The sequence below is a fragment of the Herpailurus yagouaroundi genome, unplaced genomic scaffold (assembly GCF_014898765.1).
Source record: "Herpailurus yagouaroundi ecotype Mexico unplaced genomic scaffold, PumYag 163, whole genome shotgun sequence".
NCBI lineage: Eukaryota > Metazoa > Chordata > Mammalia > Carnivora > Felidae > Herpailurus > Herpailurus yagouaroundi.
Window position 1 is genome coordinate 35527985 of NW_024412404.1, and position 72089 is coordinate 35600073.

At 42.6% G+C, this 72089-nt stretch overlaps 2 protein-coding genes and 1 non-coding gene across 10 annotated transcripts in view; all 3 read right to left on the bottom strand.

Moving 5' to 3' along the window:
• Nucleotides 1-124: 124 nt before the first annotated feature.
• On the bottom strand, nt 125-230 carry LOC121037615 (U6 spliceosomal RNA). The gene has a single exon (XR_005793877.1). It is a non-coding gene; the product is annotated as a U6 spliceosomal RNA (small nuclear RNA).
• Nucleotides 231-12711: 12481 nt separating this feature from the next.
• On the bottom strand, nt 12712-55707 carry ALDH18A1 (aldehyde dehydrogenase 18 family member A1). 5 transcript variants are annotated; one of them, XM_040485982.1, is made up of 18 exons: nt 55536-55707; nt 52671-52786; nt 43206-43429; nt 39092-39241; nt 38897-39001; nt 35117-35269; nt 34607-34697; nt 30744-30868; nt 29188-29332; nt 28519-28592; nt 27274-27367; nt 24644-24864; nt 21945-22082; nt 19926-20121; nt 19699-19820; nt 17487-17673; nt 16366-16461; nt 12712-13700 (listed from the first exon to the last, which is right to left on the bottom strand). In XM_040485982.1, the coding sequence occupies exons 2-18, from the start codon at nt 52756-52758 to the stop codon at nt 13519-13521; spliced, it is 2391 nt and encodes a 796-aa protein (XP_040341916.1). In that variant the 5' UTR covers nt 52759-52786; nt 55536-55707; the 3' UTR covers nt 12712-13518. The 5 variants fall into 5 exon arrangements, with proteins under 5 accessions (XP_040341916.1, XP_040341915.1, XP_040341913.1 ...); XM_040485981.1 differs by having other exon boundaries at nt 35111-35269; nt 43206-43426; nt 55536-55706; XM_040485979.1 differs by having other exon boundaries at nt 35111-35269; nt 55536-55706.
• A 3345-nt stretch (nt 55708-59052) lies between these two features.
• The window catches only part of TCTN3 (tectonic family member 3), a 26751-nt gene continuing 13714 nt past the window's right edge, over nt 59053-72089 (bottom strand). For 3 of the 4 annotated variants that reach the window (XM_040485987.1, XM_040485986.1, XM_040485985.1), the window contains one exon: nt 59053-59950. In XM_040485987.1, the coding sequence (XP_040341921.1) occupies nt 59714-59950 (237 nt within the window). In that variant the 3' untranslated portion in view covers nt 59053-59713. Of the gene's footprint in view, nt 60033-72089 lie in introns of all 4 variants that reach the window. The other variant, XM_040485988.1, reaches the window with a different exon arrangement.

Sequence of the window (72089 nt, forward strand, 5' to 3'; positions counted from 1 at the left end):
ACCTGGATTCATTCCTTTACCTCTGACACCCCCATCCCTATTATCACATCTATCTCTATCTATCTATCTATCTATCTATCTATCTATCTATCTATCTACCTACCTACCTACCTATCTATCTGTTTAAAATATGGAACGCTCACGAGTTTGGGTGTCATTCTTGCGCAGGGGCCATGCTAATCTTCTCTGTATCGTTCCAATTTTAGTGTAAGTGCTGCCACAGTGAACACTGTCATCACATCTTTAAATGTCAGACTTATTATCCTCCCCTATAACCAGAGCTGAAACTCTAAGTGAAATAGAAATAATAATGATAAAAAGCAATGATGATAGCAATAATAATACCTGTAATTTCTTTTAGCACTTTTATACCAGGAACTGTGCTAGGTGCTTTACTTAAATTATTTTATGAACCAAATCCTCAAAAAAATATTGGCTCAAAGTAGCTTAAACATAAGGAAATGAGTTATTTTATTTGTAACGAGCAGTTCCTAGCAAGGGTAGCTTGAAGCTTGGTTAACTTAGAGGCTCATGATGTTATCAGGGACCCAGGTTCTTTCCACCTTTTTGCTCATTTGGCTCTGGTCTCCAGGGTAGTACCCCTCATGACTGCAGAATAGCTGTTGAATTTCCAGGAGCCACGTGGAACAAGACAAAGTTTAGCAGAGGGATAGTGTCTTCCTTGCATCTCTTTTTTAAGTACAAGAAAAGCTTTCCAAGAAGCTTCCCCTGGATCATCCCTCTCATCTCAATGGCCAGAACTGCACCATACACACATACCTAATCCAATCATTGACACGAGTAAGATCACTGCAATGGGCTTAGATGAAGCACAATTCAACCCAAGTTGAGAGGGAAAGAAGTGAAACACTCTGAGAAAAAAAAAAATGAGGCCTCTCCCAGCAGAGAAGGGAAGAAACTGCTAGTTAATCAGCAGTGCTTGCTACAAAGTTTGTGAGATGCACAGGGGAGATAAAGTGACTTGCCCAAGGTCAGACAACCAGTTAATGGCAGATGTGGGATTTGAACCTAGAGCTGTCTCTAAAACCTGCTCTCTTAACCTATGCTGTGGGAGGCAGTTGTTCTCGCTAGATTCTTTTGCCTTTGAGGAACTTAAGTCACTAAAGCTATCCTGGCTGCTTCTGGAGAAGAACTGGTGTGGGGACTACCAGTCAGTCAGATACAAGAGACTTAGCAATAGAGCAAACTTACCCAGCTACGCGGACACCTCATTCAACCCCTTCTCTCATGGCTTGCTCAATTCTCTTTAGCCACGGTGGGGAGCAAACATAAAACAATGCCAACTAGCAAACAGCAGGCTTCAGTCTCAGATTTCTGGCTTTCTGAGTATCATAAGTGAACAAATATCCCTTTCCATGTCCTTCCATTTTTCCTCTTATGCTGGTATTGCCTCCTTCAGGGAATTCTTCCTAAACTTCAATCATTTGGTTCTGGTAGGGACTTTCAATGACAGTGCCAAGAAGTGACATCAAAATACAGCAAAACATTGGTTTGTGAGCATAATTAGTTCTGAAACATGCTTGTAATCCAAAGCACTTGTATATCAAAGCGAATTTTAAGAACCATTGGCTCAGTTATGATCACGTGACATTTGGCATAACATACTACTCATATTGCAAGACATCGCTCATTTATCAAGTTAAAATTTATCAGAAATGTTTGCTTGTCTTGCGGAATACTCACAGAACAAGTTACTCGAAACCCAAGGTTTTTCTGTAGTTGACGATGGGAAAGTACAGACGCCAACCAATCAGAAGGGACATTTGCATCAGTGGTGTAGCAGGTCCTGGAGGCCCCTGGCTGGATCAGCCCTAAACTCTGGAGTTGCTGGATCATGAGGAAGTCCAGGCTGTCCAGGGAGGGCCACATGGCCATGGAGGGGGAGGATAGGAAACTCAAGAGGCTTAGGCCAGTAGGTATTAATTAACAGGTATGGAAATATTTCTTTTAATCAGTTCTTAATTTCAGATACTGCATTTATCAGTTCTAGAATGTCTACTCGATTTTTATAAGATTCTAATTCTCTGTTGAAATTCTTTATCTTCACATATATCGTGTCCTTTTCCTTTAGTTTCTTAAACATGTTTTATAATACTTATAATAAAGTCCTTGTCTGCTAACTCAAATATCAGAATCATCTGTAGGTCTGCTTTCATAGTCTGATTCTTCTCTTTATTATAAGTCATATTTCCCTGCTCCTCACATGTCTCATAACTATATAAAGGAACCATAAATGCTGGAGATGATATTATTTTCCTCCAGTGGTGATTCTCTTTTTCTTCTGTTACCAGGTGGGGTAAGAGGCAGATTGTCCCAATCTAGTCAGGGATTCAGCCACATGGGGGCTTGACTGCAGCTTTATTAGTCCAGTCCAACACTGGGTTATCTTGTTACTTGGAGGGAGTCCATGCAAGGTTTTGATTGATAGCCTGGCAGGTCTCTGTCTTTCCAACGCTCAAAGCCTATAGAAGATTCAGTATGTTCTTAGGAGCTCAGGCTTTTTGGTCTCTTGCCCCACACAGTTTAAAATTTTAGCAAATATTGGGGCGCCTGGGTGGCTCAGTCAGTTGAGCGTCTGACTTCGGCTCAGGTCATGATCTCACAGCTCGTGAGTTCGAGCCCCGCGTCAAGCTCTGTACTGACAGCTCGGAGCCTGGAGCCTGCCTCAGATTCTGTGCCTCCCTCTCTCTCTGCCCCAAACCACTCTCATTCTGTCTCTGTCTCTCTCAAAAATAAATAAACATCAAAAAAAATTTTTTTTAATTTAGCAAATATCTTGAAGGGGACACCCATCTTATGTTTGATGCAGCCCTCCTCCTTCTAATAGGACTTTGTTTCCTATGTACTGAAAGTCTGGGAAATTTCCCTGTGCTATTAGATACTTCTAGTGCTGTGTCTCCTACTCCTTCTCGGAATTCAGCAAATGTCCCCCGTGGGGAAAACTAAGCATGTGTTTAGAGCTACTCTAGATTCCACTATTAGGCTCCTCCAGATCACACCGTCCAACAAAAGCTCTACTGACTTCTTTGTCCCGGTAAAAACCTTATGCCTGGGTCAACCTCTATCCTTGGCCTGTGCCCAGTTTTGGCAATTTCCCCAAGGGAAGAAAGTGGTCAGAGATTATCAGTTCATTCAGAAAAGGCTCTTTTCTCTCCAGAATTTTAGCTCATCAGTCCTTGTTGCTACCAAAACTCTTTAATATCTTTTAAAATAGTATTTCTGTAACGTATCCAGCTTTTTTTCTAGTTGTTTCAGCAGGAACATTGAATTGTTGCTACCTACTGCATTCTATCCAGAAAAATAAGTCCTATTAAATCATTTCAAAATTTAGCCATGGCATGGTCATAAAGGCATATGTGGCTGAATTAGCCCAGATCATGCCATGGCCCCTCTTCTGCATCTCTACTACAGCAAGGACAGGTGACCCAAGTAGACCAACTAAAGTTCTTCTGCACTGGAAGGGGGAGCCAGAACCTTTTTATTTTTGCAGTAGGTGGGAGGTGTGGGACTAAGGCATGAGAATAAGTCTGGAATATTCCACTGGCTCAGTCTTTCATGCTCATGGAAGAAGCCAGTCTCCAGTAGGAGGAAATGAAGTCTTCACACAAAAAGGAGAAGCATAGGAGTGCCCAGACGATGTTGGAGTCCCTGGTTACCTGAGCCACAAATTTCTTTTTCGCCTGAGCTAGTTCCAGTCTCTTGAGAGGCTGGGCCAGCTTTATGTTTTTGCCCTTGGCTTTATGAGACACCCTAGGTCAATCCTTTTCTTCTTAAGCAAGGTAAATGTGGCTTATGTTACCTGTAACTCAAACAGTCTTAGCTAAGACTGCTCCTTTAATGATGGGTGGGTGTAGAAGGGCCGAGTGAAAGGGGTCTCCCTCACTGCACAGAAGGAAGAAATGGAGGATGGGTGGTGATAGTGCTGAGACCTCAGTTTGAAATCATGAATCCTTACCCCAAGGACAGATGGTGCTTCTGGACTCTGGACACCCAGCCCACTGTGGGAGGAACATCAGACTTGCCCAAGTTATCTGAGTCTGTCTGCCAAAGCCACGCTGTTTTATGCTAACCAAACTGGGAAGCTGTTTCCCACTCTCAACAATATTCAACAATGGGAAGGAATGGAAACAGGAAGATTCTGTGTTTGCACATTTTACCTACTCCTAGGGCTCCTGACTTGCAGATGAGCCTGAAGTTTACACCAGAGGGTAAACAAGATAGCTATTTGGACATCACACACCACTTTGCCAGTTTCCGTTCTCTTGAATTATTTACCATCTAATTGTCTGCATTGAAACAGAATCTGGAAACACAGAGTCAGAGATGTAGCCTTATTTGTGAGTCAGAGAAGGAAAACTAGAGTCCAGAGAAGTACCTGGAGCAGGAAAACTTCATGGCTTATTGAAGTTCTCTTGCTTTGGGAGGGCTGTGAGTACAAAAGGGTAGGGGAACCAGAGCATTAGCTGATAGAGCCACAGGCTGGAATTGTCCTAGAACTAACTGGTTCGGTCTCTCCTGTGGGGCCACAATCCCTGAGCACCAGTCTGGACGTACCCTCTGAGTCTTGATTTCTTGTCTGCAAAAGACAGACTGCAAAGGGGGGTGGGATGGAAAAATAAGCCTCTCTTATTTGTTTGTTTATTTTTAATATTTATCTATTATTTCTGAGAGACACAGAAACAGAGAGAGAGAGAAATAGAGCATGAGCAGGGGAGGGGCAGAGATTGAGGAAAACACAGAATTGTAAGCAGGCTCCAGGCTCTGAGCTGTCAGCACAGAGCCTGATGCGGGGCTCGAACCCACAAACCACAAGATCATGACCTGAGCCAAAGTTGGACGCTTAACTGACTGAGCCACCCAGGTGCACCCCTCTTTAGATTTAAAAGATGTTATGAAAAACTTTATTTTCACCATTGTACCAATAATTTCCCATAGGAATAGATACTAGTAGCTGTGAAAAAAAAGAGAAAAATATTCTAAAAATAATTCAAGCAGTAACACAGAAATTTAGAAAAGCTTAGAAAAGTATAATAATAAAACTCATTAGTAGTCTCATTGCTTGATAAAACTCACTCATTATATTTTGATGTATTTTCTTCCAGTCTTTTTTTCTAACCAAATATCTATAATATAATTGGAAAATATTAATATTATTAAAATATTATTTAAAAATATTTTAATTTTAGAAAGAGAGGGGAGAGGGGCAGAGGGAAAAAGAATCTCAAGCAGGCTCCACATTCAGTGTAGAGCTGGTTGCAGGGCTCGATCCCATGACCCTGGGATCATGACTGGAGCCAAAATCAAGAGTTGGATGCTCAACTGATTGAGCCACCCAGGCGCCCTAATATAATTATACTATTTAAAAAAATTATACTGTTATATTGCCTAGTTTTTTCTATTCAACATTTTGTAGTGAACCCCCCCCCCCCCCCCCGGTCAATAAATATTCTTTAAACACAAGATTTTTAATGGCTAATTGTTTTCAAATAGTTGGTTGTAAAGAGATCTATGATTAAAATATTATTAGCTAGGATTCAATGGATTCAGTTTGACTTCACATAAAATCTAACTGGGGTACTGTGAAGGATGCTGATAATAATACGGAGTCACAGATTGGATACAGAGGATCAGGAGCAGAGGTGGAAATGACTCTTCACTACCAGGGCAATTGCCCTGGTGAGAGAGAGAACGTGATGGATGGATGGTCAAGGCAAGGGGTGGATGTGAGCAGCCAGGTGAGTGGGGAGCAGATCCTAGAAAACCCGTGACCCTAATCATTGGATTTAGTAATAACTGCTATTGTGCTATTTCATATGCTATTATGGGCTAAAATCTAGAGTCCAAGTGCCACCTTTATATTCGTGTTTCCTTCCAGTCTTTTTTCTAAGCATAATTTTTTTTTTACATAGGTGTAACCTATACTCTGAACATTTTTATTAGTTGCTGTTTTTTTATTTATACATATGCAGTCTTCTAGTTTGACTTGTATAAGCTTAGGATAGGGGAAAAGGTACTGTATATCAATAGAAAAAGACAATTTATCCATTTACTAGTTAGGGTCTTAGTTACACCAATTTCCACTCAAATCAACATGATTTTGAAATTTGCAAGGGAAACGGTCCACAATTTTTGGGAGGAGAGAGACGTACACATTGTGGAGAAGGCTGATAGCTCCTTTTCCTCATAGGCAAGTATGTGGAGGGAAAAGGGGTAAGTAAAGGCAAGTCAGGGAAAGTCAGAGAAGCATCCACACCTGCTCATTATATCAAATGTCTAGAGACTCTCTAAATAATTCAGGTGCAGCCAGCTCCCTCCAGGGGCAGGTGCTGCAGAGAGTTTCCAGACAAGCATCTCATCTTGCAAAACTGGAGCAGACCTAGGATCTGATTACTTGAAAAGGGGTCTAGTTAGTAGCCATGGCAACCCCCTTCTTCAGCCTTACTACTTACCTTGGGTTAAGGTACAAGAAACTACTGCTACAGCCCGCTGTGATGGGGAAGAGCTCTGAAGCCCAGCTGCCTGGGTTCTAATCTATGTTCTACTACTTCCTCACTGTGTGACCTTGGGCAATTCACTCAACCTCTCTTATCCTCAGTTTCTGTACTTGTAAACTAGGGATAACAATTCCTTCATTCACATTGTGTGACATCGTATGCAAGGCTCCTACTATAGTGCTGATACACAATAGCTATCTCCTTAGCGGGTCCCCAACCACATTTCCTAGGAAGAGATGTATGGACTTTAAATAAAAGAGGAGTATCCAGAATTAAGAGAAAGATATTCCTTAGAACAAAATAAATATAACAGCTAACAGTTATTGAAGGTTTACCATAGGTTGGACACTGTGCTGAGTGTTTTACATATAATCTCACAAAACCCATTTATGGGCAAGCATTATCAAAGTTCTGAGAAGTTAAGACACTTACCCCAGGTCAAACAGCTAGAAGGTGGTAGGATCAAGGCCCAAACCCTGTTCTGTCTCTTACCTGAAAAACAGCCTGCGTTCTTACCTTTTAGGTAAATTGGTTTCTGGAAGTTATTTTACTGTGCCAGCACTTCATCTCCAGGTGAATCATTTGAGGATGGCAGTGGGGTATAGGGCAGACCTCCTTAGGTCCATGGGGCCAGACTGCCCTCTAGTGTTAGAGGGATCTTAGGGCTAGACGGAAAAAAGAGTGAATTGCTTTTCTTCTGAGATGGCAGTGCACAGTCCTCCCTTCCAGCCTGGAGTGGGTCTGTCTAGTTTAGTGCCTTCCTATTAGCCAAAGAGTTCTCCTAGGAACTGGAGTCAAATAGGTGATAAACACTGGGAGTTAAGGAGAAGAGCTATCTTGGGGTAGGGCAGCAATTCCCTAGACAGCTTAAGCTTTGAACCATTGGACAGGAGTGTCTCCTATTCTCAGCACATGGCACATAATAGGTGCTCAGTGAGTATTCAGTGATGTTTTAAATATCATTCTCACTAAAGAGGGAGTTCTACCAGCAAGAGCAGTTATAAAGTTGTTCCTTGACTTTTGGCAGAAGCACTAGCAGAAAAGACACTGTACCATGTGACCGACCTTCCACTCCAATAGACTCCAAGAGCATGTTCACGTTCATGACTAGATGAGAATGATGGCACTCCTCAGTTGTTTAGAAGTGAGTTGGGGTCAGCAAAGATGTATGATCATTTTAGGCTGCCACTCTCATACCAAGACCCTAATGGTCCAAGGGTCTCAGAGAGCACCCTCCCTCCCTTCCATAACTCTGCCAAAGTAGTCTGTTTCACTGGGTGGTCAGGGAGCACCTATAGGCATTGGTCCCAGCTGGGCTACTGGGGAATACAAAGACAGATACACCAGGAAGGGCCCTATTGCTAATTTTGTGGATAATGTTGATGGAGCCTCTTCCCTGAGCTGTGTGTTCAAACCACTGCAGGAATCTCTCCTGACAGGTAGGTGTTAGTCCTCTACTTGTTCCAAATAAGGAAACTGAAGGCCATTTTGGTAAAAGTAACTCTGCTAAGTTCACACAATTTATAGGTGACAATGCAGGTCAGTAGGACTCCCAAATGCAAGTTCTTTCCAATATGTCACTAGACTACTTCTGTGGAATAACTGGACTCCTGTTACTGTTGCCTTTCTCTAAAATTTGAGAACCTCCAAGAGAATTACCCCCATGGAGCCATCAGTTTACAAACAGATGGCTTTTTTAATACTTTGGTGGTCTAGCTCTCTCTAGTCTAATCTCCTGCAGATCCTCAGTCTGTACTCTCTGCCTGGGGCAAGTCTTAACTCCCTTGCTACTCTCCAGGAGTGCCCAGGAATTTCACCCTTTCTCCATCTCCTACAGAGCAATTAGGCTTTCCCACATCCTACCACAAAACATGATTTACAAAACTCATCAATGAGCTCAAGGAAACAAAGGAGGCTTCTAGAAAAATCCACTCCTTAGAGGGGGTTTAAGGTAATTGTGACAAACAGTGCTAGTAGCTTACCCAATGGTTACCATTTTCTCTTCCTTGTGAAGAGGATCCTGATTTTTGTTCAGGTAGGAGTGTGCTCAACTATAAAGCTGTATTTCCCAACCTCCCCTACAGCTAGAGTTGCCCACATGGCTGCATGAAACAGTTCCTCCCTATCAGCCATGTTGTTTAGGTGAATGGATCCCCCTTCCAGTTCCCTGAATCAGGATAATTTTCCTCCCCTACCTAATTTCCCTTCTTCCTTATCAATAGACTCTTACTTCTTGGTGCTACAATATGGCCAGGTAAAAAAGTCACTTCCCAGCTCCCTTGTAGAAGTGAGGAGGGGTGTCACGAACCAGTTCTGGACAAGCAATTGGATGGGTCTTCCTGGAAAGTCACTTTAGATGAGGCAGCTGGCACATACTCCTTTGCCTGAGGTTCCTCCTCCTTCCTGCTATCTGGAACACAGTACCGAGTGTAGGGATACCACTATCATGTGCAAGAAGGCCTTCCATCTAGGATGGAAGAGCAGAAACCAAAAGGAGGCCGAGTGCCTGATGACATCACGGAGCCTTCACCTCAGCCTCAGCCCTGGGATGCCTACCTCCAGACTTCTTACATGACACAAAAAATGAACTATCAAGTTCGAGTCCCAGTTGTTTGGATTTCCTGTGACAATGCAACTCAATTCCTACATTTACTACAGTGATGGATTCAGGCCAGTTTAATAAGAGTGGAGCTTAGGACTTTTGTTGGATTGTAGTTTTATTTGATGCCCCCTCCCACCTCCCAATCCCCCAACCCACAACACAGCCAGGTTGCTGCTGGCAGATGTCTGGAACTGTGGTTCTCAAAGTGTGGTTCTTGGATTGGTGGTGGCAGCAGGAGCTGGAAATTTATTAGACATGCAAATTCTCAGCCCTTACCCCTGACCTACTGAATCAGTGATCTATTCCAATAACACTGCAGGGGATTCTGAGATTCTCAAGTGTGAGAACCACTGACTTATAGAGATCTATAGAGAAACAGAGCCAAACCCTGATCAAATCCTATCTGAACTACGTGTCAACTTCCTCAGTCATATAACCCAATAAATACACTTTCTTTTGTTAAACTAGTTTGAACTGAGGTCCTTGTACCTGAAAACACTCCCACAGTTGCTGCCTCATGGGCACTATCCACACAGGGCCCAAAATACTACCCAGAAATGTCTGTTCCAGGTGCATTTGAGAGACAGAACTGAGTAGTAATCCTATCAACAACTGCCCTGAGTCAAAAAAGAGACCTGATTAAAGTCTTAGGCAAGATTGCCAGAGGATTCATCTGAATATGCAAAATCTTGGTGTTTGCTTGGAGATCTGGGAATGGATTTCTAGTTCAGAAGCACACACGCTGCACGTATTCTACTTTGTACTGCAGCACTCACGTGTTAAGTGTCTAGAGACCCATGGTCCCTTGCTTTGCTCTCACCCCCTGCATAGAGCAGGCCTGCTCCTCTCGGACAAACAAGGACCACCTCTTCTTTCAGGCAGAGCATGACATTCACCTTCTCTTTCCCAGACCCCAAATCAGGTCTCTGCTGCTCACACTGTTCTCAGTAGCATCTGCCCATGTGCTCTACATACTGAAAGGTTTGATCTCAGGCTCAGTGCTGTTCCTCCTTACTCACGTGGAGGGCAAGCTGGGCTTCTAGTGACCAGATAAAGCGGGGATGGGAAAGTCTGGCTTCTGAAAACTGCTTCATGAGTAACATGAGAAAATTCTGGTTTCTTGTGGAGTACAGAGCCAAGCCCATAGCTGGGCACCCAAAAAAAATATCACAAGTGATCAACTCGCGCCTATTGAGCGCTTGCTAAGTGTCCATGCTGTGCCAAATACTTACGCTACCACCTATGACATAGGAGGTGTTATAGTCCCAGAAAACCGAGGCTCCCAGAACCTAAGTAGCTTGTCCAAAGTCACTTGTTTAATAAGTGGCAAAGCAGGGATTTGAACACAGGTATATGTATATTCTTAAAGTGTTTATTTACTTTTGAGAGGGGGCTGGCAGAGAGAGAGAGGGAGAGAACCCCAAGCAGGCTCTGAGCTGTCAGCACAGAGCCCAACATGGGGCTCGATCCCACAAACCTGCGAGATCATGACTTGAGCCAAAAATCAAGAGTTGGATGCTTAACTGACTGAGCCACCCGGGCGCCCCTGAACACAGGGATATTTATCCAGAGTCTTCTAAGATAAAGGGATAGAACTCAAACTCAAACTCAACCCAATTCAAACTAGCTTGAGCAAAAGAAAAGGAAATCATTGAGTCCAGTGGTGGATTTCAGGCACTGATGAAACCAGGTGGGCAAAGTCTCTATTTATCCCCCGGTTCCCTTTCCTGTGTTGGATACTTTCCTCTACATGGAAGGATGAGGACAATTTGTTTTTCCTAATAAGTGCAGTAAAAATTTAGTTCTACTAGCATGCCATTTGGCCAAGTTTAAATCATCATATGCCCAGTCCTGAAGCAATCATTATAAGCAGGGAAACAGAGTACTCTGACTTATCAGAACCATGTGACTGCCACTAAAAATAGTGAGGTTGGGGTGGGGGGGGGGGGGGGACAGATCAGCATTAACCTCCCCTGAATCACAGAGACTGAGTGGGATTACTGCAAAATGCAGGAGGAGATGATTCCACAAAATAAGGGATACACAGCAGACAAATAACACTTATTATAATCTAGTCCCTGGCTGCCCACCTTTCTCTCCATCTAAATACTTTTCTAAATGCCACATAATCTATGTATATACTGTATCACTGACATACTTTTGGCTGTTAACAGAAACCCTAAACTCAAGTAAACTTGGCTTGAAGAACATTTGTTATCCCAGAGGGCTTTTTTTTTTTCCCCATTGGTGGGGGAGGTGGGAGCTTCAGAACTGGTTGTTTCAACAGCCTGTTTGTTGTCAGGAGTTGGTAGCCAGGAAAAGGGAAGGCCCACAGGAGGGATTTCAGAATAAAAGCCAAACAATTAAGTACTGAAGACTGTCTAGATGGGGGTACTTGCGAAGGCTCTGGCTGCCTCCCAATCCTCCTTTGGCGATCTCTTCACTTTGGGTTGAAAATGGGAGAATGCAGTCTGCTCATGGCTTCTGGAGAAGACCAAGCCTGAGGTTGCTCCACAGGGGAAATGGCCTTGTTGGATGACTGGGCTTTACCAGTGCTTTCCAGCCCAAACCCCATTCCCATGCCCTGCCCTAAGAAGGGCAGCTCCCCTCGGGATTGTACCCGTCTCAGCAGCCTGGGACAGAACACCTTTCTGTACACCGCACGAACTTCTGCCCCACGTCAGCATCTTCGCTGCTCCAGACTTGTGTTCCATCCCTAGCTCTGGACTTCTGCCTGCACCAGTCCCCTGCCCGAATGCCCTGCCCACTCCTTACTCCTGTGACTCATCTTGCGCAGGGCCCAGATCCAGGCCTGCCTCCTCAGTGGAGTCTTCCCCAAGGGCCCTGGCCTTCTTGGGTCACTTTCTATCTTTGACTCCAGGGGTATTTGTTGTCTGGATGGGAGCTGATTGTGGTATTTGCCATGCAGTTAGGCAGGACTTTGTTTATTGCCTTTTCAGGCAAGCTATGCCAGAATTCCCCATTCAGAGGGCAGGGCAGGCAGGGTGGCTTGCCAGACCATCTAAGGGTCTGGATGTGAAGTAGAGTTTGGAATGAGTCTGGGAACACGTTCCACACGACACTGTAATTCCTGTGCTCATAAGACATCCTCAGAGGATAAGAAGCATAGAAGTGAGTGCGTATTTCTTTGGGAGGACCCCCACGAGACAAGAAAGCTTTCAACTGCAGACCATCAGGCACCAGGGACCCTAATAAAACAGGAGCTAGATGGAGGGAGGGAGGGTCATCCAAAGTGAACTAAGGATGTCGGCTGGGGCTGTGGCCAAGTGGATGCTGTGTGGACCTTGGCACAATGGCAGCGCATCTGTGCCGTACGTAGCCGCTCTTCGGCCCTTCCCGTTTTCAGTCCTTACGCTCCTGGGCTCCATCTCCTGTTTTCCTTCCCCCTCTCTCAGTCTGGGTCCGTCCTGAGATCTGCCTGTACCGCCTCCATTGACACATGTAGCAGATGGACTCTCCCCAACCAACTTCCAGAGAAGAGCCAGTGCATAACAGCAGGGTGTGAGGACCACGGGGAGGGCAGAGGAAGAAGAGGGCAACGACAAGTAAGGACGAGGATGTTAACCATGCACACAGGCTTTTCATAAGAACTTTATTTCTCAAAAAGGGGGAGGAATCCAAAGTATTAAAATAACCCTTTAATTTTTGTTTTGGAGGGAAAGGGCAGGAGACAAAGTAATTCATATAAAAATTTCAAGCATGATTGCTATAGGTACTTCTTCCTGGGACTCGCAGCTCCAGGTTCCAACTGCATTCTGGGTAATGCCGGGTCCTCTGGGTCCGGACAGGGGTGAGCATCTGGAATGCTTCCGTAGATTTACTCCACAATAAACACAAAAAGTCAATCTTCCTGGTGGAAATGATTCAGTCCATTTTTGCAACTGTTTCTGATGAGAATGCCAAAAAGGAGAGCTGCCCCTCTTCTAAATTCCAAATCTTTCCTTTCTGAAAAGGACTGTAAGCGTGAAGAAATGAAATGTGGAAAGACATATTAGGTGTGATGGGCTCTAGCGCCAACCAAACGCCAGGGGAGACATTACCTCATTGAGGCGATAAAAAGGTAAAAGTGGCCATGATTTTCCATTGCCTTTTATGGGGGGAAGCTGCACCTTTCTGCTTCTATCCTTGCAGGGAACTGGACTGTGAGAAGCAAAGTCCCCGTCCACGGTGGTTATTTTCTAACGTAGAGAAGGGTGAATTGGAATACGCGCGTTAGCCAAGAGCGGTGTTGTCACACTGAGCCCAAAGGCTTCGTGGTACACTTTCCCAGAGGCAGACCCTTCTAGGAAGTGGGAGATGGCAGCTGGCTCATCCAGGACATGACGAGATGCTTAAGACCATCTTAACTGTGAAGACCTCTTGAATCCTTCCCAGCTCTTCTCAGTTGGTGTTTCTCTGAGGCACAGGGAGGTTCTCATGAAGATATTTCAAACTTCCGTGCTCAGAGAAATCGGAGACCACGTGGTCCTGCCCCCGCAGTAGCCACTTTGTAGTGAGCAGTCCCTCCAATCCTACTGGTCCCCGTGCGTGGATCCGTGACGTACTGATGCCCACTTCAGCTCCTGAGAAAAAGCACGGATGAGGCTGTGGCTTCCCCAGCCTCCGCTTCCTGTCCGTCCACCAGACCCACAGCTCTCTCTTCTCCCAACCTGGCACCCTCTCGCCCTGCCCACTCCATCCTCCCCAGACCCGCCGGAGTTCCATGGTCCCTGTCAATGTGCTCTCTGGTTACTATGAATCACAATGGAGTCCCCTCCTAATGAAACACACTGTGTGGGCCTCTTTTGTGCACTTTTATCCCAAATGCATTTTGACAAGACTAGGAGTGCTGGCTCTGGTATCTGCTGGCTCTGGTTATCATCCAGACATAGGTCTGGACTATGTATCACAATTTGACATTTGGGCATTTTTTGAGGTATACAACAATGTCCAGTATAAAGATGAAGAACATTTCCCCCAAACTTTAAGTTCCAGAATGTAAGGGACATGTTCTCAGTATCCCCCAGAATTCTTAGCACATGTACTCATTTGACAGTTACTGAATACACAAGAGGTGGCTGCTCATTTTCCTTCTCTCTTGTTCTAGGCCTAGACTTTGGGCATTAAGGGTCTTCCTGAGTCTAGGTGGGCATTCTGCATGGTACACAGTGGAGGCAGGGTTCCCTTGTGTGTCACAACTTTACTGAGCAAGTACTATGTACAAGGCACCGTGCTGGGCCTGGGGGAGGCAGTGGTGAATAAATGACATGAGGTGGTGTTTTCATGGAGCTTATACTTTTGTGGGCAAGGCAGCCAAAGAACGGTTCAGCAAATGATTTCATGTGGTGATGGGAGTGCAGGGAAGGGTGCTGTGACAGACCATGTGGGCAGGGTGGCCTTCACACAGGTGGAGTGGTTAGGGAGAGCCTCCAAAAGCTGAACAGTGACAAGGAGATGGGCAGGGGAGGGGCAGGTGGAGAGGTGGTACAGGCAGAGACCAGCAGGGGCAGAGACACCTGAGTGGTGATGTGCTTGGGGGTGGTGGCTGGCATGGACCATGTGACCACTGGATTCAGATTCTGCTTTAATAGCATAGAGACCTCATGACGTCGGGCATGTTGCCTGTCTCTCGTGCTTCAATTCACTTGGAAAATGAGGAAAATAATAGAATCTGTCATGTAGAACTAAGTGAGACAATGCATGTGATATACTTAGCACAGTGCAAGGAATATGTAAATGCTCAATAAACATCACCTGTCACTGTTATCAACACGCTTCATAAGAATTTAACTCAACCAGCGTTTGAGTGTCTGCTCTACGTAGGTGATGGAAAGACAATGGACTTTTGCTCTCCGCTAACGTGGGCTTTCAGTTGAAACCTGGACACCTCAGTCCTTGAAAGTATGCTGCTATTTCTTCTTCCAATAACATGGAATACAAAAATCAGTGCAACTGACATAATTAAATCAAAAGCCCAACATAACAGAAACAGGCAATTAATGATAAAGGGTCTAATGATTAAGAATAACTGAGTAAAATTCTCTTTAACTACCTTCTGTAATTCAATGAGAAGTACTTCTCTAGGCAGATCATCTATTTAAGAGTTCAGAAAGATTAAAATGTTTTATTTTCAGTGTTGAAATAATGCTCAGGTGTGTCATAAATGCCTTACTGGAGCTCTGTATAATGGCACCCCTGAAAACCAGACACTGAAAAATCCTTATACTGGGGAATAGAGATTTTCTTTCTTTTTATTAAAAAAAAATTTTTTTTAAGATTTTATTTTTGGGGCGCTTGGGTGGCACAGTCGGTTAAGCGTCCGACTTCAGCCAGGTCACGATCTCGCGGTCCGTGAGTTCGAGCCCCGCATCGGGCTCTGGGCTGATGGCTCAGAGCCTGGAGCCTGTTTCCGATTCTGTGTCTCCCTCTCTCTCTGCCCCTCCCCCGTTCATGCTCTGTCTCTCTCTGTCCCAAAAATAAATAAACGTTGAAAAAAAAAAATTTAAAGATTTTATTTTTAAGTAATCTCTATACCAATGTGGGGCTTGAACTACCAACCCGGAAATCAAGAGTCGCATGCTCCACTGACTAAGCCATCCAGGTGCCCCTGGAGGTTTTATTTCTAAACAGAAGGGGAGAGGGTGTCTTTCTGAAGCTTTTTATTTCAGAGGTCTGTTTTAGAAGTCACCCTTGCACCTCTGGGCTCACCTGTTTATTTCCGATGCCCAGCATACGTATTAACCCTTCTTATGTCCTGTCCTCATGGGGAACTCCTCACTCTCAGGCAACCTGGCTACGTCTCTTTGAAGCAATAAGTCTGCCACAGCAGTGCTCTTGAGAGACCTTGGCATGTACACCTGTCACAACCTGTGCATGTGGACATGCTGTGGTCTGCCATACAGTAGTGGGAGCAACCCAGGCTTTGGACTTGTACAAGTTTGGGTCTAAAAGACAGCTGGGTGACTTTGGGCAAGTTACTTCACTTCTCTTAATCTCAAAGAACTATGAAAAAGAAAAGACAAATACCTACCTTCTTAGCATGCAAAATGCTTACAGACAGGACTTCTCCTGGCTCATTGTTGTTACTATTCTTTCTCATCAACCTCCCTCCCACAATTCTGTCCCTATCATCTTGACCAAGCATGTGACTGTAAAGCAGAGGTGTCTCCTCCACCCTCACTATGCTCTTTGTACCACACAGTGATTCACAAAGGGTCTCCTTTCTCTCCTGACCAGAATCTTTCTTACCCAGTCCAAAGCGGTAGCCATCAGAGAAGCGAGTGCTGGCATTCCAGAACACACAGGCACTATCTACGTGCTGGAGGAAGAACTCTGCTGTTTTCTCTGCAGCATAAAGAGAAGAAACCGAGTTAAGGTGACCAACCCATGGAGAACATCCCTCCTTCCAGTCGTGCACTGGTGACTGATCGGGGCTGGGGCCAGGCCCCTGAAGAGCTTCTCCACACATTAAACACGCAGGGTTGTAAAAAATCTAAAGAGGAAGAAGGTTAACCAGCTTCATCAGTCCCTGTTATGGAAAGAGTAACTGCCTGGGAAAGACTGGGTTGGAGTCCAGATCTCCCCCTGTAGACATACCCTTGATGCTGCAACGGCCTGACTATATTATTTATAGGCTCCAGTGTGAGAATGCCTAAGTCTGAATTCCAATTCCACACTCAATAGCTGGGTGACCTTGGGCAGGTTTCTGAAGCTCTCTGTGCCAGAGCAAAATGCAGACTGGCAATATTACCTAGCTCATAGGGTTGTATAGAGAATAAAATGACTTGGCATCCACAAAGCACTCATCCCAGAGCCTAGCACACGTAAGTGCTCAGTAAACGTCAGCTATTCAAACTGGTGGTGTTGTGATTCCCCAATAAACCGTCTGTAGATCCTCGGAGGAGGCCATTTACCACTGGCTGCCTTTACTGCTGGGCCTCCAGTGCCTGACACCTACGTGTATCTCTCAGTACTTATCTGCGGAGTGAATGAGTGTGGTGAGCTGCTTCTGCCCTTAACCTCCCGAGCCTAGGTTTCCTCAGCTGTAAATGGGTTTATTCCCATAACCCGGAAAGACTGCTGTAGAAGTTCAAAGGTAATACCTGTGACACAGAGGGAGTCATCTTCAGAGTGGAGCTAACCATCTCTTCCCCACCTCCTCCCCTGGGGCTGCTGTGACAATATAATGTGGCAGATGTGAGAGCACGCAGCAGACCCGTGAATCCAACCAACGCCAGGTATTATCATTAGTGTATTCAGACTATGCTTTCCTGCAGCCAGAAGGGCTGAGAGGTGCTGGACCCCACGGAGACCAAAGCAGAAAAAGCAGGTGCTGCACACTTGAAGCACGTGTGCACACGCACACTGACCGTTCTCCGTGACGATGACATCTGTGTGCGAGCTGCCATACTTGTGGATGTGGTCGATGGCCTCCTGGATGCTGTCCACCACTTCAATGCACAATTCCAGGTCCCCATACTCAGTTCGGAGGGACTTAACTTCGGAGGGGCTGAAGGTCAGATAGGAGGCGAACTTGGGGCCCGCGTGAATTTTCACCTGGAACAGAGGAAGTCGAGAGGTAACAATATAAACCCAAGAGCAGTCAGTCAGTTCACTCTTCTTCGTCTAGAATCAAACAGCCAGATGAGCCTGCAGGGGAGGAGCCCATGGCTGCCGTGGCCTGGACAACTAAACCAGCCTTCGACTTCCTTTTAGGAGCGGCCCACCACCCTCCAGGATGCTCTGCTTTCGAAAATGCTGACTGGCCACTTGCCAGCAATGGGCCTTCAGTAAAACTGGAGCAGGGATTTAAGCAGGAAGCCTTTGAATGTTAAGAATGTGCAAGGCATTTAACAGGCTACTGACATAAGCCTTGACTGCTGGCATCTTACTAAGATGAACACTTGGCTATAAAAATCCCATTCCCCGCATACGGGACACGTAGTCTTGGACTCACATGGAAAGGAGGAGATGGCCTGTATATATTTCTACTCCCTTCTCTCTGGATAAGTCCTAACTGTGCTGCAGAGGAAAAGAGCACTTGGTAACCAACCGCCTCAAACCATGGTTACCTGTCAGATTTCCAACTCTGTCAGTCAGGCCCCAGCTCTAGGCTCAGCTCAGCACCATCCTGCTCCTGGCTGGAGGAATTTAAGAACTGGAGGCTGGTCACTGAAGGCCCCAGTCATAAGTCTGATCCCACTTAGGCTTCACTCTCTGAGACCTCCCATGGCTTGGTTCTTTGGGACCAAGCTTTTGCCTTTGCTCAAGTTACAACAAGCAGAGCATGTCCTGTTCTTGTTGCTCCTGAGGCCCTTCTACCTGCAACCCCACTTTCTCCGGGCCTAGGGTCCAACCACCTTCTTCGTGGACAGGAAACCCATCCCTGAGCCCTCACTCTGAGCAAGTCACCCTGCTGGTTTACCTCCCGCAACACAAAGATGAGGTACACACATTGACTGATGTTGATCTGAGGAATTTCAAGGCAATCTTGACTTGAATGACTAAGAATATCATAGGTTTGTGTCTGAATCAGGACTGGAGGGGTTTATTCCTGGCTAAAGGAGAGTTTCCTCCTGTCTAGTCCAGCCCAGTCCAGTGTGGTGTTTGGCATACATAGGTGCCAGTAATGTCAAGTAAGGCTCCAAACATGAGTGATCATGTGATCTGACCCCATTTTAATTTGTGGTGTATTTTCATTTTCAAAACAATCCTTTCAGGTTCTCACAGGGACCATGTCCATTTACAAGCTGACTAGAGCCTTCTTTTCCAGCTAAAGGATGAAAGGGAAGTGACACACACTCAGGGTCAAAGCAACCAAGGCCAGCAGCCACTTTATCCAGATACTGTGTTTATTTACATAATTCTGAAAGGGTGCCATGGCATCAGATATTAAAGCTTACAATGTGTTCTGCCAGAAAGCTTAAGGCTATCCATTTTTGCCTGGAGAGCATCTTTTTTTTTTTTTTTTTTTTTTTTTGTGCAATTAGGAATTTAAGATGGAACATACACTTGTGTGAAACTTACTGGCACTGGTTTTTATAACCTCAATGGAATGGTAATAAAATATTCCAGAGAGAACATCATACAAATTGTGGACTCCCAAATACCACTGTATTAAGTACATTAATATTGGTTAATTGAAGGCCCTAGTGGCAAGGTGGACACATATAAATTTCTGGTTTGAAAACTTTTCTGTGCAATCTTTTCAAACCAAATCCAACAGAAACGCGTGTTCAGTAACATAAACTTTAAACTATGCCGCCTGAATAAATGGTTCCAGAAACAGTCCTTTTAGTGGGCTGCCATGTGATCTGTCTTATCTTTGACCTCTCTTAGCACTTACCACATTCCACTTTGTAATACAGCTATGTGAGCATGGGTTTCTTCTATCTACTAGACTGTGAGAAGGCAGGGATAGGTTTTACTCCTCTCTGTGTACTTAGCACAGAACTCCGTACACAGCAGATGCTCAAAAGTATTGCTTCTTAAATTGCCTTAAATGGTAAGGCAGCTACCCACAGGCTTCTATATCTCAAAATGGAAGACAGGAAGGGACACAGGAGTCCTGTGGACTTGTACCTGTTCCACTCTCAGCATGTCAATGATCTGGTCAAATAATGGTGTTCTCAGCAGATCTCGGTGAATTAACAGAGTCTCCAAAGCATTACAGGCAGCTGGATATTCACATTTAGAGTCTCGGACTGAAAGAAGGAAGACAAATAATTGTTTCTATTAACATGCTCCCAAGTCACAGAGGATCTGCTAAATATTCTGCCTGCACACAGCAGAGGCCCCATCTAGCTCACCCAGTCTGGTGGCTTTATCGACGCTGGCCTCTGAATCCACATACATGTGGCAGATCCCCTCACTGTGTCCCATCACCGGGATCCCCTTAGCAGCTTTCTGGATATCTCTGACCAGCTGGGAAGAGCCACGTGGAATAATCAGATCTATCATTTTATCTAGGCGACAAAGATCTTCCACTTCTTCTCTGGTATTCACCTGAAGAGGTAGAGAATAAAAACAGAAAAATGACATCTGACCTCATGAAATACAAAGTAGCAGCACCCCTTTTACGGATAAAAGTCTGTACAAAAGTCTGTACCTCGGGAGAACTAAATCAGGTGCTGTGAAAACTTATTCCAAAAGTAAGAGTCCTGATATCATCTACCAAATACTTAACCAAACACTACACATTAGGTGCTGTGCTCTGCATTACAAAACAGGAGGACATGTCCCAGCTGTCTAAGAGCTCAGAGTCTAGCACGAAAGATACGACTAGGACACAACACACTGCAACTCAGGGCAGATAATTTTCAAAATGGTACCAAGGTACCAAGTGCTACCTCTGGAAGTCAGAGGAGCTACAGATTATGGCTGGCCAGGAGGATCACAACGGAGGTGCTGCCCTGTGGCTTCTCCAACCACAGCCTTCAGGACCGGCTGGGTCTTGCTAGGGAGTCCTGCTTCTCCACGGGTGCCGCTGACAAGCTCTCCCCTGGGGTGAAGCCCTGGTTTCAGGACACTGAGATGATGATGGCCTTTTCTCTTCCTCTTGATTTTTAATTCACCCATATGGTCATGTTATTTACAGAAGAAACACAAATACATACGTATGAGAACGTTTGTAACAATTTTATTCTGCATAACCCAAAACTGGAAACAGTATACACACATACATGGAATACCACATGGTGATAAAAAGAGAAAACTACTGCTGGATGTAACAATATGGATGGTTCTCACAGACACAAAGATACACAAAAGAAACATAACACGGAAGAGTGTATTTTGTATGATTCCATTTATAATGAAGTTCAAGAATAAGCGAAAGGTGAATGTGAAAGAAGTAAGTAAGGGGCTACTTGGTGGTGGTGGGGCATACTGATCAGGAAGGGCACAAGGGAGCCTTCTGGGGTGCTAGAAGTGTTCCACAGTTGGATATGGCTGGTGGCTACGTATGTGTGTACGGGGATATTTGGATAAAGTCACAGAGTTTTTCAGGTAAGATCTGTATACTTTACTGTATGGATGTTATACATCAATAAGAAGAGGGGTGGGGGTGGGAGGAAACCTGTCTGATTAAGGTAGGATGTGGTAGAGCTGGGATCTGAATCCCTAAAATCTGTGCCCTTTCCACCCCCTGTGGTGCCATAAAAAAAACAAAAAACAAAAAAAACAAAAAAACCCAATTCCTGTTATGGGGCACGTAATGCAGTGGGTTTATAAACACTGCCCCAGCAACCAGCAGAATCCTGGAATGTCAGAGTAAGTAGGCCTTGATGGAGAAAGAGAAGGATCTGGAATTAGCCCAGGTTCAAATGTAAACTTTACAACAGACTGCGTGATTTTAGGTGAGTTACTTTCACCACTGAGCCTGTTTTTCCCCCTCGTTCTGATGGCATATTCCTGTTATGGGTTATGTGAAGACTGAATGAGACAACGGACAGAAACTGCCTTGCCCACAGCAAGTTTTCAGTAAGCTGTACCTACTACTGTCTAGTTCAAAAACTCCACCTGATGACTGAGGAGAGTGAGACAGTGGTTAAAATAATGAGCATAATAACAATAATGATAATAGCATGACCTCATTCTTACATGCTGCACGATGGTTTATGACAAACTTTCATAAAATCTGTCTCATCTGACTTGCCCTAAATCACTAAGCCACTAAAGACCCATGTGGACCAGGAAGCCCCTGTTCCGGTCAAGCTTGCCTATAAAAATGGCTTGGCCTTACGTGACCTACGTAAGCTTTGCTTCAAACACCCAAACACCAAACTGAACCCCTCTAGGTCTGATGTGGCTCATTCCCAGGGACCTACCAACTGTATGGCCTCCTTGACTCCATGGATTGAGAGGGCCTCTTGGGCCAAAAGATGAAGAATCCGGTTGCTGTGTGTGGCCTCCTTCCCTCCCTTGAGTAATAAGCCATTACCACTTGCTATAGCCAAGGCTGCCACCTGCAGATCAAAGGGGAGAGAGCAGTGAACCAAAGAGAAAACGCAGTAATAATAACAGCATTCACCGAGCACTTTATATACTATAGTGATTTTTATATAATATAGTAACAGTGTTTGCTGAGCACTTTTATAAGGCCTGTCATTAGGCCCTTATAAGGCCTAATCTGTTCAAACTTCATGATATCCCGATGAATTAAATACTTGTTTTATCTCCTGCTTTACAGATAAGGACACTGAAGCCCAGAGAAGTTGGTGACTCCCCAAAGTCTCATAGCTTATAAATGGCAGGGCCAGAAGTCTTGACTCCAGAGCCAAAGCACCCAATCTCAGGAACTAAACTATACAGCTTCCTTAGCACCATTAGCAAAGTAACCTAAGTGGCCAGCGTCACATGGCCCCCTCCCCACTTGGGCCCTGGTGGAGGACAGGGAGCTTAGCTGCCTCTGGCTGAGGCTGGGTGGCCTCTCTGGCCACATCTTCCTCTGGCCCTGTAACTATTCTGAGAGCTCTAAATGTTGGTGCTGAGAACCTGGAGCAGACTAGAGACCTGTCAGACCCTGGACAAGCTGTGGTGGAGATTTCTGGGAAAGGAGCACAAGCAGGGAGCACAGGGTGAGCACAGGAGCCTGAAATGCTTTGCGGTGAATACTCCCTGACATGACCTAAAACCAGCTTGTTCACCAAGGACTCCCATACCATGGGATCTGTCCTCAGCCCCTGGCTGGTGCTGGCACACTGCCCCCTCTGGGCACACACCTGTTTGCAGAAATACTCCAGTGAAAAAGCAGGCCACCCAGGAGGAGGGTTAATTACCCTCTTAAAGCAGAATTAATGACTCTGACCTGATTATCTAAGGCCTAAAGCTTAACTTTTTTTTTAAAGTTTATATATTTATTTTGAGAGAGAGAGAGAGAGGGAAAGCACGCATGCACTCACACGTGGGGGAAAGGCAGAAAGAGAGGGAGAGACAGAATCCCAAGCAGGTTCTGCACTGTCAGCATGGAGCCCAATGTGGGGGTCAAACTCATGAACTGCGAGATCATGACCTGAGGCGAAACCAAGAGTCTAGGATGCTTAACTGACAGAGCCACCCAGGAGTCCCCTGAAGTTTAACTTTCTGAATGTTCTTGGGATGAATGAAAATCTTCCCATTTTTATAATGTAATAAAAGGAACTTTACTAAAAAACCTTGCCTGAGCATGTTAATCTCAATTAGTGGCTCTTAATCCTTTATTGGTTTTGTTGCTCATGGACCCCTTATAAAAAGTAATGTAAATCTTCTCTATATAAATGCACTAGCACACAGAACTGCATACAATTTTTTTACAATTCATGGATTCTGTGATGCCATCCAGAGTTAAGATCCCAGGTGAAGAACATGAGCTGTAGTTGGCTAGAGAAGAAACCTTTCTCCACGTGAAGTATCCGTTAGTACGGATGAAAGGCAGCAAAAAAACATCACGTACTCATTCCTACTAGCAGATTCGGGTTCTACAGTTTTCACTTGGTATTTCTGCAAACAGGTGTGTGGCCAGAGGGGGCAGTGTGCCAGCACCCACCAGGGGCTGAGGACAGACCCCGTGGTATGGGGTGAACAATCTGGTTTTAGGTCATGTCAGGGAATATTTACCACAAAGCATTTCAGGCTCCTGTGCTCACCCTGTGCCCTATGGCAAAGAGGTGCTGTTTTTGCTTTGTTTTTCTTTAGATATTCATTTATTTATTTTAAGTAGGCTCCATGCCCAACAAGGGGCTTGAACCTACAACCCCGAGATCAAGAGCTTCACACTCTACTGACTGAGCTGGCCAGGCACCCCTGTTTTATGTTTTTAAATAGATATTCTCTTTGAGATTTTGAGGCTAGTGAAAAGAAAAAGCTGGTATCATCCTACTGGTCAGTCTGGTGGGAAAATTGTCCCCAAATTTTAAAGTGTTTAGGGTAACCAGTGGGACAACCCTCTAATGCCACCCTGTATCAAGGCATGGCTTCTTGGAAAAAATCTTTTAAACACATGATTTCTCAACATTAGCCTGTAATATGTCAAATTCCTTAAAGAGGGTTGCATTCTAGTTTTCATTAACTACTGGAAGTTCTTCTTCCTGAGAGATTTACCTACAGGAGGCCATCTGTGACAGTGAGAACAAAGGGGTCTTTTTCACATGGGGAAAACCAGCTACAAGATGAATGACCTTGCAGTAAGCTAGCAGGGGTTCTGTGGTCAGGGAACACAGTGCCCCAGTGAGTGAAGACATACAGAAATGTGCTCCTGCACTGTGCTAGGGAAGATGCATCTGTTATAAGTGTGACAGGAATAGTAACTTCTATAAGCTTCAGTTTCTTCAACTATAAAATGGACATATGAATACCTACTTTAGAATCACTGGAAGAATCAATAACATAAATTACTTTAAGAACCACCTGAGAAGTCTCAAAAACTTATCTCTGGGGGAGAAAAAAAGGTAAGAACTTCTCACCAAAAAAAGAAAAAAAGAAAACCATCTTTGGAAGATTTTGGGTCCTGAAAATATATTCTTCCCCTACCCCAATAGCAGGCACATACCTGGGGTAGACAGTCTGGGCGAGACTCAAAGATGACCAGCAGGACTCCAATTGGGACAGTCACTTGTTCTAGCTCCAAGTTTTTGGCAATTCGGGTTCGACGCAAAACACGCCCCACGCTGTCCTGTGAGGAGGCTGCGATCTGCCGTAGACCGATGGCCAGGCTGTTCAATTTAGATGTGGAGAGGCTCAAACGTTTCAGCAGAGGAGCTGCGAGTCTCCCTGAAGAGGTGTGAGGAACACATGATAAAGGAGTGGCTCTGGACAGGCTGCAGCTGCTTTACCGAACACACGGCACTGTGTTAGGAACAGACACGAATTTAGCGGGTCTTGAGAAGACAATGACATGCCACTTAGTTTTTCTAGGGGGCTTTTGGCAGTGTATTTCACACGTAAAGGTATGTACACCAATACCCTCTGTGCCAGCAAATTCAATTCCAGAAATTTGTCATTCGCATGAGTAAACTTGCATGTAATGAGGATACTTGTCACAGTATTTACATAATAAAATCAAATTCTGCTTAAACATTTAGACAATGAACTACCAGGCAGTTATTACAAATATCTATATGTACTGACATGGAAAGCTGTCCAGGATATAGTTTTTGAAGACGATAAACTACAAAAGAGCATGTATGATAATATCCTATTTAACAAATATTGCATATATGCATGTGGAGATGTCTGGAAGCCATCAAGAACACTGATGATCTCTTTCTGCATTATTTTAATGTTTTGTAACGATTGCCTTATTTTTATAATCAGAAGCAATAAAGATGTTTCCTTTTGAAATAAAAACTTAAATAGAATTATAGTAAGTTCACTTTTTTCTTCTTTTTTTAAGTAGGCTTCATGGCCAGTGTAGAGCCCAACATGGGGCTTAAACTCATGACCCTGAGATCAAGACATGAACTGAGATTAAGAGTTGGATGCTTAACCAACGGAGCCACCAAGGTGCTCCTAATAATGGTAAGTTCATATTCAGAATTTTCTTTAAATTTAAATACAACTGTTTGCATGGTGTGATTCTCTCTGCACACACACACACATATTCATATATACACATGTATATGTACCAGGGAAAATCGTGTGGAATCACATATCACAAATCATTACTATGGTTAATGTTGAAATGAGATGATGAAAAATTTCTTTTTTTTTTTTTTAATTTTTTTTTTTCCAACATTTATTTATTTTTTGGGACAGAGAGAGACAGAGCATGAACAGGGGAGGGGCAGAGAGAGAGGGAGACACAGAATCGGAAACAGGCTCCAGGCTCTGAGCCATCAGCCCAGAGCCCGATGCGGGGCTCGAACTCACGGACCGCGAGATCGTGACCTGGCTGAAGTCGGACGCTTAACCAATTGCGCCACCCAGGCGCCCCTAAATTTCTTTCTTTTTTATACTCACACCCACCAAGATAAAATAATACAAAGTTTTCTACTTAGGAAAGGAGGAACCTACCTTATATTAAGAAAAAAGCTGAATCATCATTTTACCAACCAATTATATCAATCTGTTTTCTTCACTTTTCCCTATGTGTTAATATCAAGTTTCAAACACAGTGCATGTTAAATGTTACATTCTAGTTTTCCACCTCACAATGCATATTTGCTTTCCATGTTGCCAAAACTGTTGTAATTACTACTACATACTCCACTGAGTTGACACAGCTTAACACATTTAACCAGACCTATGCTGTTAAACACTGAGGTTGTTTCCAGTTTTCAGTGTGATAAATAACCCTGCTCCAAGAATCTTTACATACAGAGCAGTTTTCTCTTCTTGAAATAGTTTCTTATGATAAATTTCCTGAAAAGGACTTAGCAAGTCAAAGGGGACCACCATGCTCATGTATAGCCAGGACTTCGTTCGTAAGCCACTGTGCGTCCTTATGAATTTCCAGAGAGACAGAACTGAGGTCAGAAGTCAGACTTCTGCCAATAACTAATTGTGTGACCTTGAGCAACAGCTTTAACCTCAGTGGGTCTTAATTCTTTTACTTTAAAGAACTGTATAAGATTATCATCAAAGATTTCTTCACACAGAAAGGCCTTACTTAGGTGTTGGCTGCTATTAGTGAAATGTCTAAAATAGTCCTTAGTATTTTTCTTTTTGTCCTGAAACTGCCATAGTATCCATGGCTCATGACCTGTGGGTACAGAAAAAGCTCCTTTGGAGGGCTGTACTAGAGCATCTGGGAAAGGAGCTGGAGATGGTATGCATAATTTGAATACTAGCAAGCTGCCTTTAATAAAAATGATGCATAATATAAAATTTCTTCTACAATAATCTTTTTTTTTTTTTTTACATTCCTAAAAGTTTTTATTTATTTATTAAGAAAGAGAGAGAGAGAAAGAGCATGAGGAGGGGAGGGGCAGAGAAAGCGTAAGAGAGAGAATCCCTAGCAGGCTCCACACAGCGCAGAGCTTGATGTGGGGCTCAAACCCATGAACCATGCGATCATGACCTGAGCTAAAGACAGACGCTTAGCCAACTGAGTCACCCAGGTGCCCCATATAACAATCTTGTCTTTAGGCAGACTACACTGTAAGAATTGTTAGTAAAACAAAGAACAAAAACCAAAACCAAACCCTCCGTAACACTGACTCCAAATCGAGTGGTCCTTACCCTCTGCCTCCTCCAAGTCTTTCTTGTTGGCTAACAGGATCTCATCACGCTGGTCCGTCAACAGATCAGCCAGATGATGGATAATCTCTGCTCTCTAGGAAGAAAGGTAAAACAAACAAGCAAATACATTAATCTGAGAAGAACCCATACCATTAAACCTACTCCTCTGAATGAGCCAGGCCTTGCTCCTAAATGCAAAGTCATCATTGACTGAAATCTCCTTACATCCTATCAACCATTACACACCTCAGCTCCCCTCATTTTTTCCTTCCTCTCTCACTACTAATCTCCTTCTACTTCTTGTATTTCTTCCTCTTTTACCATTCCTGATTGTTATGATTAGCAGACCACGGCCCAGTAGTGGGGAAAAGGCACAATGAATTATACAATCAGTCCCCAAACCCAAGATGGGGGCTAGCATTTTGAATTGGCATGATACATACATCTCTGCATACTCAGTTTCACTGGCTATATAATTTATTAAGTAAATTTTGACAATTACTTATTTTGACAATTTTGACAATTACTTATTTAATGAATTCACTCAAAGGGGAAAACCCAGTCCTGGATGCTTGAAGGGATCTCAATCCTTACCCACCTAGGTTAAAAAGTGTGGCAAATCAGTGTGATCACTGAAGAAGCCAAGGGAAGTGGTTTAGAGAGACAGGCTAAGCTCTTCCTTTGCTTTCCTTTCTCTACTTGTAGTTATTTAAAGTTTTCTTTTTTCTCAGGCCAAAGTGCTCCCTAGAAAAAAATCTAAACACAACATCCTTAACAACACAGGCTTTGAGAAGCCAATCCCCAGCTTCCGTGACTGCCTTGTTTCCAGACCTGCAGTGTCTGCCACTTCACTGTGGGCAGGCTCTGACTAGAGGGCAGGCTCTGGAGCTTCCATCTAATGGGTAAGTCAGGGGACTCAGATGTGTTAGAATAAGCAGTTTTCCTACATTTCCATGTCCAGTATGTGGCAGGCTTAGGAAATCTCCTTGGTCTCACCATGTTCATGATGTTTTTGATCAAAACATAGTGATAAAAAGATACCTTAGGCCACAGGCTACAAAAGACAAAAGGGAAAATAAAATTTAGAGAGAGAAAAGGCAGAACAAATCTGAATCTCACTTGTAACTAGAATAACTCTGTGGGGACAAGAGGAATGGAGGGGGACATGGCAGCCTTGACTGTGCACTAAGCCTCACAGCATGACTCAGTCTGAAAACCAACCAAACTATTAGCAAAGGTTATTACCTGCTCAGGTTCCAAAGTGGCCAACATCCTTCCTCCTGCTCGAGCCATTTCTCCCTGCTGTTCAACGGTAGGACCTGTAAGAATATTTGCAAACATCAGATCATGGACAGCAACCCAGCACGTGCACAGACTCATAACGTGGTGTGCTTGCTTCCTAGAGGTCACTCAGACAAATAAAATGGCAAAAGAATACACTAGATTAACTCGGGCATAAACACAAGAAACTTGTCTATATTTCCGGGGTAAGTTACATCTCGTAGAGTTCTTTTCAATTCCACTTTAGCTTATATTCTCTAATGTGTTGGCATTTCTGAATGTAGGTTATATGGCAATATCTTTGCGAACAATTGAGAGTACATACCATGTCTTACTGTCTTAAGTGTCTTTGCATTTCTAGGCCTCTAGCATAGGCCTAGCAAATGTTTCTTAAGACAATGGATGCTCATATTCTTTAACATAGTGGTTTTAGAGAGAATGGGAAGCCTAGTTGGGCAGGTTCGCTAAACTTTACAAAAGCAAAGCAAAGTCCAATTTTGCAAAGAGTGTCTGAAACAATACCGTACTTCAGAATATCAACACGTCAATTTTGTGATCTCTACTCCTAGAGGAGAGCTCAATCTTCGGTCTCATTTAGGCCATGGTGTGACTACTCAATGAGGAACTACTTACCTGCAGGCTTTACTTCAGAAAAGAAGGTGCCAACTTTCTTTCCCTCCACAATGTCTGTGATGACATGTCCAGACACCTTTGGGTGGGTTCCGTTGGCAATAACCACAGAAGTGCCACCTTGCAAAGCCCAGAGGGCCGCTTTCACCTAATAGGAGAGGTTAGATCCCAACATAACATTCAGGCTTTTGCAGGGTCTAGTCATCCATACTTTAAACTCGCAAAAAGAGAATACAATGTGATAGTGAGCAATTGAAGTATATGCAGGAATGTTTTGAACAACTCAGAAGCTCTGAAAACACACTCAGCCCTTGCTCTCTCTCTCTCCAGCCCAAATCTGGTACGTGCTAAAGATGAGCCAATCTGCCTTTTGTGCTCAGTGTTCAAAGACTCTCTAGTACTAGGACTCATAACTTCTACATTTGACTTACTGTGCCTCGACATAGTGTCCAGCCTGGTGTTTAACCAGAATCTGATCCTGAGTTCTTTTAACTTTTGTAGATCTCTTTTGTAGGTCTTTGCCATTCCTACAATTGATGCTGTATCTTAAGAGTATTACTTTTTAGAACAATTAATGGGAGAGAAAAATTTTTGGAAGATTTCGTAAGAAATAGTTGAGCGGGGGCACCTGGCTGGCTTCCTCAATAGAGCATGTGACTCTTGATCTCAGGGTTGTGAGTTCGAGCCCCATGTTGGGGGTAAAGATTACTTAAAAAAAATAAAAAATCTTGGGGTCCCTGGGTGGCTCAGTCCATTAAGCACCTGACTTATGATCTCAGCTCAGGTCATGATCTCACAGTTTGTGAGTTCCAAGCCCTGCATCAGGCTTTCTGCACTGACAGTGCGGAGCCTGCTTGGGATGCTCTCTCTCCCTTCTCTCTGCCACTACCCCACTCACATTCTCAGTCTCAAAATAAATAAACTTAAAAAAAATTTAAGAAAATCTTTAAAGTAGGGGGTGCCTGGGTGGCTCAGTCAGCTAAGCGTCCAACTTTGGCTCAGGTCATGATCCCACAGCTCGTGGGTTGAAGCCCCACGTTGGGCTCTGTGCTGACAGCTCAGAGCCTGGAGTCTGCTTCAGATTCTATGTCTCCCTCCCTCTCTGCCCCTCCCCTACTTGTGCTGTCACTCTCTCAGAATAAACTTAAAAAAAAAAATTATATATAGAGGGAGAGGGAGAGAGGGAGCCTGCCCTTGACGACTTTATAACATGAACACACTATGTAATATTAATGAAGAGAATACATATACAGACATGACAAAATATAGGTACACAATATGCATTATACCTGTATTTAGACATGTGCACATTTAAGTGTGTATGTGCCTCGTATTTTAGCCATTAGCCCCCAAACAATCACAAAAGTCAAAAGGGTAGGGGCACCTGGCTGGCTCAGTCGGAGAAGTGTGCAGCTTTTGATCTGAGGGTCGTGGGTTCTAGCCCCATGTTGGGTGTAGAGATTACTTAAATAAATAAAACTTAAAAAAAAAAGCAAAAAGGGTAAAATATTGTTTGGTTTTTTTAGCTGTTATAGGCAGTAACAGCATCAGACCCTTACCTTGGCTTCCATGCCACCCATGCCTACTCTTGACTTGGTTCCAAAGGTCACAGACTGCTGATCTCCGGGATAAAATATATCAATGAGCTTTGCGTCATCTGACCCTGGGGGGCTGTCAAAGAGACCTAAAAAGTAGACAGGAGTTGGCAGTATTGCTTTAATGGAAGGCATGCCCCCCAAGACAGACATACCCCTGGGCACTTGCCAACCACTCTGTACGTGACTGATCCAGATGAAGTCTGTGTTCTACCAGCTCTAACCAGAAAAAAGAACAAGTGATCTGTATAGTCTACCCATGCTGAAAAGCAGCAACAGGACTTTCCATACATACTTTTATATTCTGTTTGCCAGCATCACAGCATGTCCATATCCTTGGTGCAACACTTATCAGCCCTGCCCACTCCACTGTCTACTGGGAAGCTGTCCTCACCTCTGCCACTGCTACTTAAGATGCTGAATTAAGGAAGTAACTGAAAAAGATGAGTGGCTACTGCAGAAACAGTGTAGTAGCCATATACTATAATGTGACTATTTCCAAGTGGGATGAAATGCGAGACAGGTTTTCATGAACTCTCACAGCATCCTTTGAAACAGTCACTAATTATAATCCCTGTGTTATGGGGAAGTCATTGTGAAGGTTATGCTGAGGCAGCAGAAGAGCATACAACTCTTGGCATTTAGTCTGGACTTATCACCATAAAGCCTATGTCCCTTTTATAGTTGAGTAGAATAATATAAAATATGAGTTACGTGAAATGTTACATGCATACAATCCAAGATTAAAAATCTTCACCATTTCACTTGTAAACATAGCCAGTTGGAGCCTTGGAAAGAAAAATGAAGGGCCTGTGAAAATGGAGTCACATCAAGGCCTAAGTACAGGGAGGAACTGCCTGGGGTTGGGGACTGGCTCAAGGACATGTGGGCAGGGATGTTTTTGGTTTAAGTTACTACTTTTCCCATGTGAAAATACAGCCCTTTCTGCTTCATATTCTAAATCTCTAATGCAATACTGCTATATGCATCCCCTCCAGGAAAAGGGGAGTCAGAGGAGTGAGGGAATCAGGGTCCGGTATAAATGCAGCAGTGCTAACCATGGGCAGCAATTACAGGGAGAGAAAAACTACCTCTCCAACCTCTGTCCATTGCAACCCAGCACTCCACGGCTCCTGGACTCAGGGATGGAGTTTTCTCAGAAGGCACTACGATATGAGATCACAGGCTTGGATTCTGACGCTATTTTGGTTTCATACAAAAATAACATGGGCAAGGTTATACAATCCTAAGACAAAGTTTCTCCAGAGATGCTGAGGAGTGCCTAGAGTTCTAATAGTCTGCCTACTCCTCTTTTTCCCTTATAGCAGCTTCTTAAAGCCACCAAGAGCATATTCAAAATTCTATTATTGTGCTAAAAATCAACATTCAATGGATAACTAATTAAGAGTTAATAGCACAAGCCTGTTTTTTGTACATTCATGTACATTTGCACACAAATGTGGATAGCAGCATTAGTTATAAATGCTCACATGTCTATCAACTGATGAGTGGGTAAATAAAATGTGGTGTATCTACATGGTGGAATATTGTTTGGCAATAACAAGAAAGTACTGACATATGCTATCAACACTGATGACCAATTTTGGTGTTCAAGGCTACATTAAAAATGTTTACTAGAGGGGCACCTGGCTGGCTCAGTCGGAAGAGCACGTGACTCTTGATCTCAGGGTCATGAGTTCGAGCCCTTGTTCAGTGCAGAGACTACTTAAAAAAAAAAAGTTTACTAGACTCTAGTTGAAATTGGGCTTTATGTATTAATCTCTCAAACTCATGTCTTTTACCTTGCAAAGCAGTATAGAAGAGAGGAAGAGTGTAGATTTTTAAACTGAACAGATTTAGTTGTGAAACCAGCCTCTGGTACTATGTGAATCTGGATACACCATTTAACTGGTGTGAATGTAATTTTTAATTTCTTCATCTGAGTAAGCTAAGCTACCTGCTTTGCAGGATTGCTATAAGGATTCAATAAATTGACATTTATAAAGCACCTAACACAGTATTTAAGCACAGTAGAAATTCAATATAAATCTGTTGAGGGGCGCCTGGATGGCTCAGTCAGTTGGGCGTCCGACTTCAGCTCAGGTCATGATCTCATGGTCCGTGGGTTCAAGCCCTGCATTGGGCTCTGTGCTGTCAGTTCAGAGCCTGGAGCTTGCTTCGGATTCTGTGTCTCCCTCTCTCTCTGCCCCTCCCCCACTCATGCTCTGTCTCTATCAAAAAATGAATAAACGTTAAAAAAAAATTTTTTTTTTTAAATGTGTTGATTAACTGAAAAGCCTTCATCTCCAGAGTGGCTCACTCTTACCCCAACCTAGCTGTTCCTGTCCTGAGATTTCAAATTTACAGTGGATAAACATGGTACCAAGATTTCTTATAGGTAAAAATACTGACATCCAAGTATGATATATCGAACTTCCCACATGGGCAGAAGACAGATCAACCCATCTATATCTGCCTCTGCTTCCGCTAGGCAGGCCCCTGCCCTTAATCTTGCACCACTGGAGTGTAAACTGGAAAACAAGTCCTGCCAAAGAAACCTGCCTTGGGTATGGGTTGGAAACTAAATAGGTTTTCCTGATCTCCTGGGAATGTAATGGTGGACTTTTGGGATCCTGTAGACTTGGCCTATTTTAGACACAGCTACCATATTCCTTATGGGTCAAAATGTAAAATGGACATAGCTTAGGAAAGTGAGAACAGTGAATGGAGAGTCAAATTGGAGCCAAGAGGGACCCTTCTTTGAGGAAGGGGACAGCAGAGAAAAACAGATTAACACATGAGACCACGGTGGCCCCAGAGCTTGGAATTCTGCAGTGGCTCCCATTTAATGTGTCTCATGATTTATGTTACAAACTGAAAGTGATCAAAACCACAATGAAATAGCATTTCACACCCGCTAGGATGGCTATAATGAAAAGGCAGATTATAAGGGTAAGTGTTGGCAAGGATGTGGAGAGACTAGAGCCCTCATATGGAGCTGGCAGGAATGTAAAATGATGCAGCTGCTTTGGAAACCAGTCTGGCACTTCTTCAAAAGGCTAAACACATACAGAATTACCAAATGATCAATTCTGCTCCTAGGTAAACAAAAAACATGTTCACACAAAAATGTGTACATGAATGTTCACAGCAGCATAATGTCTATCAACCGATGAATGGGTAAATACAACATGGTGCACATACACAATGGAGTATTCTTTGAGAAGAAAAAGAAAAGGAATACTGACAGATGCTGTAACATCGACGAACCATGAAAACATTATGCTAAGTGAAGAAAACCAGTCACCAAGGATCACATACTGACGATTCCACTAATGTAAAACATCCAGGATAGGCAAATCCACAGAGACAGAAAGTAGATGAGAGGCTGCCTAGGGCTGGAGAATTTGGGGGGAAGTGAGGAGTGATCACTGATGGGTATGGGGTGATACAATGTGGTGATAAAAATGTTCTAAACCTATTGTTAGGGTTGAGCCACTGTATGAATACACTAAAAATCAATGAACTAAGTCTTAAATAGGTGAACTATTGGTTTACTATGGTATGTGAATTATACCTGTATAAAGCTGTTCTAAAAAAACAAAAGTGCCTGGAAATGACAACATTTCAGCATTCAAACTGCATCTCCCAGACTTCCCCACCTTCTTTGAGCCATAAAAATCCTCTGTCAGACCATATGGCTCAGAAAATAAGGGTCTATATTTTTAAAAAATCAGAAGGACTCAAACAAAGATGGGAATTCATGTGCTCACGCATTTAGTATTTAAAACAAAAGTTGGATAAAAGGAAAAGGCATTACTTTGTACCTTCTACATCTGAAAGAACAATCAAGAGGTCAGTTTTCATTTCCACAGCCAGACGGGCAGCCAGGCTATCATTATCTTTAACACTAATAACCTGGAATGCAGGTAAAAAGTCATTAAGTGAGTGAACTACGCAGTTCAAAAAGACATTCACAGAAGCGCTCTGCTAGGTTCTGGCAGGCAAAGTTAATGATAGAATGCACAGATGACAGCTCTTGTAGGCCCCCTCTGTCTGCAAAACACTGCGCCTCCTGGCCACCCCACTTCCAAACATGCACCTGGCACACACAAGCCACGCTCATAGCACCATCCGAAATCACTACTGCACCTCACCCTGTTGAATGAGACCCCCTGACTTCAGAAGAGCTGATGTAGCCCCCGCTCCATGAGGCCAGCTTCTCTCCCAATCCTTCCATCTTGTTTATGCCAAACTTCCAGTGTTAGTACATGCAGCATAGTGTGGCGTTAGTCTCCAGCATGCTCAACCCTTAGGAATATTTTACCCACATTTACCCCCTGGAGATCACTATTGGGCTCAGCTGGGGGCACGACAGCATCATTTGTGTTGACAATGGGAACGATGTTCATTCGGAGGAGCTCATGAAGTGTCCCATTAAGGTTCCGGCGCTTCTGCTCATCATGGAAATCCAAGTTGGTCACCAAAATCTGAAAGTAATTAAATGCATCCAGAAATGCAGGAAGGAGGAAAATTACGAACTTCCTAGCAGTGACATACAAAAAATGCTAACAGGAGAGGAGTTAAACTCTAGATTTCTGGATCCCATACACATCGGAATGGAGCACACATCTTTGGATGCTCATCCAATTCTTTTAGAGATGGGAAAAATTAATCACTTGGGATATTAAAGGATGCTCAAGACTTCTTGTAAAAGTACTTCAATTCTCAGAGAGCTACTAAATCTTTTCCATTTACAGGATTAAGAAAATTAACCTATAAGGGGCACCTGGGTGGCTCAAGTCGGCTAAGCATCTGACTTCAGCTCAGGTCATGATCTCATGGTTTGTGAGTTCGAACCCCACATGGGGCTCTGTGCTGACAGCTCAGAGCCTGGAGCCTGCTTTGGATTCTATGTCTCCCTCTCCCTCTCTGCCCCACTCCTGCTTGTACTCTGTCTCTCTCTGTCTATCAAAAATGAATAAACATTAAAAACAAATTTAAAAAAATTAACCTGTGAACTTTATGGGGCACCTGGGAAGCTCAGTTAAGCATCTGACTCTTGATTTCAGCTCAGGTCATGATGTCATCATGGTTTGTGAGTTTGACTCCCACATCGGACTTTGTGCTGACAGCGTGGAGCCCGCTTGGGATTCTCTTGCTAGCCCTCTCTGCCTCTCCCCTGCTTGCACATGTGCATACTCTCTCTCAAAATAAATAAATAAACATTATAATTAATGTATGAATTCTAGAGAGATACACTTTGGGGGAAGTGATTAATTGCTAAAATATCTCTGTATCTAGCATCTGATTCAGGGGCTGGCCACAGAAGGCACTGAAATATTTGGTGAGTGAGTCAAAGAATGGTTTGCTCTGTTCGGAGAAGTGTATGAGACAAAATGGAATAGGCCTGTGTGGCCACTGTTGCTCGGCAACTGACCACTGGTGCCGTTAACACAGACTGTGTTTGAGCATGTGGGATTGGTCGGAGAGATTTATAGAGGTGAGTCTTCAGTCACAAACTGAAAGAAGAGCTGGATGTAACTTAGTTCAGCACAGGGGATGAGCATAAGGTGCTCAAAGGTACAGTGGCGAGCTGGGTATGGAGGTGGGCAGACAGCTCTGCTTCCTTGCTTACCTCAGAGTATTAGGCAATAGTTAGCAGGAGAGAAGGTAACTGAGAACAACAGCAAGAAACTAATGGCAGTAAGCCCTGAAACTCATAAATCAATATTTCAATGAAATCCTTCAAATGTTTAAGGAAGAAGGGTTCTTGCAATGTAGGGCAGGTTGAAGAAGGAAAGGCTGCAGGCAGACTGTCAAGAGGTAAGGTACCCAAACAGTAACAGTGGGAATGGTTAAGCCCTGAGCTAGGGTCTGGCTATGGGAACTGAGAAGATAACAGCAGCCTTAATGACATATAAAATGTAGGTGAGGAAGATAAAATGGTAACATGACTAAAGGAAGTAATTCACTCACTCAAAACTTGTTCAGTACTTTAGAAATGTCAGGCCCTTCATGAGCTGCTGAGCTAGAGAATAAAACTGTTGACGGTTTGGGGAAAGTGGAATGGGGCACATCTTTTGTAAGAATAGATCATGAACTCCTTTTCAGGAAAGTCCAGTCCTGCAGGAAAAACAGGACTGGGTCAAACAGAACATATAGATTCTAGCCATGCAGGTGAAAGGTCAAATGATAAAGTAAATGTGTGTAGGAGAGGCAAATAGGAGGTATAAAAGTCCAGTGAAAATACTTGTTGCTCAAACAGTTTAACAAAAAAGGGATAGAAGAGCCCTAAAGAGAGAAAAGTATGTCTGTGGAGAAGGGCAGTCTGTTAAGATGCACATTAATTTCATTTCTATGAAGAAAAAATAAGCTGCTGTACTTAAGTCTTTACCGTGACAAACAACGTAGTGGAGATTTCCAAAAGCCACTGATAATGGTCTTTACAACAGGATTACTAAAGACAACAAGAAACCATAGGAGAAAGTACAAAGGGCAAAGATTTCTTGCAGTAAGATCCCCAGGGAAGGCAAACATGTGACAGAGAAGGGCCCATGGATGGATGCCTGCTGGAATGGAGGGGACAGAACTCTTCCACATCAATGTTAATGGAAGCCATGGCTGACATGCAGTGACTTTTAAAGCTACTTTCACTACAACAAACCAAAAAACCTGAAAAACCATCATACATGGGAAAAAACAAAAGCACAGATCCTAGACCTAAGTTTCCTCATCTGGCCCCAGGCACTTATAAAAAACATTAAAGACTGAAACTGTCATTGGATTGTGGAAAAGAGAGCTGACACTAATGGGTGACAGAAATGAAGATTTCTATTGTATTCATACTAACAGGGAAAAAAAAATCCAGGACAGTGGGGTCCTCAGCTATAGGCAACAGGTGGACAAGTCCATGACTTTCTGTTTCAGCTCACTTCACTCAAGGACATCCTGGCACAATACCACAACATCACTGTGGATAACACTGTGAAGATTATGGAGAAAGAGAAGAGCAGCAGGAAATGAAAGAGCAAAACCTGAGAGGATATATACATATAACATCACCTATGTCAAATAACATCTGTGTAAATGTGGGATCAGAGGCAGCAAAGGTGTCTGAAGATAATAACTTGGGGAGTTCAATTTTTTCAGTTGTTTTGTGAAGTGACTATTAGCTGCTTTGTAACATTTACATGTTTCTAGTATGTAGTTGTATCGATGATTAAAATACAACTGAAGAAGTACAATGTGGAAAGAAGGCTCTAGAACATTTGGAGCAACCACTAAAAATGTAGAAGTTCCATAAGGACTGGAACCATGGTTGATTTGTTCACCACAGTATCCCCAATGCCTAGCATACTTCTTGGTACACTGTAAGTGCTCAACAAATATTTGCTGAATGAATGAAAACCCACCAAAAGCATCTTTCTTTCCTTCAGTGCTTATTAGAAATTTATTGTAGAAGGCAACCAGGTGCAAAGAGAGGCAAGCCACCTGAAGTCAAAGAAGCCCATGAAATAAAGACATCTAACTTTTCTGTCTTCAGGAAAAGTATAAGCACTTAGAGTAATAGCTAGAAGAATTATCAGTATAGGGGCGCCTGGGTAGCTCAGTCGGTTAGGCATCTGACTTCGGTTCAGGTCATGATCTTGTGGTTAGGGAGTTTGAGTCCCATGATGGGCTCTGTGCTGACAGCTCGGAGCCTGGAGCCTGCTTCCGACTGATTCTGTCTCCTTCTCTCTCTGCCCTTCCCCTGCTCACTCTCTCTCAAAAATGAATAAAAAACATTAAAAAAAAGAATTATTAGTACCATAACAAGTACTAATAATTACTGAGAATGACACTACATTAAATGCTTTCCATGTGATTTTCTCATTAGCTTTTTCCAAAAACCCTCTCAAGTAGGCACTGATATTATCTTCTTTTTTTCATATGAGGAGACTGAAGCACAAAAAAGTTAGACCAAAAGACTTTCTCCAGGTTTCCCAACTAACAAGTGATGGAGTTAAGACTGTATCTTGGCAGTCTGGCTCTAGAGCCCCCCACTCATCACCCTCTTGCTCCACGGCAATCACTCTCACGGGCCCCACACCTCTCTAAAAAGGTGAGTCTCTCACCTGGGCGGCACAGATGCTGTACTGGGTAAACATGGCCTCATACAAGGCCATCAGCCCACTCTGTCCGGCGGCTGCACAGGCTCGTGCTTCTAAGACTGGAATTGCCTGTAACACACAAATAGATATGGTGTGACTGGGAGTGAGGGAAGGAGGCCTGCGGACCCCTGTTACAGGGTGTGGGGAAGCACCACTCACCATCTCTTTCAACTGGTTCTGCCCTGAGTGCAGGGCCTGCCGCACGCTCTGAGACAGAAGGATCTCATGGCGCAAGCGTTGCTTGCCAAAGGCCACGGCTCCACTGGTCACCAGCATCATCTCTCGGCCTTGATTCTGTAGCACTGACACCTGACATCAACGAAGGAAAAGGCACCACAAATCACTGTTATCATCTCCTTCCTCTCTTCAGAGAGGTAGAGTCTACCTTACCGGCACAAGAGACTCAGGTAGGGTAGACAGACAATTGGGTGGATCCCAGATGCTGGCTTATGGACCAGCTGGGCTGGCTGTGGAAGAATCACCCAGGTTGTTTGGTAAAAATACAGATTCCTACATGCTGCCTCAAATCTGATGAGGAGGAAGCAGAGATCAGAAATTTTTAATAAGGAGACTCTGGTGTGCAGGCAGATTTGACATCCACAGAACTTGATGGTATCTGTTGGAATCTATAATGCAGAAGGCCTAGTTGTTCCAGAAAAAGAAGTCTAAGAATTGCAGTGTAAACTTAGCAAATGGCTTCTTAGGTTCTAAGGTATAACCTGGGAGATTGAGGCTCTTTCTGTCGTATGTTGATCCCTATGAGTCCCCTTGGGCTAAAGCAGGGACAGATGCTGACCTTGTCCTGTTTTGTCTACCTAGAACTAGCTGTGGTCACTTTGTTCCCTACTTTGGACAGATCTACATTGAAAGAATCAAAGATTCAAGCTGCAAACAGAGTCCATATTCCTAACATGTCCATTCTTCCTGATGTTTGAGCCCTATAAGCTGGCTCAGAAACTCACAAACACCTGTGATAAAACCATGATTATAAAAAATAACTTTTTATAGTAGAAAATTTCATACTTAACCATAGTGGTAAAAACAGTTTTATAAATCCCCATGTACCCATCACCTAGCTTCAACAACTATTTCTCAGGGCAATTTCCCACTCTCTGGTACTGCCTTTACAGGTAGCCTCCCCATTATTTTAATACAAAGAAATCCCAGGCCCTAGATATATTATTTCATCTATAAATATTTCAGCAGTACTGTAATTGCTAAAAGACAGGGAATATATATGCATAGCCTCCCCCCCCCCAAAAAAAACCACTGTCACCTAAAACATTTCAATTAACTCTTTAATATAAAAGATCCAGGGGTGGGGGCGCCTGGGTGGCGCAGTCGGTTAAGCGTCCGACTTCAGCCAGGTCACGATCTCACGGTCCGTGAGTTCGAGCCCCGTGTCAGGCTCTGGGCTGATGGCTCAGAGCCTGGAGCCTGTTTCTGATTCTGTGTCTCCCTCTCTCTCTGCCCCTCCCCCATTCATATTCTGTCTCTCTCTGTCCCAAAAAATAAATAAACGTTGAAAAAAATAAAAATAAAAAAAATAAAATAAAAGATCCAGGGGTGCCTGGGTGGCTCAGTCGGTTAAACGTCCAACTCTTGGTTTTAGCTCAGGTCATGATCTCACAGTTTGTAAGTTTGAGCCCCACATTGGGCTCTGTGCTGACAGCATGGAGCCTGCTTGGGATTCTATCTCCCTCTCTCTCTGTCCCTCCCCTCTGCCTCTCTATCCCTGTTTCTCAAAAATAAATAAACATTAAGGAAACACATATATATAAAAGATCTGATCAGTGTTCACATTGACCCAATTTTTTTAGCTTGTCAAATGACTGAGGGGACCAGAGATGGGAAGTTCAAACGAGAGTGTAGTTATTCTTGAGGCCTCCTAGGAGAATTGGTACTAAGCCTGAGCCTTCATGAGTGGTAGGATTTGCACCAACAGAGGGGAAATGTTCCCTGCTGCTAAGTGCACAGTGTGAGTGGTGCCTATGGAGTTGTGTGATTCTAAGGAAGGGGAGGCTCTATGAGTGAATTCCAGGTGGGGGACAAGGACAGGAATGAGTACGTCATGTTGGTGGGCCAGAGAGGAAGTAAGCCTGAAAGTGGTGGTGGTCTCACCAGGGAGAATGGGAAATGAAGTGGATCATTTCATTAGGCAAGAAGCCATGTAGAGGAATTGTGGTGGTCTCCAAAGCAAACTGAAGATATTGTGCAGAGGAGAAACTTGATGAAAACAGTGGGAAGACTCCAGTAATGATTTGCTTAGGTCGCCAGATACCCACAGACCTCATGGAAGGGCTTTCTAGATCAGGGCACTACTAATATGCAGAGTCAACTGTCTTATCCAAGGCATCTGACCATGATAGACAGACTCAGGAGCCAACAAAGTGGCCTCCACTGGCTGGCCAAAGATTGCAAGATACGAACATCAATAAAGGTTTGGGCCCACTTGCTTGATTACTTACTGCCTTGAACAATCACCTAAGTGCTTTGGAAGTCCTGATTCTGGCTCCCCAAGGGCAGAGATAACAGTTACATGTCTGTGAAGTCTCTCACAATGTAGCCTTTTTATACATATCTGTTCAACTGAATTGATCTGATGGACTAAATCTGAGAGGCTGACTTGATAAAACTGCTTAATACAAAAAATATTGAAGGGGCGCCTGGGTGGCGCAGTCGGTTAAGCGTCCGACTTCAGCCAGGTCACGATCTCGCGGTCCGTGAGTTCGAGCCCCGCGTCAGGCTCTGGGCTGATGGCTCAGAGCCTGGAGCCTGTTTCTGATTCTGTGTCTCCCTCTCTCTCTGCCCCTCCCCCGTTCATGCTCTGTCTCTCTCTGTCCCAAAAATAAATAAAACATTGAAAAAAAAATTAAAAAAAAAATATTGAAAAGAAAATTCCATCAAGTTTTAGTTAGCAGTCACCAACTCATCAGAGAAATTGTTTTTTAAAAACTAAAAATAGGGTCATGGAGGACACAGTTGAGTTACAGATAGAATGAAAAAGTTCTAGTTTTATCTCCGTAATGCCTGGATGTCTGGTTTTTGACTCTCGGTCAGGAGCTGGCAAACTATACGCAGCAAGTCAAATCTCACCTGCACCTGGTTTTGTAAATAAACTTTTTACTAGAACACAGCTATGTCCATTCATTTACATACTGTCTATGGTTGCTTTTGTGCTACAATGGTAGAGACATGTATTTGAGACAGAGACCATCTGGCCTACAAAGCCTAAAATGTTTACTATCTGGCCTTCTGTAGAAAAAGTTTCCTATAGAAAAGTTTACTGATACCTGCTCTTGGCAAAGATAGGTAGTGGATCTGCAATGTGATGTTTAAAGTCTAAAAGTCCCATGTCGACCCCTAAGGTCAGTTTCTTTACTGATAGTCTACAGTCAGCCTGGCTTATTGGCATAGTCAGTGGGACATAAAATCCCCAATGGAAACTTCTGCTTGGAGCCCTTCCAAAGGTTAAGTAAGATTCCCTGTATAAAGATCTCTTTGTGATTCGATGTGAGACAGACTGTGCAAATAAATACCTTGGGGGGCTTGTGCACAGATGTCTCTTGGACACCTGATGCTTGCTTGTACTCTCTCTCTCTTGCTGCCTTATATCCTTTGCCTTTAAATGAAAGTCTTATGTGGGTATCTCTGTGGAGTTTGATAAGTCTTTTCAAATATCTGAACTTGGAAAATCTTTGCAATGATAGCTCATATTTATTTCAATATTATTGGCCTAATTAAAAAATAAAAGGCTTAGCAAAACAGGAACAAAAAAAAAAGCTTAGCAAAACAGGAACAAAAAAAAGCTCAACTTCCATCTGGATACTCAACCCTGACTACATGTTAGCACCCAGGGAACTTTGAAAATCCAGGTGCTTGAGCCCAACCCCAGAGACTGAGCGTGAAGCCAGGCCCCTTAGACAATTTTAATGTGCAGGCAGAATTAAGAATTACTGACATGTACAGCTCCTTATCACTAAGAAGCCTGAGGCCATGAAATGCATGAAATCAACTTTACTCCTTGACATCCCCCTTTGCTTGCCCTGGGATGTTGGGTCCACTGGTATCTTCACTGGCAAAGGGAGTTTTCAGATTGTGTTAAATCTATTACACTCAGAGTACTTTTACAAGCTGATAAACCTGAACTGATGGTTAGGGTGGGTTGGGAATAAAGTCAGGGTTGAAAAAGACAAACAAACAAAACTGAACTGAGAGCTTAAAAACTCCATTATTATTTTTGTTCACGAGAATTTTCCATCTTGGCAATTACCTGCTCAACAATAGATGCCAGGCGCCCCAGTGCAAGGCCACACTCATCCCCCCGGGTTACTACGGCACTTCCAAGTTTCACCACGATTCTCTTGGCATGCTTCAGCTCACTGCGGTGGGCAAAAGACTTGCCATGTGTACGACTGAGGGGGACAGTGATAAAGGGGATGTTGCTCCAAGAACGAACATGTCTGATGGCTGAAGGCTGGACACGGTCTGTAGCTCCCAAAGTCAAATGCGAGCAAAAAGAGAAATGTATAACTTCTCATTAAAAAGATAAATATACAATATTAATCAGTCTAGCCAAAAAAATAGCTTTATCATTCTTGATGGAGTAAAATCAGTATATCAAAAGGCAGTATATCCAGCATGTTCTTATTCCAGTATTGTGTGGAGTTTACACCCAGTACAGGTCCCAGATACACTCAAACACTGTGAAGAGTTTAAACAAAACAATCTTTCCTGAAGACATGCTGGCAAAATGTATCAAAAGTCTTAAAAATGTTCACATCTTTTGATGCAGTAATTGTAAGTTCAAAAATTTATTCTGGGGTGCCTGGGTGGCTTAGTTGAGCGTCCGACTTTGGCTCAGGTCATGATCTCACCACTTGCGAGATCGAGCCCTGTGTCGGGCTCTGTGCTGACAGCTCAGAGACCGGAGCCTACTTCGGATTCTGCATCCCGCTCTCTCTCTGCCCCTCCTTCGCTCATGCTCTCTCTCTCTCTCTCTCTCTCAAGAATAAAACATTAAAAAAAATTTTTTTTAATTTATTCTAAGAGACCAACTGGAGATGGAGACAGATTAATCACAAGCCTGTTCATCAGTGTTATACATAATAGGAAAAATCACAAGTGGAGTAAACACCAAAAAAAGTCAGAAGGATTAATGAACTTTGTAAGAATTTTTAATAACATAGGAAAACGCTCATGATACGTTAGTTCCCCCTACGTGTCTAAATGCATGGAAAAAAGATGAAAATAAATCAAAACGTTAATGTTTTTATTTTTTATTGAATTACAGGTGATTTTAATTTTCTTCCTAATTCTTATCTATGTCTTTCAAATTTAAGCAACAAAACACATTGCTTTCATCATCAGGGAAAAAAAAAGCGTGCTTTTAAAGAAATCACACCATTATAAAAAAGAGAGTGAGCCTGACTAGCAAAGACATTAAAGAACAAAGTAATTGGTACTGGCACAAAAACAGACACTCAGATCAATGGAACAGAATAGAGAACCCAGAAATGGACCCACAAACGTCTGGCCAACTAATCTTTGACAACGCAGGAAAGAATATCCAGTGGAATAAAGACAGTCACTTCAGCAAGTGGTGCTGGGAAAACTGGACAGCGACAGGCAGAAGAATGAACCTGGACCACTTTCTTACACCACGGACAAAATGTGATGGAAGACCTAAACCTAAGACAGGAAGTCATCAAAATCCTCGAGGGGAAAGCAGGCAAAAACCTCTTTGACCTTGGCCGCAGCAACTTGTTACTCAACATGTCTCTGGAGGCAAGGGAAACAAAAGGAAAAATGAACTATTGGGACCTCATTAAAATAAAAAGCTTCTGCACAGCAAAGGAAACAATCAGTAAAACTAAACGGCAACCGACAGAATGGGAGAAGATATTTACAGATGACACATCAGATAAAGGGTTAGTATCCAAAATCTATAAAGAACTTATCAAAGTCAATACCCAAAAAAACAAATAATCCAGTGAAGAAATCGGCAAAAGACATGAATAGACACTTCTCCAAAGAAGACATCCAGATGGCCAACCGACACATGAAAAATGCTCAACATCACTCATCATCAGGGAAATACAAAGCAAAACCACAATGAGATACCAACTCACACCTGTCAGAATGGCTAAAATGAACAACTCAGAAAACAACAGATGTTGGTGAGGATGTGGAGAAAGGGGAACCCTCTTGCATTGTTGGTGGGAATGCAAACTAGTGCTACCACTCTGGAAAAGAGTGTGGAGGTTTCTCAAAAAATTGAAAACAGAACACTACAACCCAGCAATTGCACTACTAGGTATTTATCCAAGGGATACAGGTATGCTGTTTGAAAGGGGCACATGCACCCCAATGTTTAGAGCAGCACTATCAAGAAGTGGAGTATTACTTGGCAATCAAAAAGAATGAAATCTTGCCATTTATAACTGCATGGCTGGAACTAGAGGGTATTATGCTAAGCAAAATTAGTCAGAGAAAGACAAATATCATATGGCTTCACTCATATGAGGACTTTAAGATATGAAACAGGGAAGGGAAACAAAAATAATACAAAAACAGGGAGGGGGACAAAACATAAGAGACTCTTAAATATGGAGAACAAAGAGGGTTACTGGAGGGGTTGTGGAAGGGGGGACGGGTTAAATGGGTAAGGGGCATCAAGGAATCTACTCCTGAAATCATTGCTGCACTATATGCTAATTACTTGGATGTAAATTAAAGAATAAACAAATTTAAAAAAAAAAGTAATTGGTATGAGTGGTAAAAAATCATAACCAATCCACCTATAAATTTTCTCTCCGACATGGTAGCCTGATTTTAGGTGTCTATAACAATGATTAAAAAACCTGACAGCTTTCTAAAGGACAAGGAGTGTTGGAGTCAGACACTTTCAATCCCTTTGGATATCCACTTCTAAGCAATCCTTTCCTGATTCTTTCTTCTTGCAACACTACACAGGATTTCTAAGGAAGCAAATATTGCACACACACATACACACAAACATACACACACACACTCACATATATTGCATAAAGTCAAAAAAGTAAAGCAGTAAGAGCTGAATGGCAAGCACTGAATCCCTTCCCCACTTCTCACAGATGTAACTCCTCCTCCTGGCTGCTTAATAATTACCCATTAGCCCTTTCTCTCACAAATTAAGAGACTTTGAGCAGAGCACCGCCACCAGTCAAAAAACTATGTTTCCCAAACTTTCTTGTACAGCTAGACATTGCCATGTGACTAAGTTCTGGTTAATGAGATACATATGAAAATGTTATGGGGATTTCTAGAAATTTCCTTCAAAAGAGAAGTGCTTCCTTCTTCCCTTCATCCATCCAGCTGCTTAGAACACGGGTGTGAGGCTGGAGCTCCAACATAATTTTAGACTGTAAGGAAAACATCAAGAACTTTGGAGTAACTAAAAAGGAGGAGTGTGGATGCCTAATGATTTCACAGAGCTATTCTGAAAGCCCTGGACTGCCTCCCTTCTTAGAGAACCTCAGGTTCTTTTCAAAAGAGAGAGGGATGCCTGGCTGGCACAGTTGGTAGAGCATATGACTCTTGATCTCGAGGTTCTAAGTTTGAGCCCCACGTTGGGTGTAGACATTACTTAAAAATAAAAATCTTGGGGCGCCTGGGTGGCGCAATTGGTTAAGCGTCCGACTTCAGCCAGGTCACGATCTCGCGGTCCGTGAGTTCGAGCCCCGCGTCAGGCTCTGGGCTGATGGCTCAGAGCCTGGAGCCTGTTTCCAATTCTGTGTCTCCCTCTCTCTCTGCCCCTCCCCCGTTCATGCTCTGTCTCTCTCTGTCCCAAAAATAAATAAACGTTGAAAAAAAAAATTTTTTTTTAATAAAAAAAAAAATAAATAAAAAATAAAAATCTTTAGGGGTGCCTGGGTGGGTCAGTTGGTTAAGCATCTGGCTCTTGACTTCAGCTCAGGTCATGATCTCATGGTTCATGAGTCTGAGGTCCACATTGGGCTCCGTGCTGGCAGTGCAGAGCCTACTTGGGATTCTCGCTCTCCTGTTTCTGCACCCTGCCCCCCAAAATAAATAAATACACTTAAAAAAAACCTTTAAAAAAAAAAGAGTGAGAAACAGACTTCTATCCTGTTTGAGCCATTTTAATTTTGGATTTTCTATTATGCACACCTGACCTAACTGTAACTGATACAGAAGAATGAGTGCACAGGCAGAAAGGCAAATGAAGCCTTGCTGATGGGTGGTCTTACTCACAGCAAATGGACATTCTCTTGGTGGGACTCCTTGATTACAAGAAGGAAGTCAAGATGAGTAATAGAGGTCCTCAACAGGACTAAACTTTATGCACTTCCTCCTCAAAGAGGTCTCTGTCATTACAAGCAATTCATAAAAATTTGAACGGATTACTATAGTAATCATTCCAAGCCACTTTTTGGACCATTCTAAAATGGTACTATTGCAAAGTAACTTACTCCACTCGAATCAACCATTATCGCCCTCCTTTACATTGACAGATTTCCCAGATATCTCTAGACCCACTACCTCTAACTCCTGACCACTAACTTCTCTAACTATAATGTGACTTCTATCATTTTCTCTATGCTGTAACAATGGTGGGTACAGTGCGCAGAATCTTATTCTCGTGGACCAGAAGATCATGTGTGTTCTCCTCCCCTCTGCTTCCTTCACACACAAATCTTAGAATGAACATTTTTTTTTTTTAATTTTTTTTTCAACGTTTTTTATTTATTTTTGGGACAGAGAGAGACAGAGCATGAACGGGGGAGGGGCAGCGAGAGAGGGAGACACAGAATCGGAAACAGGCTCCAGGCTCTGAGCCATCAGCCCAGAGCCTGACGCGAGCCTGAGATGGGGCTCGAACTCACGGAGCGCGAGATCGTGACCTGGCTGAAGTCGGACGCTTAACCGACTGCGCCACCCAGGCGCCCCTAGAATGAACATTTTTAATGAAGCAGTAAAGAGTCCTTTTTTGTGTCTCTTAAATTACCATTTTTAAAAGTGATTATGCTTCAGCTTTGTGGAGATACAAGATGATATGGTCTTTTTTTTTTTTTTTAAAGAACTTTTTTTTAACGTTTGTTTATTTTTGAGACAGAGAGAGACAGAGCATGAACGGGGGAGGGTCAGAGAGGGAGGGAGACACAGAATCTGAAACAGGCTCCAGGCTGAGCAGTCAGCACAGAGTCCGACGTGGGGCTCGAACTCACGGACCGCGAGTTCGTGACCTGAGCCAAAGTCGGACGCTTAACCGACTGAGCCACCCAGGCGCCCCAATATGGTCTTTTTTCACAACAGCTTGCAGTCTAGTTCCTGGCACAAAGCTGCTCACTAGGTCCATCCTCTGGGATAGAACTGGGACTCGGCACTTTACTGGACTCACAGGTGAGTTGTCTCTTCCTGCTGTGGGAGTCCCAGGGACTGCAGGGCTGGTTTGTGTTGGGGCTAAGTTCTGTGCAGAGTTCCCTTTTTTCACTGAGTTCACCAATACAGGTACTGTGGCTCAGTTTCCAGGGATATTATCACAAGCAACATATACATCTAGGTTTAAGCTTAAAAGCTGTACACATAATAATTCTGGCCTCAATGACTTATAGACAGGGGGTGGTAGAGGGAGAGACTTACTCCTCTTCGGTGTGGATCCGGGATCATTAGCGACTATGTACAAAGCTCTGGGCTACACCCAAGTATCATGCAACCCTTTGATAGCTATCAGGACCAGGACCGATAGCCATTTTTCTTTCCTGTCCCTGAAGAGCTTATCGGGTCCTGGAGAGTGCTAAGCATGGGTGGGGCAGCGTAAGAGGGTACCTTAGGGACACAGGTAGTGACAAGCTTGTCAGTCCAGGTGATCAAATGGCAGAAACCAATCACAATCTAGCAGACCAGGTTAGCATGAAAAAGGTTCCTGACCCACAATCTTTATTAGCAGAGATACCAGCACACCTTGGTGCCAGGCGGTCAAGGGTCATTCTGGCTGCAGCCAAGTGGGTCACAGCCGATCAGAGCTGACAAGGTTCAACAAGAGGAAACAACTATGAATAAGGTTTCAAGCACATCCAGACAAGCTCAGTCACATCCAGTGGATTCTAGCACCAGGGACAGTTCTGTGGGATCCAGGGCTTTTTGGGTTTCCTGTTCAGCAATGCTTGTACCCTGCCAGATTGACCCTACCTTTCCTGGGGGCATTTTTTATGTTCTAGAGTATCACACTTTTTAGGGTCCATACTGAGGACCACGAAGGCCTTGATTAGTTAGAAAAAAATCTAAGATTACCCTGGATGGGTAATCTCTTCCCATCTTCTAAGGAACCTTTAGGGCCCTAGGTTCCTCAGAAAAGCCATCTCCTACTGGTTAGAATGAGGGATATATTCTTTATGTGAAGAATGAGGGGATACTGAGTGTGTGTGTGTGTGTGTGTGTGTGTGTGTGTGTGTACATGTGTCTGGAGTGGGGTGAGAAGAAAGTTGTCCATATTCCTCAAAAGTGCCACACACCATACACCAAGGGAAGAGAAGTAAGCTACCCTTTCAGCATTATGCACTGATGCTCAGCAATCAATGAGCCTGTGTTCCAGGCCTGAACAAGACGGGACCCTGATAGGATTTCTATCTCCCTTCCTGGCCTTCCATTTCCTTCTGTGTTTACATGTACATACTTTCTAACTTTGCTTTTCTTATTTCTTTTCTGCTCTTCTGCTTATCATGTCAGTGAACACCGGGCTCCAGAATCCAGAAAAATCTGGACACAAAATTGAAAAATCTAGGGAAAAGATCAGAAAGTGCCTCTTTCTGTGAATGAGACCAATGAGAATAAGCAATAGTAAAAACTATAAAAATACTGAATATTTAGTATATACAGAGAATTGTGTTAGGTATTCACACACCTTTTACAGAGGCAGAGGATATATAAAAGGACGAGTATAGGTTCTGGAGCTAGACTGACTGGATTGGAATCTCAGCCCTTGTGCTTATTTGCCATTACCTTACCTGTTGTAGGGGATAAAACAACTTGATGCATGAACAAAAACTGGCACAAAATAAAGACTCCATAAATATTAGCTGGTATTATAAAAAAAAAAAGGTGTCAGCTATTGTTATCAGCATCACACTGAATTCTCATGAGTTAAGTATTATTACGAGTTAGTTGTTAGTATTATCACTCATTTTATAAGTAAGGAAACTAAGGCCCAGAGAAGCTGAGTAACTTGTTAACATTACCAGACTGCAAAAATGGCCACAATACCTTAAAGCTTCTCCCATCAACAGATGGATTCTGTTTTCCCATCCTCTGACTCTAGGCCAGCACTATGACTTGTGTTGACTACTACAGTGTAGCAGAAGTAACACTGCATAAATTCTGAACTTAGGCCTCAAGAGGTCTTGTGGCTTCCCTGCATGTTCTACTTGGGAACCCTGAAAGCATCATATGAAGAAGCCGTATTTAGCCTGCTGGAGGATGAGAGGCCACATGGAACAGAGATGATTCATCACCCCAGCAGAGGCCACCCAAACCTCAACAATCAGACCTGAGCCAGTGAGTTCTGACACAGACACAGAACCACCCTGCAGCTGAGCCAGGCCCAACACAAAATTGTGACCTAAATCTACAGTTGTTTTATGTAACTAAGTTACTTAGAAAGTAACTAGCACAGCTAGTTTTAAAACTCAGGGAACCTGGCTCTAGACCCTGATCCTTTATCCCTTATATTCTTCTTTTTTTCTTTTTTTTTTTCAACGTTTATTTATTTTTGGGACAGAGAGAGACAGAGCATGAACGGGAGAGGGTCAGAGAGAGAGGGAGACTCAGAATCGGAAACAGGCTCCAGGCTCTGAGCCATCAGCCCAGAGCCTGACGCGGGGCTCGAACTCACGGACCGCGAGATCGTGACCTGGCTGAAGTCGGACGCTTAACCGACTGCGCCACCCAGGCGCCCCCCTTATATTCTTCTTTATGTGAACGGGAAATAGAGGGTTTTTTCCTCTGGATAGTGATAAGTTTGATTAGTTGATAAGTATGACCTCTTACAATAAGATCTAGAGACAGATTACTGATAAGATTTACTTGATATCAGGGAAAACAGCCCAGCAAAACATGACAAATAGCTTTCCAACAAACGCTGCTGGAATCACTAGATGTCCACAGGCAAAACCATGAACGCTGACCTAAACCTTACACCTTCTACAAAAATTAACTCAAAATGGATCACACTCCTAAATGTAAAATGTAAAGCTATAGAACTTCTAGAAAAAACACAGGAGAAAATCTTCAGGATCCAGGGCTACACAAAGCTTAGACTTGACCCCAGACACACAATCAGTGAAAGAAAATACTGATAAATGGGACGTCATCAAAACAAAAAGACCTTTCCTTTGTGAAAGATCCTGTTGAAGGACTGAAACAACAAGCTATGTGTAAACTGGGAGAAAATCCTTCAAACCAAGGATCTGTCAAGGACTAGTATCTAGACGGTAAAGGACTCCAAAATCTCAACAATAAAAAAACAATCTATTTAAAAATGAGAAAGAAACATTTCACTAGAGAGGATATAAAGACAGCCAACTAGCACAAGAGATGTTCAACATCATTAGCCATTAGGGAAAAGCAAGTTAAAACCACACTGAAGGTATCCTTTCACACCTATCATGATGGCTAAAATCAAAGAATGACAACATCAAATGTTGGGGAAGATGAAGAGAAAGGGCACTGCTCATACGCTGCTGGGGTGAATGTAGACTGGTACAGCCATTCTGCAAAAAGTGTTTGGTAGCTTCTTATAAAACTAAACATGCAACTACCATATGACCCAGCAATTGAACTCTTGGGCATTTATCTCAGAGAAATGCAAACTCTGTCCACACAAAATCCTGTACACAAATGCTCACAGCAGCCTTATTCATAACAGTCAAAACTGAAAACAACCAGATGCCCTTCAATGGATGAACAGTTACACTAACTGTGGTATGCTCATATCATTAAATACTATTAAGTAATAAAAAAGAACCAACGTGGATGGCTCTCCAGAGAATTATGCGGAGTAAAAAAATCCATCTCCAAAGATCACATACTGTATGACTTCACTTACATAACATTTTTTGAAATGACAAATTATAGAAATGGAGAATAATTAGTGATTGCCAGAGGTTAGGGATGGGGAGGAGGGGCATAGCTATAAAGAGAAATGTGAAGGATGTTGTGGTGGAAACATTCTTATATTGACTATATCAATGCCAATATCTGGGTTGAGATATTGGAAAAACATGTAAAGGGCATCAGGATCTCTCTGTATTAGTTCTTACAACAGCACATGAATCTATAATGGTCTGAAAATTCAAAACTTAGTTACAAAAAAAAAAATAGTAATGAACAAAAATAGCCTGTAGAAATTTTTGGGAGAACAACTACAGGTAACACCTTACTTGAAAAACTTTTAATTACTTAATCAGGCGGAAAAAACTACATAAAATTAATGTGTATAACTTAATGATTCTGTAGATAAGTATATACCGGTGAAACGATCACCACAATTAATGCCATAGAGCTATCACCTCCAAAAGTTTCACTTTATTGATAAGTACAAACACTTTCACCAGTAGGCTGCTTCCTTGCTTACTGTCTTTGCCCAATTCTGCCAAGTTATTTTTTTTTTTCTCCTTTAAAACTTTGCTCGAAACACACTTCCAAACTTCCCATATATGTCTAAGTTTTCTATGGTACATACGAGATCTGGAGAGGGCTGTGGACTGGACCCCGGGCAGGAGACGCTGGCGGAAGGCCTGGAACCCAGAGCGGTAGACTTGACTCAACATGATGCGATGTGGTCACTGATCAAAGTATCTGTCGAAAGCAGTTTTAAAAAACATGAAAACAAAAATAAGACACAATTAATTTTATTTTCTTCCACTTCCTCATACTCTCAGAGCAAGAACTAGACTCTTCTCCTCCAACTCCTCTGTATCAGGGACCCTCCCACCTGCTCTGTATGTAGAAAAGAGACAACAAATGGCTCCTTCCCAGGTCCCAACTCTATCCTTCCTTTCCTAGGACCTTAGTTTTTATGTAAGCAAATGAAAACTAAGGATTATAAATGTTCGGAGTGACAAAAAGGTACAATGTTGCTGTATGGATACTTAATCTTCACTACAATTCCTACACGACTAGGGAGTCTTAAACAAAAAAGAGATCTAACATCCAATCAGTGGACTTCTTTACCTTCCTGCTATCACCTCCCAAAAGAACTCTGTAAACCACATATTTCAAATGTCTGCTTGACCCTAGCTGGCACAAGAAGAGGCTGGAAAGGCCAGAGGCTACTGCCATCTTTCTCCCTCCTGCCCACAGAAATCTAAAGCACACTCTTGCATCCCTGGAAGGGGGTGCCATGCCTGTGAATGACTGGCATTTCAAAAGACTACGGGCACATCTTGTGGAGGATGAGCACATGGCTAGAAAAAAACTTGAGCTGGGGATATGGTAGTTATGGATTATGGTTAGGGGCTCCCTCCTACATATACTCAGAGAATAAGTCACTCATTATTGCAGCTCTCATGCTAAAGAGAATTGCTGTTTTCAAAAGATAAGAAAGATACTGCACTCTCTTTGCTTGCAGGCTTCTTTTTAACTTTTGCTGTATAGATTGGATGGATTTTTTCCAACCCTCTTGAATGTGTCTCAAAAGACCAGCAGTCAGCCCCATAGTAAAGTGAAACAAGGAGTGGCATGTGTTGCTCTACAATTTATACTGCCCAAAGTCACAGAAAGGGGAGAGAAGAGATTGGCAGGATACATCTATTGTAAAAGACAGGTCATCCAATAGGCATCAGAAAGTGCTAAGTGCTGTCTTTGTTGACTTCAGTTTGTGACAGTCTGGAAGATCCCAAGAGAAAATTATTTGCATAACACTGAGCATGACAAAAGCCCACAGTCCTGTGTGCTGCTTATATAAATCCCTTCAGGAATTGTTGCTAAACAATTATTTACATACAAATTCTCTAAGAGGAACATCAAACCAGTAAAATAATCAAACTGTGACACTAAAATTCTAGTTCCATCTCCTTCATGAAAACTTCCTCGGCAACCCTAGCATCTGAGGTTGGATATAATTCTACAGATCGGCTTGTAACTGCTTCATGTATTACTGTTGCTTTTCCCAACAGGATCATAAAGTTCCCACTGACAGCATGGTAAACTGTACAGGGAACATAGATTTTGGAGTCGGACAGATTTGGGTTCCAGCTCTGCACTTGCTAGCTGTGTGCCTTTTGGAAGGTTACTCACCTAGATTTCTAAGCCTCAGTTTCCTCTTTGTAAATCAGGAACGGTAACAGTAAGGACCTCGTGGGATTACTGCGAGAATTAAATGAGACAATACGTGGAATGCGTGGGAGCAGCATATGCTCAACAAATGTCAGCTGTGCTCCTTCTTTTAGGCACTAAGGATGGCCTACCACTTCCTCTTTATTTCCTTCAGGATGTGTCACCGGCACAAGAATTCAATAAATATTCTGACAGACATAATCAGTAATTATACGGACTATTTACCTCTCTCTTATCTAAGAGTAACTGAGAGCTCTGAATGTTCAAGGTCACTAACTTACTAGGTTCAGCGCTGACCTAAAACCAAGCCTTCCTGGCCTCTCCCCTGTAACACACGGCCTCTGACTGCAATGGATGCGCTCAACAAGCAGACAGCTGATTCCAGGGAGCAAAGGGTACGTTGTGTCTGTGTGTCTAGACTCCATGTCATCCATTGGAAAAAGTTTCCATGTTTTGACTCAGGACATTTCTCAAGTACCTCTTTTACTCGTTTTAAACAGAATGCCCTTATCTTACTGACTTAGAGAACTGAACTTTAGTCCCAACAAACTTCACCCAGGAACACGGGCTTGGTGTAAGGCTCACCACTTCAAGACAAAGACCCGGTGATACATCTCGCCCCCTAAGAGAGCAGGGGCGAATGATGCGGGGGGCGGGGGAGGGAAGGGGGCGGGGAGTCTGGCGCGCCCTGGTGTGCCACACTGCAAAGGGCGGTCGTGAGCGAACTCCCCCGCTGCTGGGGGCCTGGTTTTGAAAGGGAGGGGGTGACGAAAGCCCAGGCGGGCCGCGGGGGACCGCACACGGAGGCCGCCGACAGTCGGCGTGTGGCCAATTACAAACCAGGGCACATCACCAGCAGCGAGGCAGGTGCACTGGAAGCTGGCTCCGGACTCGCGGAGCGAGAGGTGTCCCCCGAGCCTTCGGGCCTCCACTGAAGGAGCCCTCAGCTCCTCCGTGTGGCTGTACTCAAGGGCGGCCGCGGAGGTCGGGTGTCCCAAGCTCCTAAGACCCTAAGGCCTCCCCGCCCGGCCACCTGGGAGCGCCCCGGCGGCCAGCGCGCCCCGGGCTGCTCAGCCAGCCGCCATCGGTCGGCGCGCGCCCACACCCACACCCACTCGCCGGGTCGGCCTCCCGCCCGGCAGGAGCCCTCGCAGCCCCCGCGGGCCGGCGCGCACCCCTTTCCCCGCAGCGGGCCAGGCGCCGCATCAGCCCCCGCGGAGGCGCCGGCATCGCGCCATCCCCGCCGCCATCCCCGCCGCCGAGTGCCTACCTCACAACTAGCATCCGACCCCGCCGCACGGCCGGCACTGCACGCCGGGCCGATTCTGGCGCCGGCTTACTCCCCTTTTGCTTCCGTCCACGTCCCGCAAGATGACGTTACGTCAGCGGCGGTGGAGTAAACGCAGGCCGCTGGGCCTCCGCTGCTGACGTGGGGCGAAGGGCCAAGCCGGAGCTACGCCGCGGCAATCGCGTAGGCGCCTTAGAGAATACGGTCTGCGCTCCACGTGGCGCGCCCCGCCCCGCCCCAAGGCCTCGGCAGACGCCGGGAGGCGGGGCTCCACATCTCCGGTGCACGTCCACGTCCTTTAGGGAACGGGGGAAGGGGCGGGGGGGCCCACGGGGCTTCCCAGGGAGGCGGGAAAGGAGCCTGACTCAGGTAGCTGCTGGTAGGTACCCGTAAGGAGTGTTTGTCAGAGTTGACCTCATCTCCCACGCGCACCTTAAATAGGTTGGATCAACTCGCACATACCTGTATTTACAGAACCCACTCTCTTTTGCTGTTTAAATGCGAAAATGTTGTCACTGTGATAAAATGACTTGCCTCCTAGTCGTTGGGGGTTTACCCAAGGGTCCCAGCCCAATTCTTGTTCAGCAAGGGCACTGGTGAAGTATTGCATTTAAAAAGTAGTAGTTAATCCCTGATAATTGGAACTATTCCAAAGGCGAATGAGGATCTACCCTTAAAATTAGAGTTCAGCGTCTTCCTCTTTCCTACTTGCTGTGTTTTCGTCACAGGGTACGTTTTGTATAGACAAAGGTGTAGGGGCGGGGGGGGGGGGGCGGATAGGGGCTGCACAGCACTTGACGCGGGGTCAGTTGTCTACCCCTTCTCCAGAACATTGCTGGGCCTCCTTATTCATTTCCTCATTTATTAAACATTACTTACTTTAGGTGCGGCTGGGTAGTTCACTCAGTCCGTTAAGGATCGGATTTTGCCTCAGGTCACGATCTCCCTGTTGGTGGGTTTGAGCCCCGCGTCAGGCTCTGTGCTGACAGCTTAGAGCCTGGGGCCTGCTTCAGATTCTATGTCTCCCTCTATCTCTGCCCCATCCCTGCTCATGTGTGCTCTCTCTCTCTCAAAAATAAACATTAAAAAAAAATTTAAAACAAAACAAAAAAAACATTGCCTACTTTATGTGCTAGGCATTAGCTAGACGTGGAGGCAGACATCCTCCCTTCCCTAGATGAGTTCAGCCTTTTTTTTAAATTTCTTTTTAAGTTTTAGTTTTTATATTTGAGAGAAAGAGAGAGAGCACGAGCAGGGGAGGGGCAGAGAGATGGAGACAGAATCTGAAGCAGGCTCCAGGCTCTGAGCTGTCAGCACAGAGCCTGTCGCGGGACTCTAACTCACAAGCAGTGATACCATGACCAGAGCTGAAGTCAGACGTGCAACGGACTAAGCCACCCAGGCGCCCTGATGAGTTTACAGCCTTATAGGAGAGACACATATGTTACCAAATGATTACAACACTGTGATTTGTGCTAGAGGAGGAGGTGCCCAGGGATTTCAGGCAAGGCTTTTTAAAAGAGAGTGGACATTCAAATTATGCTTTGAAGGCTAAAAATGAAGTCGTTCACCTAGAAATGGGAAGCAGGATCATATGAGGAAGAGGGAATGCAATAAGCAAAGGCATGAGATGTCCTATGACAAGAGGCTGCAGGTGGGACATGACAGGAGAGATGTTTGGTAGGGGCCACCTTGCAAAGGGATTTCTGTGCCATGCTAAAGGGCTTGAAATTTATCATCCCCAAAGATAGAGACCCATGACTTTTAAAGTACTGTATCGGCTGGGGCGCCCGGGTGGCTCAGTTGGTTAAGCATCCGACCCCGGCTCAGGTCTGATCTCACGGTTTATGAGTTCGAGCCCCATGTTGGGTTCTATGCTGGAAGCTCAGAGCCTGGAGCCTGCTTCAGATTCTGTGTCTACTTCTCTCTCTGACCCTCCCCCACTCACACTCTGTGTCTCTCTCTCTCTCTCTCAAAAATAAACATTAAAAAATTTAAAAAAAAAAGTACTGGAATGGCACAATGATGAGATCTGTGCGTCAGAAATCAGTAAAGAGGGGTAGAAGCAGAGAGGCTGGTTAGCTAGTGCAAAGGCCCAAGTAAGAAATGATGGCTGGCAAAAAGACTTAAGCAGTGGGCATGGGGAGCACAAATCGGGGAGAGCTGACAGCACTTACTGCTTTAAAGTGGGGGGTGGTGTGAGAAGAGGAGGGATTCTTGCAAATCTAGTGGTGCTGCAATATAGCGAGTTAGGAAATAAATGAGGGGAGTTCTTTGAGGTGAACAATGAGAACACTGAACATGGGTTAGTTTGTCAGCTTTTTGGGTTTGAAGTTGGGTGGAGGATACAAAAATAATAAAAGTGCTTTCTAGTAAGTTTCATCTGGCACTTCGGGTTTTAAGATTCTCACCATGAACTTAGAACAAATTAGGTAACTGTGGGTATAGCTATAAGCCATTAAAAACAGTGGCCTTCTCCACTTGGGAAATCCTATTCTAGTTCTTTTAAACCCACATCACCTTATGGTAATTGCTTGTCTGCCTTCCCTGCTAGAATATAAGCTTTTGAGAGTAGAGAAGTATGTTGCTGGCACATAGACAATAAATATTTGATAAATGGATGAATGAATTTCTTTGGGCTTAGTTTTCTAAGTGTACAGATGCACTTCCTCCTACATTGGTAGTAACTGCTATGGGAACCTTGCCACTTTTCTCCAGGGAGGTAGGTTCCTTTCAGGGTACTTTGGAATGGGGCAAAATGATTAACCCATCAGAGATGGTGTTTACAATGAGCATTTTCTGCTCATGAAGTGGGACTTATTATATCCAAGTACATGCTTTATTAAAAGGCAGCTTTAGATTCAGATCATTAATATGTTGTGGAAAAAAATAAACTCCCCCAGTTCTCTCTGCCTGGCTTTCAAGTCCCCATAGAATGAGTTCCCATCTTTCTTTTTTTTTTTAATTTTTTTTTCAACGTTTATTTATTTTTGGGACAGAGAGAGACAGAGCATGAATGGGGGAGGGGCAGAGAGAGAGGGAGACACAGAATCGGAAACAGGCTCCAGGCTCTGAGCCATCAGCCCAGAGCCTGACGCGGGGCTCGAACTCACGGACCGCGAGATCGTGACCTGGCTGAAGTCGGACGCCCAACCGACTGCGCCACCCAGGCGCCCCTTTTTATTTATTTATTTATTTTTTTAAAAGAGTTCCCATCTTTCTTATCCCATCACAGCACCTATTTTGCCCATTCAGTGTTCCTACTACAGTCATGTTAGTCTCCCCACCCTCTGGCTCCTGGCATCACCTCCACCCTCCCACACTCCCTCCCCCCTATCCTGTTATGTTTAGCTCCAACCCCAGGAAAAGAACCACATTCTTTGATTTGAATGCTATTCTGCCATGTATGAAAGGTCTCCCCCCCCCCCCCGTTTTTAAAACTCACACACAGATAAACTATCACGAGGTGATCACATGTCAGCTTCTGTGTGCTGCTGGAATTAGTACAACAAAGCTCTCAATCAGTTTTATTTCCTCTCACCACAGTGGAAGGAAAAATGCAGAAATGAGTGGTAGGGTCATTTGCTAGTGAAAAAAGGGGGACTAGGATTCCACATTCATTTTGGAAACTGACTAGAAACAATCGCTCTCCCCACTCATGCCCAGGCAAAGTGTGTGGCCCAAGGGAGTAGGGAGGCGCCGGATGAAATCTATAGACAGCAGTTTTCTGTGAACAGTCAGCTGTTCTCAAGTCCAGAGGGCATCTATTCCCAAGTTCATCCAGGGGACAGCAGGAGCATGTTCCTTTTTATGCTGGGCCCATGTGTGGCTGTGAGCAGGTGGGTGAAGATCTTGCAAAACTTCAGTCACGTACAACACAACCTGAAGGGCTGGAGGAAGGGCTCTTGATGTTCTCAGCTTGAGAAGTAGAGAACCTTATGTGTACTTGGTGGTCTGCACAGTCCTAAGCAGAGAGCCAAGACAAAGATATTTGTATTGCTTTTGAAAAATCCCTTCTTTCATATACAAACATTCCTTCAGTTAGGTCCTCTGTCATCCTGAATGCTCTCCTCTGGTCATGAGCAGGTAAGGGCCTATTTTGCCAAGTAGGCTGTCTCAGAACTTCCCATAGGGAAAACCAAAATCAGATACTTCTTGTTTCACTTGGTCTCTAGCTTGAGAACTCCAAGTACTAAGAGACACAGGATAAGGATGAGAGAGGCTGAACCTTTTTGAGAGTCTACTCCTCTGCTGAATGCTATTTTCAAGGGAAAAAAGAAGTCAAATGGTAGTTTCCAGTCTATTCTGGGTTGGCCCCTTGGAGGCTCTGGCTTCTGGGTAATGTCCACAAAAGTCACAACAGTTGTCAAAGCTACTTCTGTTACTTGTTGGGAATCCTGCAGGAAGAAAATCCAGGACAGGTGAGTGCTTGGTATCCATTCATGCAGCTCTCTAACTTGACTGTTATTATCACTTTTCCTGAAAAAAGACCAAAACCAAATTGCTCTAAGCAAGATATACCTTTTTCTCATATTGGTGCTACATAGTTCTTGTTCTATAATATACAAGGAAATTAATTTCTTAGCAGCAGTCCATGACACCAGAACTGTGAACAGTTACACCTACCTAAAATCTGAAAGACTGATTCTATAGTTTCCCCCAACTGGGGAGCTGGCTGATATCAGAGAGGCCACATGGCAAAACTGCTGCTGTTACGCTCTTAGCAGCTTCACCTTATCAAGTCCCAGAAGGCTCCAGGCTCTGAAGCAGAACACATGTGGAAGGAGTAGTGGCAATTCTATTCTGTCTTCAATTGCAGAAAGAAACGTGAGACTTCAGGGAAAAGCAAAGAACTCCGTAATGTAGATAAAAAGCCCATTAGAGTCACAGAATCCCAGGGTCAGAAAGGATCCTCTAAACCACCCATCAATTCAAGTCAAATGAAACAGATGCTCCCAGAAAGGACCTTGTCAAGCTGATTCAAGTATCTGGTCTAATATACATAGCTTTTGGTAGATGTTGTCGTAGCCTGATGACTGGAACATGTTTATCTAAAAAGAATTCCTTTTGTTCTAAGTCCGTGCTTTCCAAACTTCTAATTATAATTGGACAGTAAATAAATACCTTGTTGAACCAGAAAGGAGTATTTTCTCCACTTACCTTTGTTTATTCCAATGCTACATATTCTCTACTGTGGTCTTTGGCAACAGTAAATACTAGCTGTGGGAACACAACTTGGCTTAGAATAACCTTTCTAGGTACTTACAAAAATGGGTATGGGGCCAGTGCTGTGATAATCTTGCAGGTCATATTAACTCTTTGGAATCTTTTTTTAAACAGTGAAGTTCATGAGGGACTTGTCACAGAAATAATGTTACTTCTGAGCCACTGAGAGAACCATATATATTCCAGAACAGTCAGGGTAGGCCAAAGCTGACGAGGGAATCCTGATTCCAGCCAGGCATGGAAGACTGGCTGAAACTAACCAGACAAAGAAAATGGGGAGGATAGGATATAACATGGAGGCACGGATGAGGTAAGGATAGAAAGTGATTCCAGAATGACACCCCCCTCAGTGTGATCATGCAACTACTCCTTCCCCACCTCAACAAGAGATTGGACAATTACACAAGAGAAATTCTGGATTTAGGGACAGTGGGCATAAAGAAGGACAGAGTGATGTACGGAACTAAAAATGGGGAAATTCTTCTGTATAATGAAATCCCTTCCCTCATCTAGTTCCAAAATGCTGACGGATGGGTCTTACATCCATACCCTTCAGTCAGGAATCAAGAGGATCTTTTATGAAGAAAATGATCAGTTCCAGCAATAAGACAAAAAGATAATGACATCTGGCAGTTCTATAACCACAAAAGCAACTGCACCAAACTGTTCTACTGTGAAGGTCACCAGTCAGCAAATCTCACTCATGATGATCACAGAGCTTTCAATGAGCTTAACAGCTTACTTTTATGTTAGACAGCTAGAGATTGCCAGATGTATGGGGAAGCTTCTCACATTAAAGAGAAAAACTGTACATGGGCGCCTGGGTGGTTCAGTTGGGTGAGTGTCCAACTTTGGCTCAGGTCATGATCTCGCAGTTTTTGAGTTCAAGCCCTGAGTTGGTCTCTGTCTGACAGCTCAGAGCCTGGAGCCTGCTTCAGATTCTGTGTCCTCCTCTCTCCCTACCCCTCCCCTGCTCACACTGTCTATAAATAAATAAATAAATAAATAAATAAACATTAAAAAAATATAAAAAAAAAAGAAAAACTGTATCAAATGAGAATAAACAAACTCAGAGGAAACAAAGAAAGACGAGAAGTTGTTAAGATCTTTACTTTTATTTTTTTTAAAAGTTTTATTTAAATAATCTCTACAACCCAGTGTGGGTCTTGAACTCATGACCCTGAGATCAAGAGTTGCAAGCTCTTCCAACTGAGATAGCCAGGTGCCCCAGATGTTTAAATATATAGAAGAAAAGGATATTATGAAATGAAATAGAAAATAAGCGCTCCTAGATATTAAAAATGTGAGAGCCAAAAAAAAATCAGTAAAAAGGTTAAAAAATAAAGTTGAGGAACTCTTCTAGAAAGAATAAAAAAGTAAAGAGATAAATATAAAAGAAAAAAAATCAGAGAACCAATCTAGTGACTCTGTAACAGATTAACAGGAGTTACAAAGAACAGAGAAAATAGTTGGGGGGGGGTGGTCTGATTATTAAAAAAATAGTGAAAATTGAAAATTCTCAGAGTAAAAAAATAACAAAATTGTTTGGTATAATTAAAAATGAATGAAGAAAAAAAACCTGTCCAAGGGCATAATATTATAGAAGCTTTGGACTAGGAGCAAAAAGATTTAAAATGGCTTCTTAACAGTATTGGAAACTAGAAGACAATGGAAGAATGCCTTCAAATTGTGAGTGAAAATCTAGAAGGCCTGGTCAGGTGACCAATCATAATTGATATGATAATGATGATGGTTGAATAAAGCTATCCTTAGACATGTGAACTAAAGAAAAAATGTACATGTGCATTTTTTTTTCAGAGGTTATGAGATTTTGAGCTCCACAAAACAAGAGAGTAAACCAAGAAGAAAAAAGTAGTGTCTAGTAAACAGTGAATCTTAACATAAGAAGCAAGAGGAATTCTAGGATGACAGGAAAGGAAAGTTCCATAACAACTGCTGGGCAGTAACTTGTTTACACTACCTCAGGTAATAGAGGTCGCCATGAGGAAAACACATAGGAAAAAGTAGAACTGATAACATCATATGGCATGTTCAACTGTTTAGAAAACTGCATTGAGAGAGATTTTACGGAGATGTTGTAGAGTGTGAGATGTTTTAGCCTTTAGCTCAAAGAAAACTAAAGCAATGATATATGAGGTAATAATTTCAGAATGAATAAAAAATTTTACAAAAATTTAATGAGTTGGCTCAGCATATTTATAAAATCATAATAATGAGACACTGAATATTGATTTAATAAAGTATTTTATTTTTAGAGAAATATAGTCTTTAAAAATTTTTTTTTTAATGTTTATTTTTGAGGGAGTGAGAGTACAGGTGAGGGAGGAGCTGAGAGAGAAAGAGACTGAGGATCCAAAGCAGGCTCTGTGCTGACAGTAGTAGAGAGCCCTATGTGGGGCTCAAACCCATGAACCATGAGATCACGACCTGAGCCCAAGTCAGATGCTTAACTGACTGAGCCACTCAGGTGCCTCTGATTTAATAAAATATTTTGATGTAATAAAATATTTTGATGTAAATAATAAAATATATTGGGAGAGTGGTGGGAGGAGAAAAACAGAGCTAAACTCATCTACCAAAACAAGAATTCAATAGATAACCTATAAACTCATGATCCAGGAGGTAATTATTCAATATTGCTTAGAATCAAGGCTAGAGAGGATATAACATTTTAGTTCTTAAGATATCTTCTTTTCTGGCATTTTTTGACTTTAAAAACATGTATTATTTTGATAAATTATACAATTACTAATTAATTTGATAATTTATACCATTATCCAGCATTAACCCAATCTGCAGGGGAACTCTGAAATATAAGGTAGGCTTCACGGTCCCAACAAGTTGTGTTGTCTCAACCCAAACAAAGTAAGGAAGCAAGGGAGGTGAGTTTTTCTTTTCTTTCCCTTTCTTTCTTTTTAATTTGAGAGAGAGAGAGAGTGCCAGTGGGGTAGAGGGGCACAGGGGGAGAGAGAGAGAGAGAGAGAGAGAATCTTAAGCAGGCTCCATTCTTCATATGAAGCCCATTACGGGACTCCATCCCATGAACCATGAGATCATGACCTGGGCCGAAATCGAGTCAGACTCAATGGACTGAGCCACCCAGGCGCTCCAAGAGCTGGGATTGTCTATTCCTGTATCCTTCAGTCATTGGTTAAGGGCCATTTGGGAGATGTGTATTTCAAGGCACTTTACAGGTAAAGTGGGTCTAGTAGCATGAGGGCAGTCTTTCACAACAGACATAACAAAACACAACAGAAAGGGGAAGAAAACCTTAGGCATACCCACCAAATTAAAAAAAGGAGAGGGTGAAAAATAGAAAGGTAAGTGCAGAAAGCAAAATTACATTTGGTAGTCAACAGGGTATCATATATAAAATAGAAAAGAAATGAATGGGATGCCCAAACTGAAAACATATCCATTATCCTTGACTCATTCTCCCTCAACCTCTGTATCCAAGCAATCAAGTCCTATCTGTGACACCCCTAAATCTCCTGAACTCTACTTCCTGCAGCCCTCACAGCCTCCACCTGGGCCCAGCTATCAGTGTCTCCTGATGAATTTCCATAACAGTATTCTAAATTTCACCTCAGTATGGTCCTTCACTTTCCATAAGCAGGGATGATGTTTATCTTGTTTACCACACTTTACCTAGAGCAGCAACCATGGTATTTGGCACAAAATAGGCACTCAATAAAGATTTTTTTTTTTTTGACAAATGAGTAGAGGTATTTTGGATAGGACACTAATATAAAGTAACAAGAGATAATAAATCATAAGGAAAAAATTATGCCATAGCTATTTAATAGTAAGTACAAATCACTTTGACCCCTTATCCCTCCCACAACACCCTAATTAGGATCCTTAAAGTTTGTGCTTCCTTCCTTCCTTATTTGTTTATAAACTAATATTTCAAATTAAATGCTTACTCTTCATATATTAAGAATATTGCCTCCATAATTGTGTGGAAGTTTGGAACAAACACAATCTAATGGTCCAATACTTAAAAGGAATTTGAATGCACTTATCAGGTCATTGGATAATATTGAACGTTACCGACTTATTTTAGAATTTGTGTTTTAGTACCACATGAAGAACAAGGTTTTTAAGTTCAGTGTGTTATACATAAGTTTTGAAGACTAAAGTTTTTCTATTTGCATTTTATCTTTTTTTTTTTAAGTTTATTTATTTATTTTGAGAGAGAGAGTGTGAGCAGGGGAAGTGTAGAGAGAGAGAAGGAGAGAGAGAATCCCAAGCAGGCTCCACACTGTCAGTGCAGAGCCCCACACAGGGCTCAAACTCAGGAACCATGAGATCAGGACCTGAGTCGAGATCAAGAGTTGGATGTTTAACTCCGGGTGGACTGAGCCACCTAGGCGCCCTCTATTTGCATTTTAAAAGTGATGTATAAGCAAAATTAGAGAATTCAGTGTTTAGTGAATGTGTAGCAAGGACACTGGGGAAAAAAGACAATACTCAAAGTCTAGTTATCCCCTTTCTCTTATCAAAACAAACAAAAGACACATAGCCAAGTTAGCACAGTTCTTTTACTGTGGATCCAGTTCTGTTAGGTATGGTTAATTTATTTCTGCCTTAAACTATCATATTTTATGATATTTACTTCAGAAATTACCATCAACAATTCTGTTTTAACACTCTGGGAGGTTTAGGAGCTTTATTTGTTTCAATCCAGTTTATACTGAGCGAAATCCTTTGTCCCCAAATAAGATTTACTTTGGAACAATATGAAAAGTTCAGATTAGGTTTTGTTTGGCTTTGGTGATAAGAAGTACACCCGATATATTACTGTATTACATCTTTATAATCAAAAATTATATATATATATACATATAATTTTTTTTTATCTTTATTTTTGAGAGAGAGACAGAGTGCGAGCAGGGAAGGAACAGAGAGAGATGGAGACACAGAATCTGAAGCAGGCTCTAGGCTCTGAGCTGTCAGCACAGAACCTGATGCGGGGCTTGAATTACAAACGGCAAGATCAAGACCTGAGCTGAAGTCAGATGCTTAACTGACTGAGCCACCCAGGTGCCCCTAAACCATTGTATGTTAATCCTCTATGTCAAATCATTACAAATGAAAAGAAACTATCATTATTAGAAATAGAGCCATGAATACCATCCCTTAGATTTATGTTTTTGTAACTACACATTTCATCAGCTAGAACTATGAACTAGAACAAATTCATCCTTGCTCAAGTGTGTAATTCATAACTGAGCTCTGAGAGCTCTTTATTCTACATACAAGAACCTTGTCAGAAACATTTATTGCAAATATTTCCCCCGATCAGTGGCTTTCATTTTCAGCTTTGCTGTGTCTTTTTAACTTTTTATTGTGGTATAATTTGTGTACAATAAAATGTACACATCTTAAGTGTTTGGTTCAATGAGTTTTGACAACTGTATATGCTGTATAGCCCACACCCAAAACAAGATCTGCAATATATCCATCATTACAGAGGGTTCCCTTGTGTCTCTTTCCAGTCCGTCTCCCAGAAGCAACCACTTTCTTTTATCACTAAAGATTATTTTTGCCTGTTCCTATACTTTGTATAAATGGAACCTTAAAATATTATTTTTGTGTGTGTTTAGATTCTTTCATTCAAGACAAATGTTTCTGAGACTCATGTATACTGTTTTGTGTACAAGTAATTCATTGTTTTATTGTAAGAATTCCATTGTGTGAATATATCACAATTTTCCCATTCTGATGATGGATATTTGGATTATTTTCAGTTTTGCGCTATTATGAATAAGGCTGCTATGATCATTTTTTATAGGTCTTGTTTTGGACATGTTTCAATTTCCTTTGGGTAAATACCAAGGAGTAAAATTGCTGAGTCACAGGGAAGATGAATATGTAAAAGACTAAATGGTTGTACCATTTTCATCCCCATTAGCAATGTGTGAAAACTGAGATTTCATGTTATGTCTTATTGATTTTAGTTATTCTAGTAAGTATTATACTTAATTTCCTAGTGAGTGCTATCTCATGGTTATAATTTGCATATCTCTAATGACTAATGACTTTGAGCAGCTTTTCAAATTTACTGGCCATTTGTTTATTTCCTTTTGTGTAGTATCTGTTCAATTTAATTTATTTATTTTGGTCCTTGATTTATTTGTAGGCATTCTTTTTATATTTTGGATATTAGTCTTTGGTCAGATAACGCACTGAAAAATATTTTCTACCAAACTATAGCATGCATTTTCATAGAGGTGTCTTTGATTAGCAGTTATTTTAAAGTTTGATAAAGACCTATTTATCAAATTTTTAGTTTTATGGTTTGATATTTGTTTCTTATTCAAGAAATAATTGCCTAATTTAAATGTGCAAAAATATCCTCCTATATTTCCTTTATTTTTTTTTTATTTTATTTTTTTAATTTTTTTTTTAACGTTTATTTATTTTTGAGACAGAGACAGAGCATGAACGGGGGAGGGTCAGAGAGAGAGGGAGACACAGAATCTGAAACAGGCTCCAGGCTCTGAGTGGTCAGCCCAGAGCCCGACGCGGGGCTCGAACTCACGGACCACGAGATCATGACCTGAGACGAAGTCGGACGCCCAACCGACTGAGCCACCCAGGTGCCCCCTCCTATGTTTCCTTTAAAGCTTTGTGACTCTGGGTTTTATATATAGGTTTACGATGCAAGCATAAGTACTTTTTGTGTATGGAGTCAATTCATTTTTTCCCCATGTTTATTCAGTAGTTTCAGTTTTATCCAGTTGTTTCAGTACCAACTATTTTTTAAAAAGTCCTTTTCTCATTGAATTGATTTGATTTGTGGATCTATTTTTGGACTCTATTTTGTCTCATTGGTCTATTTGTCTTTCCTTAAAAAAAATTTTTTTAATGTTTGTTTACTTTTTGAGAGAGAGAGAAAGACAGTGTGAGTGGGGGAGGGGCAGAGAGAGGAGACACAGAATCCAAAGCAGGCTCCAGGCTCCAAGCTATCAGTCAGCACAGAGCTGAACACAGGGCTTGAACTCACGAACGGCGAGATCATGACCTGAACTGAAGTTGAACACTTAACCAACTGAGCCACCCATCCACCCCTATCTTTTTTTTAAAAAAAAATTTTTTTTAAATGTTTATTTTTGAAGGAGAGACTGAGCATGAGAGGGGGAGGGGCAGAGAAAGAGAGACACAGAATCCTTAGCAGGCTCCAGGCTGTGAGCTGTCAGCACAGACGCGGGGCTTGAATTCAGGAACTTCGAGATCATGACCTAAGCCGAAATCAGACACTCAATTTACTGAGCTACCCAGGAGCCCCCATTTGTCTATCCTTATACCAGTACCACACTGAGATTTAGAGTATATCCTGAAATCAATAGTTAAGTCCTCCAACTTTGTTCTTCTCTTTCAAAATTGTTTTGGTTATTCTCTTTGCATTTTCATATAAATTTTAGAATCAGGTTGCCCATTTCCACAAAAATGCCTGCTAGGATTTTTGGGGGTTTGCATTCATTCTGTTAGATTCATTTGGGAACAGATTATCTCAATGCTGAGTCTTCTTCTCCATGAACATGGTCTATTGCTTCATTTCTTTAGGTCTCCTGAAATTTCTCCCTATAATGTTTTATAGTGAATAGGTCTTTTGCTCTTTTGCTCTTTTGCTAAATTGGTTCCTAAGTATTTTATATGTTTTCCATGTTATTGCAAATGAAACTGAATAAATTCATCTTTAAAATAACATCTAGTTATTTCTAGGTGTTTTCCTAGTGACTTTAAGAAAGTTTAATTACAGGGGCGCCTGGGTGGCTCAGTTGGTTAAGCGACCGACTTTGGCTCAGGTCATGATCTCGCAGTTTGTGAGTTCGAGCCGTGTCGGGCTCTGTGCTGACAGCTCAGAGCCTGGAACCTACTTCGGATTCTGTGTCTCCCCCTCTCTCTGCCCCTCCCCTGCTCACGCTCTGTGTCTCTCTGTCTCTCAATAATAAATAAATGTTAAAAAAAGTTTTTTTTAAAAAGGAAGTTTAATTACAAAAGCAGTAAATTATAAAAAGTTAAGACTATTGGGAAGTAAAAATGAGAAATAAAAACACCATATTTCCATCTCTAAGAATACCAGCATTAACATTTATATCTTGACCTCTACATACCTAGATCCATATATATGTTTTTAACTATGTGAAATCATATTGTTCAGGCTGCTTAGAAGTTTCTTTAAAAAAAGAAAAAGAACCTCTACCTTTTCCTGTTAGTATTTCTTTCTAAAATGTAGTCCATACTCAAGTTTCCCAACTATTACAAAATGTGATTTACAATTGTCCAAATCAGAATCCAATGCAAAAAAATGAACTGTATCTGATTGTTTATTCATGAGTTTCTTTTAATCTAACACAATCAGATATGGTGATTTCTATTATGATGATTAGAACTTATTTAACTATAAAGCATATTGTAAATATCCATGTAAAGGTAATTTTTCCTCATATAAGTACATGATCTTTAAGAAGTTAGCTGGTATCTGATATTAATTATGATTTTGGGGGTGGGGGAGAGGGGAAAGTAGGTGATGGGCATTAAGGAGGGCACTTGTTGGGATGAGCAATGGGTGTTGTACGTAAGCCAATTTGACAATAAATTATATTTAGAAAAACATGATTTTAGGAGAACTAATGATTTAAATAAAGTGAAGTTAAGGAAATAATTTCTAAAAAAAATAATGAATTATTTATGTACAATACTCTGCTAGATAATGTACACATTAGTTCTCCATGTTTTTTGGGGCCAAATATATATTTGAGGGAGAAGCCAATTAAAAATTTTAAATTCCCTCAGTATTTTAAAGATGTCAGTGAAATTATCAAGATTTTCAAATGAGTCAAACAAAACTAATACGTTAAAGAATAAATGTGGTTAAACATTATGTATCAGGGAGACACCTCAAGTGGGTATACATTTTAACATATGGAACAATGAGCATAACTTTCAAAAGTTCTTAAAAAAAGGTAAAAAGAAAACAACCCAGTCAACTAAGTAAGGTTCTTCTATAAAGACTATTAAGTACAGGAAGGGGTCAAGTGCTTCTATAGTCTTATCATTCGTTAAGAGATAAAGGCAAATGGTGGTTGATTGATCCCTGAAAAGAAAAGACTTCGGTGATAGAAACTTTACAGACTGTCACAGTGATCCAATGGTGGTGATATTCTCTAAGACCTCAATAGGTAAGAGAAATCCCAATCCAGCCACTTCCTAGCCCTTTCCTTTAAAGCAACTGTTTCTAAAATCAAGTATATTTCATTTTTATTTAATTTAGTGTTCTTTACCTTTCCTAGTATAGATCTTGGCTTGGCTTCAAGAAATCAATAAATCCCTTGAAACTATATAAAGAATATTGCATGTCTGTGCATTTTTCTAGTAAGTGAATAGCTTTCAACAGATTCTTAGTGGGGTCCATAAGATTAAAAACCACTAAAACAGATTGGGAGCTTGACTGGCAGTTATTCTAGCATATGCTATTTGACTGAGATATAAAACACTGCCAACTTTCAGTTATAATGAATAAAATAAATTAGTAAATAAAACAATACAATTAGCTTTAAAACGTAATCAGAGATGTATTTTCTTTTTTTCTTTAAAAACTTTTTTTTTAACCTTTATTGATTTTTGAGACAGAGAGAGAGAGCACGGACGGGGGAGGGTCAGAGAGAGAGGGAGACACAGAATCTGAAACAGGCTCCAGGCTCTGAGCTGTCAGCACAGAGCCTGACGTGGGGCTCGAACTCACGGACTGTGAGATCATGACCCAAGCTGAAGTCGGACGCTCAACCGACTGAGCCACCCAGGCACCCCCAGAGATGTATTTTCTAAAAGTGTTTTTCAAATTGCAAATTATGACTCATTAGTGTCTAGAATTAAGAAAAGAACAGAACAGGGCGCCTGGGTGGCTCAGTCAGTTGAGCGTCTGACTGCGGCTCAGGTCATGATCTCGCAGTTTGTGAGTTCAAGCCCCGTGATGGGCTCTGTGCTGACAGCTCAGAGCCTGGAGCCTGCTTTGGATTCTGAGTCTCCCCCTCTCTCTGCCCCTAGCCCACTCGCATTCTGTCTCTGTCTCTCTCAATAATAAAAAATAAATAAACATTAAAAAAAAAAAGAACAGAATAAACTACAACAGAATAGACAATACCACATTGTGCATTGCATAAAGACATTATTTTATATTTCATTTTTATATATGTGTGTGCTAAAAGGTAGGTTGTTGTAAAATACATAGAGACTAGTAATTTCAGTTGCTTCTGTGGAAGGGGCAAGTTTCTCAAGTCAGACCTTAAGGTGAAAATTTTTGTATAGTCACAATTCCCTTTGCAAATCCTTTAAATCATCCTAAGTAAAGGCACATGATTTGGTATATCCCATACCACTTCTCAGTAAGTTCAACACAGTTAATTTTTGCACCATGACTGGAAGAGATACTGTCTTCAGTTATACATGGATGCAGCACAACTGAAGTTTTCAATTGTCAACCAATTAGACCAGTTAGATGTGACTGACTGCAAAGTGTGATTTTGTAGAGGGGGCAAACTAACCCAAAAAGCCAACTTCTACTAAATACTAGAAAAAAGATAATGATTAAAATATCTAGATAAGAGATAAGCCAGTGGGTAGCTTCCATGCCTAGGAGAACAAGAGATTCAGAGAGAAAAGAACAGTCCTGTGGGTATCTTCCCAAACTTGCAAATAAATACAGTTTAGAAAAACAAAACCATATGTTCAGTGCAGGATCTCTAACTGATTAAATGAAGCTTATAGAAGTAGTGCTATGTTATTCAGTAATACAGAGAAAAAATGGAGTGCCTTCACTAACAGTTTCTGGTAACCTGAGTTTTAACCCCATTTATAGGCATAGAGAGCTAAGGTACTTAACTCTGTCGTAAGAAGGAGCTACAGATATTTTACTTCTGGCCTACATGCAGTCTCTAGTTCATTTCTTTTCTGGGATGTAAATGCAATGACATATAGATAATAATTTCAGTTAGTTTTAAGTATCATTAAAAGTTGATACACTGGCATGCCAATTTATATGTGAATCAGTTCACCAGATCTTAATCATTTCTCTGTTTTTGCAATTTTAAAGCTAAGGATTATATACTAAAACCAAGGCAGATGTTAAAGTGGCTTAACACACATCATAAACAATAGGTATATGTTTACTGCACTACTAAAATTATTTATCTTAATGGAATGCAATCAACTAAGAACTGATGACTATAAACCAGCCACAGCAATATCTCTTTAAGCAATCAACAGGCTCACAGACTCTGA

Coding starts and splice junctions, on each gene's coding strand:
- ALDH18A1 (XM_040485979.1), bottom strand. CDS start 52,758: ATGTTGAGTCAAGTCTACCGCTCTGGGTTCCAGGCCTTCCGCCAGCGT. Junction 29,333..30,743: donor TGGGTGGCATGGAAGCCAAG/GTAAGGGTCTGA, acceptor CTCTCCTATTAG/GTGAAAGCGGCCCTCTGGGC. Junction 27,368..28,518: donor CCACTTTGGAACCTGAGCAG/GTAATAACCTTT, acceptor CTTTCTTCCTAG/AGAGCAGAGATTATCCATCA.